Here is a 71,330-nt window from a genome sequence, read left to right as displayed (position 1 = left end):
ACACGCCCCATTATGTACACGCCCCATTATGTACACGCCCCATCATGTACAGGCCCCATTATGTACACGCCCCATTATGTACACGCCCCATTATGTACACGCCCCATTATGTACAAGTCCCACTATGTACAGGTCCCATCATGTACAGGCCCCATTATGTACACGCCCCATTATGTACACGCCCCATTATGTACACGCCCCATTATGTACACGCCCCATTATGTACAAGTCCCACTATGTACAGGTCCCATCATGTACAGGCCCCATTATGTACACGCCCCATTATGTACAAGTCCCATCATGTACAGGCCCCATTATGTACACGCCCCATTATGTACACGCCCCATTATGTACAAGCCCCATTATGTACACGCCCCATTATGTACACGCCCCATTATGTACAAGTCCCACTATGTACAGGCCCCATCATGTACAGGCCCCATTATGTACACGCCCCATTATGTACAAGTCCCATCATGTACAGGCCCCATTATGTACACGCCCCATTATGTACACGCCCCATCATGTACAGGCCCCATTATGTACACGCCCCATTATGTACACGCCCCATTATGTACACGCCCCATTATGTACACGCCCCATTATGTACACGCCCCATTATGTACAAGCCCCATTATATACAAGCCCCATTATGTACAGGCCCCATTATGTACAAGCCCCATTATGTACACGCCCCATTATGTACACGCCCCATTATGTACATGCCCCATTATGTACAAGCCCCATTATGTACAGGCCCCATTATGTACATGCCCCATTATGTACAAGCCCCATTATGCACAGGTCCCATTATGTACAAGCCCCATTATGCACAAGCCCCATTATGTACACGCCCCATTATGTACAGGTCCCATTATGTACAAGCCCCATTATGTACAGGTCCCATTATGTACAAGCCCCATCATGTACAGGCCCCATTATGTACACGCCCCATTATGTACAAGCCCCATTATGTACAGGTCCCATTATGTACACACCCCATTATATACAAGCCCCATTATGTACACGCCCCATTATGTACAGGCCCCATTATGTACACACCCCATTATATACAAACCCCATTATGTACAAGCCCCATTATATACAAGCCCCATCATGTACAGGCCCCATTATGTACACGCCCCATTATGTACAAGCCCCATTATGTACAGGCCCCATTATGTACACACCCCATTATATACAAGCCCCATTATGTACAAGCCCCATTATATACAAGCCCCATCATGTACAGGCCCCATTATGTACACGCCCCATTATGTACACGCCCCATTATGTACACACCCCATTATGTACAAGCCCCATTATATACAAGCCCCATTATGTACACACCCCATTATATACAAGCCCCATTATGTACAAGCCCCATTATATACAAGCCCCATCATGTACAGGCCCCATTATGTACACGCCCCATCATGTACAGGCCCCATTATGTACACGCCCCATTATGTACAAGCCCCATTATGTACAGGTCCCATTATGTACAAGCCCCATTATGTACAAGCCCCATCATGTACAGGCCCCATTATGTACACGCCCCATTATGTACACGCCCCATTATGTACACGCCCCATCATGTACAGGCCCCATTATGTACACGCCCCATTATGTACACGCCCCATTATGTACACGCCCCATTATGTACAAGCCCCATTATGTACACGCCCCATTATGTACAAGCCCCATTATGTACAGGCCCCATCATGTACATGCCCCATTATTTACATGCCCCATCATGTACATGCCCCATTATTTACATGCCCCATCATGTACATGCCCCATTATTTACATGCCCCATCATGTACATGCCCCATTATTTACATGCACCATCATGTACACGCCCAATTATGTACACACCCCATTATTTACATGCTCCATCATGTACATGCCCCATCATGTACACGCCCCATTATTTACATGCCCCATCATGTACACGCCCCATTATTTACACGCCCCATTATTTACATGCCCCATCATGTACATGCCCCATCATGTACACGCCCCATTATTTACACGCCCCAGTATTTACACGCCCCAGTATTTACATGCCCCATTATTTACATGCCCCATCATGTACACGCCCCATTATTTACACGCCCCATTATTTACATGCCCCATCATGTACATGCCCCATTATTTACACGCCCCAGTATTTACACGCCCCAGTATTTACATGCCCCATTATTTACATGCACCATCATGTACATGCCCCATCATGTACACGCCCCATTATTTACATGCCCCATCATGTACACGCCCCATTATTTACACGCCCCATTATTTACATGCCCCATCATGTACATGCCCCATCATGTACATGCCCCATCATGTACACGCCCCATTATTTACATGCCCCATCATGTACACACCCCATTATTTACATGCTCCATCATGTACATGCCCCATCATGTACACGCCCCATTATTTACATGCCCCATCATGTACATGCCCCATCATATACATGCCCCATCATGTACATGCCCCATCATGTACACGCCCCATTATTTACATGCCCCATCATGTACACACCCCATTATTTACATGCTCCATCATGTACATGCCCCATCATGTACACGCCCCATTATTTACATGCCCCATCATGTACACGCCCCATTATTTACACGCCCCATTATTTACATGCACCATCATGTACATGCCCCATCATGTACACGCCCCATTATTTACATGCCCCATCATGTACATGCCCCATTATTTACATGCCCCATCATGTACATGCCCCATTATTTACATGCCCCATTATGTACAGGCCCCATTATTTACACGCCCCATCATGTACACGCCCCATTATTTACACGCCCCATTATTTACACGCCCCATCATGTACACGCCCCATTATTTACACGTCCCATTATTTACATGTCCCATTATTTACATGCCCCATTATTTACATGCTCCATCATGTACATGCCCCATTATTTACATGCCCCATCATGTACATGCCCCATCATGTACATGCCCCATTATTTACATGCCCCATTATTTACATGCCCCATCATGTACACGCCCCATTATTTACATGCACCATCATGTACACGCCCCATTATTTACATGCCCCATCATGTACATGCCCCATTATTTACATGCCCCATCATGTACATGCCCCATTATTTACATGCCCCATCATGTACACGCCCCATTATTTACATGCCCCATTATTTACATGCCCCATCATGTACACGCCCCATCATGTACATGCCCCATTATTTACATGCCCCAACATGTACATGCCCCATTATTTACATGCCCCATCATGTACATGACCCATTATTTACATGTCCCATCATGTTCACGCCCCATTATTTACATGCCCCATCATGTACATGCCCCATCATGTACATGCCCCATTATTTACATGCCCCATCATGTACATGCCCCATTATTTACATGCCCCATCATGTACAGGCCCCATTATTTACATGCCCCATCATGTACAGGCCCCATTATTTACATGCCCCATCATGTACATGCCCCATTATTTACATGCCCCATCATGTACAGGCCCCATCATGTACATGCCCCATCATGTACACGCCCCATTATTTACATGCCCCATCATGTACAGGCCCCATTATTTACATGCCCCATCATGTACAGGCCCCATTATTTACATGCCCCATCATGTACATGCCCCATTATTTACATGCCCCATCATGTACAGGCCCCATTATTTACATGCCCCATCATGTACAGGCCCCATTATTTACATGCTCCATCATGTACATGCCCCATCATGTACATGCCCCATTATTTACATGCCCCATCATGTACATGCCCCATTATTTACATGCCCCATTATGTACATGCCCCATTATTTACATGCCCCATCATGTACACGCCCCATCATGTACATGCCCCATTATTTACATGCCCCATCATGTACAGGCCCCATTATTTACATGCCCCATCATGTACAGGCCCCATTATTTACATGCCCCATCATGTACATGCCCCATTATTTACATGCCCCATTATTTACATGCCCCATCATGTTCACGCCCCATTATTTACATGCCCCATCATGTACAGGCCCCATTATTTACATGGCCCATCATGTACATGCCCCATTATTTACATGCCCCATCATGTACATGCCCCATTATTTACATGCCCCATTATTTACATGCCCCATTATTTACATGCCCCATCATGTACATGCCCCATTATTTACATGCCCCATTATTTACATGCCCCATCATGTACAGGCCCCATTATTTACATGCCCCATCATGTTCACGCCCCATTATTTACATGCCCCATCATGTACATGCCCCATTATTTACATGCCCCATCATGTACATGCCCCATTATTTACATGCCCCATCATGTACAGGCCCCATTATTTACATGCCCCATCATGTACATGCCCCACTATTTACATGCCCCATCATGTACATGCCCCATTATTTACATGCTCCATCATGTACATGCCCCATCATGTACATGCCCCATTATTTACATGCCCCATCATGTACATGCCCCATTATTTACATGCCCCATTATGTACATGCCCCATTATTTACATGCCCCATCATGTACACGCCCCATCATGTACATGCCCCATTATTTACATGCCCCATCATGTACAGGCCCCATTATTTACATGCCCCATCATGTACAGGCCCCATTATTTACATGCCTCATCATGTACATGCCCCATTATTTACATGCCCCATTATTTACATGCCCCATCATGTTCACGCCCCATTATTTACATGCCCCATCATGTACAGGCCCCATTATTTACATGCCCCATCATGTACATGCCCCATTATTTACATGCCCCATCATGTACATGCCCCATTATTTACATGCCCCATTATTTACATGCCCCATCATGTACATGCCCCATTATTTACATGCCCCATCATGTACATGCCCCATTATTTACATGCACCATCATGTACATGCCCCATTATGTACATGCCCCATTATTTACATGCCCCATTATGTACACGCCCCATCATGTACACGCTCCATCATGTACACGCCCCATCATGTACATGCCCCATTATGTACATGTCCCATTATTTACATGCCCCATCATGTACATGCCCCATTATTTACATGCCCCATCATGTACATGCCCCATTATTTACATGCCCCATCATGTACATGCCCCATTATTTACATGCCCCATCATGTACATGCCCCATTATTTACATGCCCCATCATGTACATGCCCCATTATTTACATGCCCCATTATGTACAGGCCCCATTATGTACACGCCCCATCATGTACACGCTCCATCATGTACATGCCCCCTATCATGTACATGCCCCATTATGTACATGCCCCATTATTTACATGCCCCATCATGTACATGCCCCATTATTTACATGCCCCATCATGTACATGCCCCATTATTTACATGCCCCATCATGTACATGCCCCATTATTTACATGCCCCATCATGTACATGCCCCATTATTTACATGCCCCATCATGTACATGCCCCATCATGTACATGCCCCATTATTTAAATGCCCCATCATGTACATGCCCCATTATTTAAATGCCCCATCATGTACATGCCCCATTATTTACATGCCCCATCATGTACATGCCCCATTATTTAAATGCCCCATCATGTACATGCCCCATTATTTACATGCCCCATCATGTACATGCCCCATCATGTACATGCCCCATTATTTAAATGCCCCATCATGTACATGCCCCATTATTTAAATGCCCCATCATGTACATGCCCCATTATTTACATGCCCCATCATGTACATGCCCCATTATTTAAATGCCCCATCATGTACATGCCCCATTATTTACATGCACCGCAGCCTTAGACACAACTTCTTCCCCTTTGGAATCTGTATAATTCGTGGTGACGTGGATGCGATGCTTCTTCCTTCATAAATGTCAAGAAACACAAAACTGGAAAGTCCAGATTACTCTGCAGAGGGGACGCTTATTTTTACTTTCGTTGCTTATACAGCTCAGTCTACAGACGTCGTCATCGCTCGCTGTCCCTATTTTGGCCCACAATCCACATTCCCGGTCAGTGCTCGTCTTTGGAGTGTAGGAGGAAATCCACGGAAGTAACACAAGAACATACAGACTCCATACACAGCAGCCAGGACCCCAGCGCTGCAAATGGCTGAGCCCCGGACAGTGGCACAATCCCCAAAAACTGCACAAAAAGCAACACTAGAACATAAAAATATCTTTTTGCATAGAATTAAATACAATGGTCCACAGGACACATTCATTCTAGACATTGAGAGCCCGGCCTCCCCCAATCTCCATTCTAGGTGTTGGGGTGGGGTTTGGGTCTCCGGCTTTGTGCAGCTGCTCATGTCCTCCCCCCTCCATGTCTGTATGGAGCTGGTGCACTGGGCTCAGGCTCCGTTCACATCTGCATAGGAGCCATAAAATAGTGCCGCATGCTGTGCTATCTCATCTGGTAAAGTGTTGGGCCCTATGACTGGACCCTATTATAGTCATTGGGGTCTCTCTGGTGCCCCTAGTATCCGACACTTCCATTATTTTGGTTGGTCTGCTCCTATGACAGAGCAGAACAATGCAAATCACCAGCATAGATGTGAACAGCCTCACATGGACGTTCATCTGAATGGTCATTATTAATGCAAGATTTCCTTTATAGCGGAGCTGTATAACCACACACAAGTTCCCCCAAGTAATGGCAGGCAATCTCCAGGAGTAATGAAGCTGTGCTGTAGGTGATCGGCAATACATGATTATCCATTTATTCTGGTGGTCATCGGGCAATAGCTCATTTGTCAGGAAGGGGAGTTCTCCTTGGAGATATCACCAGATGTCAGGGTGTTAGAGAAGAGGCACAACTTTTACTCCATAGGGAAGGATTCAGGTTGTCCCTAAGTGCACAACTCGTTATCAGGATTGGTGGGGATCCATTACCGTGGCCCATTATCAGTCTGCAAGTTATCGCCTATTATTCGGAAAAGTAAGAACTTTTAAGAACAGGAAAAGCCTTTTTTGTTCCACGTGCCATCGAGCATATGTAGCTCTTCTGTGCCATGTGCCGACCAACATATCCAGCTCTTCTGTGCCATCCTGCATATCCAGCTCTTCTGTGCCATGTGCTGACCAACATATCCAGCTCTTCTGTGCCATCCAGCATATCCGCTCTTCTGTGCCATGTGCCCTCCAGCTCTTCTGTGCCATCCAGCATATCCAGCTCTTCTGTGCCATGTGCCCTCCAGCATATCCAGCTCTTCTGTGCCATGTGCCCTCCAGAATATCCACCTCTTCTGTGCCATGTGCCCTCCAGCATATCCACCTCTTCTGTGCCATATGCCCTCCAGCATATCCACCTCTTCTGTGCCGTGTGCCCTCCAGCATATCCACATCTTCTGTGCCATGTGCCCTACAGCATATCCGCTCTTCTGTGCCATGTGCCCTCCAGCATATCTAGCTCTCCTGTGCCACAAGCCATCCAGCGTATTCAGTTCTTCTGGGCCATGTGCCCTCCAGCATATCCAGCTCTTCTGTGCCATTTGCCATCCAGTATATCCAGCTCTTCTGTGCCATGTGCCATCCAGTATATCCAGCTCTTCTGTGCCATGTGCCCTTCAGCATATCCAGCTCTTCTGTGCCATGTGCTCTTCAGCATATCCAGCTCTCCAGTATATCCAGCTCTTCTGTGCCATGTGCCATCTAACATATCCAGCTCTTCTGTGCCATGTGCCGTCCAGCATATCCAGCTCTTCTGTGCCATGTGCCGTCCAGCATATCCAGCTCTTCTGTGCCATGTGTCGTCCAGCATATCCAGCTCTTCTGTGCCATGTGCCCTCCAGCATATCCAGCTCTTCTGTGCCACGTGCCATCCAGCATATCCGTCTCTTCTGTGCCATGTGCCGTCCAGCATATCCAGGTCTCTTCTGTGCCATGCGCCGTCCAGCAAATCCAGCTCTTCTGTGCCATGTGCCCTCCAGCATATCCAGCTCTCCAGTATATCCAGCTCTTCTGTGCCATGTGCCATCTAACATATCCAGCTCTTCTGTGCCATGTGCCGTCCAGCATATCCAGCTCTTCTGTGCCATGTGCCCTCCAGCATATCCAGCTCTTCTGTGCCATGTGCTGACCAACATATCCAGCTCTTCTGTGCCATGTGCCCTCCAGCATATCCAACTCTTCTGTGCCACGTGCCGTCCAGCATATCCGTCTCTTCTGTGCCATGTGCCGTCCAGCATATCCAGGTCCCTTCTGTGCCATGTGCCGTCCAGCATATCCAGCTCTTCTGTGCCATGTGCCCTTCAGCATATCCTGCTCTTCTGTGTCACGTGCCGTCCAGCATATCCAGCTCTTCTGTGCCATGTGCCGTCCAGCATAACCAGCTCTCCAGTATATCCAGCTCTTCTGTGCCATGTGCCATCTAACATATCCAGCTCTTCTGTGCCATGTGCCGTCCAGCATATCCAGCTCTTCTGTGCCATGTGCGCTCCAGCATATCCAGCTCTTCTGTGTCACGTGCCGTCCTGCATATGCAGCTCTTCTGTGCCATGTGCCCTCCAGGATATCCAGCTCTTCTGTGCCATGTGCCGTCCAGCTTATCCAGTTCTTCTGTGCCACGTGCTATCCAGCATAACCAGCTTTTCTGTGCCACATGCTGTCCAGCATATTCAGCTCTTCTGTGCCATGTGCCCTCCAGCATATCCAGCTCTCCTGTGCCACGTGCCGTCCGGCATATCCAGCTCTTCTGTGCCATTTGTCCTCCAGCATATCCAGCTCTTCTGTGCCATGTGCCATCCAGCATACCCAGCTCTTCTGTGCCATGTGCCGTCCAGCTTATCCAGTTCTTCTGTGCCACGTGCTATCCAACATAACCAGCTTTTCTGTGCCACATGCTGTCCAGCATATTCAGCTCTTCTGTGCCATGTGCCCTCCAGCATATCCAGCTCTTCTGTGCCACTTGCCGTCCGGCATATCCAGCTCTTCTGTGCCATTTGTCCTCCAGCATATCCAGCTCTTCTGTGCCATGTGCCATCCAGCATACCCAGCTCTTCTGTGCCATGTGTCCTCCAGCATACCCAGCTCTTCTGTGCCATGTGCCATCAAGCATATCTAGCTCTTCTGTGCCATGTGTCGTCCAACATATCCAGCTCTTCTGTGCCATGTGTCCTCCAGCATATCCAGCTCTTCTGTGTCACGTGCCGTTGTGTATGGTATAGCTCCTCATCTCCGTTCAAGTGATTGTTGCTGCGCTGTAATACCACACACAACCTGTGGAGAGGGGTGGCACTATGTTTGGGCACACATTTTCTTCTTATGGCGACCCGCATATTCTGGAGGACTGATTCACATTTTATGCCAAGTATACTGTATATGACAGCATATTTTTGCATTGCTTCCTTCATATGTTTAGACTGATCAGCCATAAATAGTCCTCTGTGGCCCCCATGGTTGGGGCCCGTACACCGGTCAGCAGGCGGTACTACCCCAGCTGCTCAGGAATGAAGGATATCTAGAAAGTAAGGCATTGCTGCTCAGGTGACGTGTACGTTAACCCCTTATATAGCACTTCGTGGCGAGGATTACTACCGTCTCTGACCTGTTTGCATTCGGCGGGTTTTTAGCTCTTAGCCGGTTAAACACACTCACAAATCCCTGAAGGAGCTGTAATCCGGATTAACCATTCAATACAGCACAATAAACAAATAAAAGAAGGAACAACTGGATAAAAATAGGGCAGCCACATAGTAACGTACACGGTACATCATAGTAAAGCATGGCAGATCTGCTCAGCTCATGCAAAGTACATCCCAGCCCAAAATAAGGCTGCCACCGAGGCAATGTGGGGGCCCCGCAATCAGGGGCCCAGGCTAATATAACAGCCCACCCTATCAGCTACACTCTGCCTACACAGCCTAGACTAAATGAAGGGTCCTGATTTAAAGGAGTATTTCAATCTAAAAAAGTTTGCACCTTACCATCTGAATCGGTGATGTCTGTTGGACTGAGGTGCGGACATTCACCGAACACCAGTGGCAGAACGCATGCACCAGGAGGAACTCAGTGTAAAAGCGAGGCGCATGCGCCAGGAGGAACTCAGTGTAAAAGCGAGGCGCATGCACCAGGAGGAATTCAGTGTAAAAGCGAGGCGCATGCGCCAGGAGGAACTCAGTGTAAAAGCGAGGCGCATGCGCCAGGAGGAACTCAGTGTAAAAGCGAGGCGCATGCCCCAGGAGGAACTCAGTGTAAAAGCGAGGCGCATGCGCCAGGAGGAACTCAGTGTAAAAGCGAGGCACATGCACCAGGAGGGACTCAGTGTAAAAGCGAGGCGCATGCACCAGGAGCTCAATGGAGCAGCATGGCACATGTGCCAGGAGGAGTTGGATAGAACGGCACGGAAGATGTGCCAGGAGGAGTTGGATAGAACGGCATGGAACATGTGCCAGGAAGAGTTGGATAGAACGGCATGGAACATGTGCCAGGAAGAGTTGGATAGAACGGCATGGGACATGTGCCAGGAGGAGCTGGATGGAACGGCACGTAACATGTGCCAGGAGGAGCTGGATAGAACGGCACGGAACATGTGCCAGGAAGAGTTGGATAGAACGGCATGGAACATGTGCCAGGAGGAGTTGGATAGAACGGCACGGAACATGTGCCAGGAGGAGTTGGATAGAACGGCACGGAACATGTGCCAGGAGGAGTTGTATAGAACGGCACGGAACATGTGCCAGGAGGAGCTGGATAGAAGGGCACGGAACATGTGCCAGGAGGAGCTGGATAGAACGGCACGGAACATGTGCCAGGAGGAGTTGGATAGAACGGCACGGAACATGTGCCAGGAGGAGTTGGATAGAACTGCACGGAACATGTGCCAGGAGGAGCTGGATAGAACGGCACGGAACATGTGCCAGGAGGAGCTGGATAGAACGGCACGGAACATGTGCCAGGAGGAGTTGGATAGAATGGCACAGCACATGTGCCAGGAGGAGCTGGATAGAACGGCATGGAACATGTGCCAGGAGGAGTTGGATAGAACGGCACGGCACATGTGCCAGGAGGAGTTGGATAGAACGGCACGGCACATGTGCCAGGAGGAGCTGGATAGAACGGCACGGCACATGTGCCAGGAGGAGTTGGATAGAACTGCACGGAACATGTGCCAGGAGGAGCTGGATAGAACGGCACGGAACATGTGCCAGGAGGAGCTGGATAGAACGGCACGGAACATGTGCCAGGAGGAGTTGGATAGAATGGCACAGCACATGTGCCAGGAGGAACTGGATAGAACGGCATGGAACATGTGCCAGGAGGAGTTGGATAGAACGGCACGGCACATGTGCCAGGAGGAGTTGGATAGAACGGCACGGAACATGTGCCAGGAGGAGCTGGATAGAACGGCACGGCACATGTGCCAGGAGGAGTTGGATAGAACGGCACGGCACATGTGCCAGGTTGAATAGAAAGGCAGGGCAAATGTGCCAGGAGGTTTTGAATGGATTGGCATAGTCTATGTACCCCTGAAGTACGGGTCTATTTCACATGCACTGATTACTCTTTGCCCTCTTTCTCCCTACAGTCTGTGGAAACGTATAATATGGGTTTGAAAAGATGCTCAAAGATCAAATTATTTTAATTATATAATTTATGTTTTAAAATTGGGTTGGCACAAAAAGCTTGGATTTGGGGGCAATAACAAAAGTATCTGATTTCTTTCCCCTTTCCAAAAACTTAGTGATAATTAACTGACATCCTAAAATATTAGTCCTACATAGGGAGGTGAGATTGTGAATAATGACGCTCTCTGCACAGAGCTGCATGTTATAAGCCACGGAAAGTTAAAAAGGTTATAGGGTTTGTCTGGGACAAAGATAGCAATGCACTAAACTTAGGATAGGTCATCAGTATCAGATCGGTGGAGATCCAGCACCTCCACTGATCAGCTGTTACCTGCTCCTGGTGTGGCCGGACGAACAGTGTACACAACAGCTCAGCTCCTATTGAAGTGAATGTGATCTGAGCTGCAGGACTGAGAACGGTCACTACTCAGTGTACAGATGATTTGGTGTGTGAACAGGTGCGCAGCTATGGGGCAGTCACGCCTGGGCTCTTGTTCCTCATAGCCCTCTTTGCCACACTAGAATTACATATAGCAGGATGTCATTTTTGCACTGGGACCGGGAGCTACAAGTTCAGTCTTCAGTGTGAACAACCTCTTCAGTCCATGGGTAAACATGAAGAACGTCTCCGCAAGTCCATAGGACATGTTTATCTAAGCAGCTCATGATCAAACCCCTGTGTGGTTACAGCAGTCTTGCAGGCATGTGAGCAGTATATGGAACCAGCCCGTGTGCGCGCCGGCGGCTCTGTACCCACTAAGGGTATGTGCACACGTTAAGTATTTGGTGCAGAAATTTCTTCACCATTTCATTGCATCTCTTGGCAGGAAAAACGCACTTTTTGCTGCGTTTTTAGTGCAGATTTTTCCCCACTCATTAGTACGGGCTGAAATCTGCAGCAAAAACGCTGGAAGAATTGACACGATGCAGATTTAAATCTGCGAGTCAAAAATAAGCAACGTGTGCACGAGACCTCAGGATTCTCCTTCACTTTGCATGAGGAAACCCTTCAAGCGTTGGGACAAATCGGCACTGAAAAAAACACAGCAAAAACGCAACGTCCTGGTTCTGCCAGGATTCAGAAAAGCCTACTAGTGAGTGCCGTGTGCCTCTTCTACTCAGGAGCACTAAATCCACTGTGGGCAATGCCACCAGTTACACCAGTGCTCACTCTCTCTAGTTTCATCCATTTATTGGGATTGCAAGTTAATTAACCCCTGTCCTCTGGCCGCCGTGCGGTGCATGTTCCTGTAAATAACCGCGACTGAGCGCTGCAAGCCCAGGACAAGTAATAGGATCAAGGGATCCACGGAGATGGCACGACCCGTCCTAACCCGAGCAGTGGCAAGAAAAAGGGCAGACTCGGCCGACCTGTACATGATGCATCTCCAAAACCTGCAGCAAATCTGAGGATCCTGCAATCTACAGCGCTGCATCATCTAAGCGCAGCTTTAAAGGGAACGTGTCAACGGATTCATGCTGCCCGAACTGCGGGCTGCATTAAACAGAGCCGATTAATGCAGCCCAATAAAAGGTATACTTTTATTGTTTAAAGATCCGGCCGGGGACATAGGATGAGACGAGACTGGTCCGGTGCTCCCCCTCCCTCTTGCATGGTTCTCACGTGATTGACAGGTCTCTCGCTATGGGAGAAAAATATACCTGGCTACAATCGTGCAGTCCTACTGCCCCATGGCTCCCTGTACAGATATTTTTCCCATCCCAGGTGGACCAGTAAGGGTCTGTTCACACGTAGCTGATTTTCAATCTAGATTTCAGGATGTAAAATCTGCAGCAGATCACGACCACAGCGAAGTGAGTCTTATCCACGTGCTCTCTGCAGATAAATGGCACGGATTTTACAGTTTGCAATGCAAAAGGCGAAATCTGCAGCGAATCGAGATCTGCGGGTAATTCAGTACATGCGACAGAATCTGCACCAGATTTACGGATGAACCTACAGGTCATGTTCACATGTAGCTACTCTAATTTTTCACAGTTTTTTTTTTTTGTAGCACGCAGGTGAGATTTAGCAAAGCCCTGATACGGCGGCGTGCCGACCTGCGCAGACATATCCGCTGCACATCTCACCCCTCGGCCGTGCTCCCTAGGGCTTTGTGCACACAGAGTTTTTTGAGGGTTTTCTCTTGGAGCAGGTCCGCTAAAAAAAAATGCCGGAAAAATCACTAAAAACCCCTTGACTCCTCCACTTTCCGTCCACATATAAAGTGTTTAATTCCCTTCAGGTTCCCGAAACGCGCCGAGCGTCTAAACGACGAGCGTGGACGATTTTTCGGGTGTTTTCTGCTCCGTAAGTCACTTTTCTAGGGTTTTTCAGAGTTTTCACCTCATTGCCTTTAAAAAAAAAACTTTAGAAAGTCGCCCACAAAAAAACACTTTAAAAAACCGTCACAGAAAACATTTCAGGACGAAAAAAAATGGGCTAGAAAACGCCACAAAGGAGCGATCCGCCCTATGAAACGTCTCCTGAACATTCCCTTAGGCCGTGTTCACACTGTGATATTTTCTGGTTGTTTTTCAAGTGGAGACCTCTCCAGGAAACAGATTTTTTTTGTCCCAAAGTGTTTTTTTTTGTTATTTTCTCCCTCTTTTTACATCCAGTATTAGGATACGTTCACACGACGCGTTTATCAGGGTTTTTTACGTTTTATTATCTGACGCATTTTGATTTATCGTTTTTTGTAAACTTTTCCTTGTTTTTTTTTTTGTATTTTATTTTAGTTTTTTTTTGTGATTTTCATAATTTTTTTTCTGAAATCCATAAGTAATGCATAAAAAGCTTATTAAATGCTGAAAAGACCCTCCAGGGCGCCCTGTGGACACTAGTGGGGTCTCCCCTTTACCCCCATGGGGGCAGACAGGTTGCCATGACAGCACGGAGGCCGGGAGGAGGGAGGCTGCGGCTGGGAGGCGGGCGGAGCGTATAATTACCGGGGAGGCGGCGGCGGCAGTGTGCGGGGAGGACGGAGCTGCAGGACGGGCACAGCAGCCGCGCAGGCCGGTACAGGTGAGGCGGGCAGAGGGGTCGTGCTGAGACCCCTGTACTGAGCTGCTGCAGAACTACAACCCCCAATGTGCGGCAGGTGAGGAGTGAGACAGCCATAGGAGGACTCTGCCCCTGTCATAGGGGAACGTGAGGTGCCCAGAGGGGTCCTATGGGGGAGGGGAGGGGAGGGCTGGGTATAAGGTGCGGTGACTGGAGGGGGCGCTGTGTGTGTGTGTGTGTGTGTGTGTGTGTGTGTGTGTGTGTGTGTGTGTGTGTGTGTGTGTGGGGGTGCGGTGATGTGTGGGGGGTGCGGTGATGTGAGGGGGCGCTGTGTGTGTGGGGGGTGCGGTGACGGGAGGGGGCGCTGTGTGTGTGTGTGGGGGGTGCGGTGACGGTTGGGGGCGCTGTGTGTGGGGGGTGTGGTGATGGGAGGGGGCACTGTGTGTGTGGTGGGTGCGGTGACGGGAGGGGGCGCTGTGTGTGTGTGTGGGGGGTGCGGTGACGGTTGGGGGCGCTGTGTGTGTGGGGGGTGCGGTGACGGGAGGGGGCGCTGTGTGTGTGGGGGGTGCGGTGACGGGAGGGGGCGCTGTGTGTGGGGGGGGTGCGGTGACAGGAGGGGGCACTGTGTGGGGGGGGGTGCGGTGATGGGAGGGGGCGCTGTGTGTGTGGGGGGTGCGGTGACAGGAGGGGGCGCTGTGTGTGGGGGGGGTGCGGTGATGGGAGGGGGCGCTGTGTGTGGGGGTGCGGTGACAGGAGGGGGCGCTGTGTGTGGGGAGGGGGTGCTGTGTGTGTGGGGGTGCGGTGATGGGAGGGGGCACTGTGTGTGGGGGGTGCGTTGACGGGAGGGGGGCTGTGTGTGGGGGGTGTGGTGACGGGAGGGGGCACTGTGTGTGTGGGGGGTGCGGTGACGGGAGGGGGGCTGTGTGTGGGGGGTGTGGTGATGGGAGGGGGGCTGTGTGTGTGGGGGTGCGGTGATGGGAGGGGGCACTGTGTGGGGGGTGCGTTGACGGGAGGGGGGCTGTGTGTGGGGGGTGTGGTGACGGGAGGGGGCACTGTGTGGGGGGTGCGGTGACGGGAGGGGGGCTGTGTGTGGGGGGTGTGGTGACGGGAGGGGGGCTGTGTGTGGGGGGTGCGGTGATGGGAGGGGGCACTGTGTGTGGGGGGTGCGGTGACGGGAGGGGGGCTGTGTGTGGGGTGTGTGGTGACGGGAGGGGGCACTGTGTGTGTGGGGGGTGCGGTGACGGGAGGGGGGCTGTGTGTGGGGTGTGTGGTGACGGGAGGGGGCACTGTGTGTGTGGGGGGTGCGGTGATGGGAGGGGGGCTGTGTGTGGGGGGTGTGGTGACGGGAGGGGGGCTGTGTGTGGGGGGTGCGGTGACGGGAGGGGGGCTGTGTGTGGGGGTGACGGGAGGGGGCGCTGTGTGGGGGGTGCGGTGATGGGGGGGGTGCTGTGTGGGGGGGTGCGGTGAGGGAGGGGGCTGTGTGTGTGGGGTGTGGTGACGGGAGGGGGCTGTGTGGGGGGGTTGCGGTGACAGGAGGGGGCGCTGTGTGTGTGTGTGGGGGGGGTTGTGGTGGTGTGTGGGGGTGCGGTGGGGGGGGTTGTGGTGGTGTGTGGGGGTGCGGTGAGGGAGGGGGTGCTGTGTGTGTGGGGTGTGGTGACGGGAGGGGGTGCTGTGTGTGGGGGTGCGGTGAGGGAGGGGGGTGTGTGTGTGTGTGGGGGGGTGCTGTGTGTAGGGGGTGTGGTGATAGGAGGGGGCGCTGTGTGTGTGGGGGGTTGCGGTGAGGGGGGGTTGCGGTGAGGGAGGGGGTGCTGTGTGTGTGTGTGGGGGTGCGGTGAGGGAGGGGGCTGTGTGTGTGGGGTGTGGTGACGGGAGGGGGCGCTGTGTGTGTGGGGTGTGGTGACGGGAGGGGGCGCTGTGTGTGGGGGTGCGGTGAGGGAGGGGGCTGTGTGGGGGGGGGGTTGCGGTGACGGGAGGGGGCGCTGTGTGTGTGTGTGGTTGTGGTGATGGGAGGGGGTGCTGTGTGGGGGGGTTGCGGTGACGGGAGGGGGCGCTGTGTGTGTGGGGGGGGTTGCGGTGATGGTAGGGGGTGCGGTGATAGGAGGGGGCGCTGTGTGGGGGGGTGCGGTGAGGGGGGGCTGTGTGTGTGTGGGGGGTGCGGTGACGGGAGGGGGCGCTGTGTGTATGGGGGGGTGCGGTGACGGGAGGGGGCACTGTGTGTGTGTGTGGGGTGGCTGCACTGATTGGTACAATGCAGTGCATATTATAGGGGTTCGTCCTCCCTAGTAGATGCAGTGAGGTGTGATTGGGCTTGTTGGTTTCTTGTACCTCTGGTGGTCTCCTCCGTGGCTGCGTCCACACGGGGCTGATTTTCTGTCTGAATTTGCAGGTGGGAAATCTACACCGTGTCCCAGTTGGATGAGCTCGGGCACAAGCGTTATGGACCTGTTCACACAGGGCAGATTCTCACATGCTGCACAGTGTTAATTGCAGCTTTGACGCGTTTCCATTTATGCTGTGGATTTTACAGTTTGCAGTAGTGAAATCCTGCAGTAAAACTTGCACCACGTTCTGCCGCAGCTTATCTGACCAGTGTGAACATGTCCCAGAACGGGGGGCGCACGGTCAGCCACGGGTGGAGTAAGTGGAAGTGCCGGTGGGTCACAAGTTGCCATCTTTCTATATGTGCTGCCGGCGGGTTAGGTGGATGTGCCGCAAATGCTCCGCATGTCTGATATTGTAAATGTGAGCGCAATCATTAATTGCTTTTCTGCAAAACCTCTGCACACAGCTCCCATCAGCCATATTGCCATAGATCTGGTGCCGCCACTTCTTTACCTTTTTGTCCTTGTGTTGGGCTTTACACCCTTTGCTTCTGTATGGTGGTGGCACTGATCGTGGGGTAATGGCTGTAGACGTGGGTTCTGGTGCCACATCTCCTGGCTGTCCTCAGCGCCAGGAACAACCGTACCGACTCCTATCAGCGGAGTATATGGCTTTACACTGTGTGTTTTGTGCAGGTTTATGGTCGCTTTATCTCATTGTTGTAGCGGCTGTATACCCTGTGTGTACATGGACGGCCATCAATGTCTGTACATAATCACCAGGACTGTAGGGGAATCCTTCTGCAGCGTGTCGGCGTGCGTTCACACAGAGCAGACACTCCGCAGCTTTTCTTGGCAGACGTGGGATGTGGATTTTGGCACGTGAACGTTCTCTGATTTGCCCGGTGGATTGATGCCCGCAGCGATGGGGCCGTTGTGCTCAGTCGCACTCATCTGGGCGGTCACAAACCAGTCTAGTCTTTGCCATTATTTTCCTATCCTATAAAATGGAATGAAAATTCAGAAATGGCGCGGATATGAGCGAAGCCTCGTCCCATTAAAGGGGCGGTTGTCACAAACATCTCCTTTTAGGCTGTATGCACATGGAGTATTTTTGTAAAGTTTTCTGAGCAGAATTTGAGACATGTTGGAGACTTGGTGAAGGATTTGAAAAGTTTCTAAAAACTCAGAGTACACGTAGTCTTAATATGAGAATCGAGGATTGAGACATGGCACATTTATAGAAGGCTTTATTTAAGGCTGTCCCCTCTGTTATGGGGGTGAGACGGATTCTTCTTTCCTCTTATGAAATGGGCGACTGCAGCGAGCAGAAGACGACCTGGACGGGGGATGTTGATTCCTGCAGTTTGTCTCTTTAGGGAAGTTTTGGCTTTTTATTTGCTCGGTTTTGTAGATGGCAGCGAGGCTCGTGTTGAAGTTTCCATGCGCCGTCCCTGCCAAGACTGAGCTATGAGCGCAGTTTATCTGTGAGTGACATCTTGGCTTTAATTACATGACGTGTTTGGAGGCCTTAAAGGGATATTCCCATCCAGGATTGTTGGGGCTCCAACCTCTGCTGATAACTGGGACCACCTCTGCTGATAACTGGGACGGCTCGAATCTCTATGCCAGGAAGGTCACTCTAGTGAAGCGGCATTGCAGGGCCTCCTGCAGTCAGGGGTGCTGGTATTTGGGGGGCCCCCTGTGCCTTTTTTTTTTTTTTTTCCTCTCCTTTTTCTGGATTTTTTGCAGCGTGACCTGCATACCTGTCAATGCACATACTTCTTGGGTAAGATATTTGGGGAATTCAGAGTTGTTTTTTCCTGCTTTAACCAGTGCATTGTCTTGGGGGGGGGGGGGGGGGGGTGCATGACAGTGTTGGCGCTGTTGTGCACACTACTGAATTTGGTGATGACGTCTTGTCCAGCGTTCAGTTATCCACTCGCTGGCTTTGTTGGTCGCATGCAAGCCTTGCTGTGATTCATCCTGGTGTCCGTGTGTGTATAATAGACGTGATGCCACCATTGTAGGAGCTGCGAGGAATTGAATAGGTGGGCGTTACTTATTTTACTACTTTTTCTCTTGTTTCATTTGGGACAACCTCTTTAAAGCACAAAGTGGAAGACTGAGGTAACGGAGAGGTTGCTCAGCGAGCGACTACGGACAATCCACCTGGTTCCTCGCTGGTGTAATTCAATCTACATGCTTTATCACTCGGGAGCGTTTTGCACTTACAATCCTTTATCTTTGGCAGCACATTCTGATTACATAGGTAGATGTGCTGCTGAGGGAGTTGAGCAAAAAAGCTTTGCAGGACGTTGATGGTCTGTGGCTGCAGGACCAGACCCCGGTGGACCTTCTCCTACCGGCGACATCCCCAGCACCTCCACTGATGAGAATGCAGCTGCAATGTCACATGCTTTTCACGGCGACTTATTAATCCGAGTGTCGCAGATAGTAGGGGGTCCACAGGGCTCTGGTCCAGGGTCCGGTGATTCGTCCAATTTGTCTGAGTCTAAGTTTGTTGAGCCCGTTGATAATGGCCGACAGTCAGATGTATTTGGAGACCTCCTGACTTTGTCCCCATAGATGATGCTGGGGGAGAGGGGAATCTGCCAGCTGGAATGTCACTGCCCAATCCTTTGTAAAAATAAAAAAAAAATAAAAAATAAAAATTAAAAATAAATAAATAAAAATTTTAATGAAAAAAATATTTTCTTGCACGGAGATGATCCGCTCCACTGCCATGTGAGTCTGGTGGCAGCTTTCATGCAGGAGACAGGAGCGTTCCTGCATATGGGGAGGGGGATGCGGCTGTCGAATGATCAGTCATGCAGTGACAGCATCTAATGTGTATGAGGCCTTAGAACTTGCGATCGGTACTAATCGCTGATCGTTCGCTCGCAGAATGTGATTGCACGGGGCAACGATTGGGAATGAGTGTTAAAAGGTGCTAGTGTTTTTTTTGTTTTGTTCGCACTTGTTTGACTTGTTGCACTGGATCCACATTCTGTATGTGAATTCTCAAAAAAAAAAAAAAAAAAAATCAATAAACTTGAACCTTGCAAAAAAACCTCTGTCCCGGTTTCCTTATCCGTGCACTGGGTGACTGTGTATTGGCTGCTCGGCTAGAAGGAAACCATCGCTTTTCCCACTCAGTACTTCCGGGGATCTAAATGCCAAGACACCACCCCCTACCCCCCCCCTCCCCCCCCCAAAAAAAAAAAAAAACAGCTGGTAAATGTGGTCACCCTATGAATGGCCACCCATGTAATAGATGGAGCAAAAAAGATCATAGAACCATAGAATGGTAGAGTTGGAAGGGACCTCCTGGGTCATCTGGTCCAACCCCCCTGCTCAAAGCAGGATTCACTAGATCATCTCAGACAGATGTCTGTCCAGCCTCTGTTTGAAGACGTCCATTGAAGGGGAACTCACCACCTCTCGTGGCAGCCTGTTCCACTCATTAATCACATAGTTACATAGTTTATAAGGCCGAAAAAAGACAAGCGTCCATCCAGTTCAGCCTATTTCTTGTGCACTGCAGCTATTCCGCAGCGTTGATCCAGGGGAAGGCAAAAAAAAACCCATGCAGTATAGGCCAATTTACATCATTGAGGAAAAATTCACTTCCCGACTCCAATCTGGCAGTCAGATTAAATCCCTGGATTAATTAACTATCACTAAGCATAAGATGTAATTTTATTGTTCTCAAGAAAGGCGTCCAGGCCTCTCTTGAACTCTTTAAGTGAGTTGGACATCACCACTTCCTCTCCCAGAGAGTTCCAGAGTCTCACGGCTCTGACCGTAAAGAATCCCCTTCTATTCTGGTGCAGGAACCTCCTTTCCTCCAGACGCATAGTGTGACCCCTCGTCTTTGTCACCATCCTTGGTATAAACAGGTCATGGGAGAGATCTCTGTACTGCCCCCTGATGTATTTATACATGTTTATGAGGTCTCCCCTAAGCCTTCTCTTTTCCAATGTAAATAGGCCTAATTTTGACAACCTCTCTGGTTATTCTAGTCCCTCCATTCCCTTTATTACCTTAGTCGCCCTCCTTTGTACCCCCTCTAGCTCCAATATGTCTTTCCTGAGCACCGGAGCCCAGAACTGTGCACAATGTTCTAAGTGCGGCCTTACCAGCGCTTTATACAGAGGAAGAACAATGTTCTCATCATATGCCCCTATTCCTCTTCTGATGCATGCCATGACTCTATTTGCCTTCGCAGCTGCTGCCTGACACTGGGCACTCCAATTTAATTTGCTATTAACCAAGACGCCCAGGTCCTTCTCCATGTCAGATTTCCCCAACGGTTTCCCATTTAATATATATGGGTGACTGCTGTTTTTCTTTCCCATGTGCATGACCTTACATTTATCGGCATTGAACCCCATTTGCCATTTTTTGGCCCAACTCCCCAATTTATCTAAATCCTCCTGTAGCTGTGCCCTGTCCTCATCTGTGTTAACTAATTTACAAAGTTTAGTCTCATCTGCAAATATTGCTATTTTACTATGCAACCCTTCCACTAGATCATTAATAAATATATTAAATAATATAGGGCCCAAGACAGACCCTTGAGGCCCCCCGCTAGTAACCCTGACACCCCCTGAGCTTACTCCATTGATAACCACCCTCTGCTTTCTATCACTCAGCCAGCTATTTACCCACTTGCACACATTATCCCCCAGACCAAGCATTCTCATTTTATATACCAACCTTTTGTGTGGCACAGTATCAAACGCTTTGGAGAAGTCAAGGTCTACAACATCCACTGACTCTCCCCGGTCCAGCTGTGAGCTCACCTCCTCGTAGAAGGCCATCAGGAGCGATCCCTCATGAATCCATGTTGATATGGAGTTAGACAGTTATTATCATTAAGATATTCTACAATAGCATCTCTAAGAAATCCTTCAAACAATTTACCCACAACAGACGTTAAGCTGACTGCTCTATAGTTCCCAGGGTCACTTTTAGACCCCTTTTTGAATATTGGTACCACATTTGCTTGGCGCCAGTCTAGTGGGACAGTCCCTGTCCATAAAGAGTGCTTGAATATAAGATACAGCGGTCTGTCTATCACATTACTTAATTCTTTTAGTACCCGGGGGTGTATGCCATCTGGGCCTGGTGACTGGTCTATTTTGATATTATTTAGGTGTTTCTGAACTTCCTCCTGGGTTAGGTGGGTGATATTTAGCGGAGGGTTTACTTTATCACTCTGCATTTCCTCCGATAAATTGTTTTCTTTTGTGAAAATGTAGCACCCCGAGGGCTCGGCTGCTACAGGGGTATTGCACCTTGAACCAGAGGTGCGGTATTCCACTCCCGGGTAAGGATGGAGTGTGGAACATAGCTCAGTTAGCTGCATGCACTACACTCACCCCATTTCCGGGGGACAGACCAACGGTACTCCCACCAGATAGATGTGCAGGTACGACAGCTTCTGTCCCTGGCTGGAGTGGGGAGGGGGGAGGAATATCTCAGTGGTGTAGGAGCAGAGAGGGGAGGGACTCTGGGCATAGGTAGGAGCCCATTGGGTGCTAGTCACCTGGGCTCGGGTGTCAGAAGGGAGTATATAAGGTGGGCACCATCTTAGGACAGGAGTCAGTTCGGTTCAGCGCAGTCTGGAGGAGGAGAGGAGAGGAGCTCAGCCAGAGAGGGCTGACAGGGAGCTGTGGCTCAGTCCGGGCCCAGCTCCAGAGCCAGGCCTGAAGTGGAGGCCTGAGGCAGAGAGAGAGAAAGAAGAAGGAGGAACAGGAACACCAGGAAAGGCCCAGAGACGCAAGAAGAGAGGGAACCCTGAGATCCCACGAGTTAACGGGTGAAGGGTTGGCAGAACAGGGTACCGGATCCCAAACTGGTGGAGGCCAATTATCCTCAGCCAGGAACCGGAGGTCGTGGTCAAGCCTTGGCGCGACCCCTCACCATATCCACCAGGAAGGCATACCACGTATAGGGTCAGGGGAGCCGGGAAAGGTTTCGCCACCAGAAGGCCCGAGGGAGCCAGACAAAGGTGGGTCCCTGGTGGGGACGGCCAGTAGAAAGGAAGAGAGGGGAGCCCTGGACCACGCTCCGGAATTGCCTGGGAGTTAGCCGAGTCCCTCACCTGGTGGGCGCAGCACGGCTCGGGTGGTCCTTACTGTGCACAAGTGACCTGATAAAGAACTGTGAGTAAAGCTGTGAAAACTGCAACCGCACGTCTCAGTGATTCCTTGCCACACTACCACTACCACCATCATTCCTCCCTGCCTCACCAGCTGCCCTGAGGCTATACCCCTCCCGTTGGGGGTTATACCATCCACGCTGCAGCACCGTACCACCGGCCTCAGCGGTCTGCCCTGCAGCGGCGGCTTCATAGCCGCAATCAACGGGTGGCGTAGTCGAACTCTATAACATCTTAATGCCGAGCACTGCCACTTAGTTTGACCACCCTGGGCACGGACCGGGTCACCGCCACGAGGACTACTACCCCTATCAGATCCGGCTCCGGGTATTCCCCGCATGCGCAACGCTGCACAACATGGCCCAGGGGGCGCGTCAAAAAACAGTGGAGAAGAAGCTATTGAGTAGGTTTGCTTTACCCTAATCGCCCTCTATGATTTTACCCAGGTTATTTTTCAATGGGCCAACGCCATCAGTTTTAATCCTTTTACTGTTTATATAGTTAAAGAACAGTTTGGGATTCGTTTTACTTTCCTTGGCAATTAGTCTCTCTGTCTCCTCTTTTGCTATTCTTATTTGTTTCTTACAGATTTTGTTTTTTTCCCTATAAGATATTAGCGCTTCCTCGCTGCCTCCTTCTTTAAGTTTACCGAAAGCCCTTTTTTTGTTTTTCATTGCCCTCTTGACCTCCTTATTTAGCCACATTGGCTTCCTCCTATTCCTCGCCCTTTTATTCCCATAAGGTATGTACCTTCTACAGTGACTATGTAGGACTGTTTTGAAAATTTCCCATTTTCTATCCGTGCTCCTATTACTAAAGATACTATCCCAGTCTATAAGGTGAAGGGCATCTCTTAGCTGAAGTTCAGTGTTTTTGTGACTCCCTTGCTGGGCACCTACTGAAGCACATGTGGAATTGTATAATGTTGTGGTCACTATTTCCCAGGTGCCCCCCGACCTGCACCTCAGTTATTCTGTCTGGCCTGTTAGTTAATATTAAGTCTAAAAGGGCCGTCCCTCTAGTTGGTTCCTGCACAAGTTGTGACAAATAATTGTCTTTGATAATTGACAGAAACCTGTTTCCTTTCTGAGATCTACAGCTTTCGGTTTCCCAGATCTCAGGATAAGAGGGCCTCTGCAACGTCTGGGGGTGCTGCGACAGGTGAGTTAACATTGGAGCCAGTTGTAGTATTTGCTTCCTGGTTGTGGCAGTGCGATCTCCATTCACTTGCCTTACACTGTGATGTACAGGTGGCACAGAATGATTTTTGGCTGCAGCTAAAATTGCCGCTTAACCAGACGTATGAGACGACCCCATTAATAGTTAGCCATATAAGCGACGCATAGCATCGATTCTTAAGAATAGCCTCTTGTCCTTTCACAAATCATTAGTCAGTGACCCGAGTTGTTTTGTTTTTTGGCTGGGGAGCAGCCAACATTACACAAGTCCCAATCGCACCCGGCAGTCGTGATAAGTTGGAGCAGAACTGGTTACTGTGAATACGGCTCTGATAACAGCGCAGATCGGCCTCTGACTCACCGGGGAGAAGTATTTATTAGTATTGCACAAGAATAACCGAGGACGGATCACTGCCAACATTTATTAATGCTCAGCGCTGAGAAAAGTTACCAAACCCCTGCCACTTTAATGACGCGACCTGGTTGTGATCCAGCTGTCCTACATCTTCAGCAGCTACTTATCCTTTTTGATAATAAAGGATTGAGCATATTGACATCAACATGCTTGATCATTGTTTTCCCTAAGGCCACTGCCCCACTATCAGTATTCGGTCTGTATTTTTTTCTCAGCAGTGGGAGCCAAAACCAGGAGTGGGGGATAAATGCAGAATTGGTGACTTGTTTCTATTATACCTTTTCTCTGATTGTTCCTCACTAGGATCAAAATACGGATGGACTGACAAATATGTAGTGGTCACCGCAGCGGCTGCATTCTGGAGCCCCTCTGAGGAGGTGTAAAGAAAATAACTTCTGAGAACTTGTTGTGTCCTTTGGCCACTATTGACCTAACAGAAACCTCCATCAGGGCTGAGTGCCGTTTTTTGGGCTACAGCCGAGATAATGCCTGAGTGCATACAGTACAGTGGCTTGCAAAAGTATTCACCCTCCTCTGCATTTTTTCACGTTTTGCTACCTCACAACCTGGAATTTGTGGGTTTTTTTTGTTGTTGGCAGGTTCTTTACAAGAACTGATGTGAACAACTGTGAAAACTTTTTTTTTTTTCTTATTGTGAAATAAACAACAAATTGACAACAAATGGGACAAAATAACTGAAAACTTCAGTGTGCATAACTATTCACCCCCCTAAAGTCAGTACTTTGTGGAGCCTCCTTTTGCAGCAATTACAACAGTAAGTCTCTTTGGATAAGTCTCCTATGAGCTTTCCACATCTGGCCACTGGGATTTTTCCCCATTCCTGAAGGCAAAATTGCTCCATCACATTAGATGGTTGCTGTTCACCAGAGGAAGTCTTCACGTCTGACCATAGATTCTCCATTGGGTTAAGGTCTGGGCTGTGACTCGGCCGCTCCAGAACATTTCCACGTTTCCCCTTACACCACTCGAGTGTTGCTTTAGCAGTATGTTTTGGGGCATTGTCTTGTTGGAAGGTGAACTTTGTCCCAGTTTCAAATAACTGGCAGACTGAAATAGATTTTGCTCAAGAATATCCCTGTATCTTGCACCATCCATCTTCCCTTCGACTCGGACCATATTCCCTATCCCTGCTACCAAAAAACATCCCCACAGCATGATGCTGCCACCACCATATTTCACTGTGGGGATGGTGTTTTTTGAGCGGTGTTGGTTTGGCGCGGTGCTAGAGGTAACGTTTACCTTGGTGGCCAAAAAACTACATTTTAGTCTCATCTGACAACAGCACCTTCCTCCATACGTCTGGGGAGTCTCCACATGTCTTTTGGCAAACTCAAAACGAGCTTTATTTCTGTGTAAAGCAAGGCATTTTTTCTGCCCACTCTTCCTGAAAAGCCACCTCTATGGAGTGTACAGCTTACTGTGGTCATATGGACAGATACTCCAGTCTCTGCTTGGGAACTCTGCTGCTCCCTCAGTGTTACCTATGGTCTCTGTGCTGCCTCTCTGATTAATGCCCTCCTTGCCCGGGCTGAGAGTTTTGGTGGGTGGCCCTCTCTTGGCAGGTTTGTTGTGGTACCATTGATGATAATGGATTTGATGGTGCTGTGGGGGATTATCGGAGATTGGGATAACTTTTTTAATTTTTTTTTTTTTATAACCCAACCCTGACTTGTACTTCTCAACAGCTTTGTCCCTGACTTGTTTGGAGATCTCCTTGGTCTTCGCGGCGGTGTTTGGAGATCTCCTTGGTCTTGTTGGCTGAGCCTCTTGTTGGCCTTTCAGAGAACGTAAAGTGTATATACTGACACACGTGACATTAGATTGCACACAGGGGGACGTCCTGTCACTAAGCATGGGGACTTATGAAGGGAATTGCTGGCATCAGAATTTTTTTTTGGAGCTTCATAGCAAAAGGGGTGAATACATGTGCACGTGCCAATTTATAGTTATTTGATCCCATAAATTAAGTTTATACCTATATTTTTCTCCCTTCACTTCACCAACTTGGACTATTTTGTGCTGATGCATCACACACATCGGATTGCATAAATATTTAATGTGACAAAATAGGTAAAAAGCCAAGGGGGTGAATACTTCTGCATCCACTACATGTACGTGTGGCGTGCGTTGTACCTAGCCCCCTGGTCTATAGCGTGGCTCGGCTCTGTGCAGTGATCCTGGACGGGGCCATTGCTCCTCCGCAGCCCCCTCCCCTCCGTCCCCTTTTTTCCCTTCTTCCCCAGAACAAAGCTCGTTCTGTCCACTCCTGCCCTGCGCTGCCTCGGGCTCCTGCGCTGCATTATGCGGTCTGCGGACGCGCTCTGGCATATTCCTGCGTTACGTCGATTTAATTCAATCCGTGTATGAACACTTCTCCCTCACACGGCGCCGCTGCTCTCTGCCAACACAGATTGAAATTTTCCAACCTACTCTCTTGCCAGACAGAGCCGAGGCTCGGAGCGGCGTTCACCCTCAGCCACACTCCAGGTACCATTCTCCATTAAAACCCTGACATATTGGAGGGGGGAGGGGCTGGTGCATTTAAAGGGAATATCCGTAGCCGCTCATACCCTGTTGCATACAGACCAGGGGCTGCCTGCGGGGGGAACGGGCACCAGGGGGCTTATTGGTTGGCGCTCTGGAGCCGGGATGTGGATGCCTCTGCAGTAATGACCTATTTAGCTTCCTAAAGTGTTTACAGGGAGGGGTGAACATGGCAGGAGCTGCTGCTGTGCTGCCTAAAATCCCACACTGAAACCACAGCACCCCCCCCCCCCCCAAGTCTGTTAACCCTTTGGGCGCTGGGTCTCAGTCCTGTTGCTGACTCCACTGAATGCACAAGATATCCTGTTATATTTTGGACCGGTTGCACTTTCCCGCAGGGACGGGAACGGCTCCTGACAGTAGATCTATTTAGGGATGAGCCAGGAAAATGTGTATTTTCTGAGCAATTTAAAACCAAGGGGGTTTGGCAGCTTCTTTTTGGCGTTCAGGTCGTGGTTGTGTTTTTTGTGCAGGGGACGATCCAGGTCTGGTCATTTCTGTAGACCGGGTATGCTCGGTAATGCCCGGCGTGTGCCTGTGAGTATAATGGAGGCCCTTGCTGCTGCCTCAATGTCCTGTGTAAACCCGTCCGGGCAGTTCCTGTGCCAGCCGCATCGCAGAGGATCCCAGGGCCGGAGGCATTTCTGCTGCCTGGGAATGATTTGTATATTCCAAGCAAGAACAGCGGGGCAAAGGTGAGCAGCTCCAAGCTGGATCGTATTTGTAAGCACCAGTCCTTAGGAAATATCGCTGCTCGGGCAGGGAGCGACTTTAGGGTGGGAGAATTACATAGGATTGCATCAGTTTGTGTTTCAGGAAGTTAAATAAGCAAGAAATGTTTATTACAGGACCCACCGGGGTAAGTATGGGGTCTGTGCAGCCGTGTATAGACCACTATTAATTGGACTTTTATTTTTGGTGATTGTGCATATTGCACTTCCACCAGCCTCATCCCTAACTACTACACTAGATGTGCTTCCTCTAGTGCTGCGGCTTATGCCCTTCTACCCTTTAAGGACACATGCACACTCGGATAAGCATGCATGCGGCCTCATCTGTGCTGTACACGGTTATCACTAGAGCTGATATTTACAGTACACAGGATTGTATGCCGTATGTGGTGCTGTATCTGTGCATCATGTAATGCCATCGCTGGGGCTGATCTGTGCCGTACACCAGGCCGTATGCCATATGTGGTGCTGTATCTGTGCACCATGCAATGCCATCGCTGGGGCTGATCTGTGCCGTACACCAGGCCGTATGCCATATGTGGTGCTGTATCTGTGCACCATGCAATGCCATCACTGGGGCTGATCTGTGCCATACACGGGGCTGTATGCCATATGTGGTGCTGTATCTGTGCACCATGCAATGCCATCACTGGGGCTGATCTGTGCCATACACGGGGCTGTATGCCATATGTGGTGCTGTATCTGTGCACCATGCAATGCCATCACTGGGGCTGATCTGTGCCATACACGGGGCTGTATGCCATATGTGGTGCTGTATCTGTGCACCATGCAATGCCATCACTGGGGCTGATCTGTGCCGTACATCAGGCCGTATGCCATACGATGTCATCACTGCAGCTGATCGCCGTCTTTAAGGATTACATGGATGTAAGTAGCTTAAACTTGCATTTACTTGACCCATATTGAATCTCTTATTTTCCTCCTCAGTTGAGATGAATACCTTTTTGCTAGATTTTCATTTATTTTTTTCCCGTGATTTGGTCTGAGGATCTTATCTCTGCAATGAAATTTGCAGATCCCTGGGACCACATGAAGGCGGCCATCATAGCGAGGAGTTGTGTTTTCCGGCCATTGCATTGAAGGAAAATGCAGTTCCCAGTAGCGACCCGGGTGACGTACAAGTTTGGTAAGTTAATTTCGGTGAAATTTTGCACACATGCCCCTTGGACTACTCGCTGGTTGGTCCCACTGCTCTGCGGTAAGATTGGATGTTCAGCGTCGCACAATACCGGACAGATTTCTGATCGATCATGCGGATGGTATTTGCACTCTCTCGGGTTTTTGCCCTGATCTGATCACTTTTCTGGTCGATCAGAGATTATTCGGTTGTTTAGTCTGAATCGTTATACCGTGGTTGTGGGGTGGGCTGTTGTGGGGTGGGCGCCTGCAGTTGTGGGGCGCGCACCTGCCTGCGGCTCTAACCTTGGTGCACAGTGGGGAGTAGCACCAGTGTTTTAGGTGACACAATGTCTAGAAGTCGCCACGCAGGAATTGGAGCAAACTTCTTCTCCTTGCACCGCCATCGGCCGGGTTATGGGATGAAAGACTGATGGGTCATTACCCAGTCTAATGTGGGGTTTCCCGTCCGCCTCCATCGTGCGGCTCCTGTGACGGCTCTGCTGTGTTTAATGCCGGCAGGTTCAGGTCAGAGCTGAGATCCGTGTCTCGGGGACTTTGATCTCCATGTGCTGAGTCTGTACATGGGAGCTATGAATGAGGGGCTCTGTTCTGGCGCGGCCGTGGGGGCTTTACTGAGAGCCACATTTGCATTCCCTGACTGTGTCCCATCTTCTCGCTGACCTTTCGGTAGAGGATCCGAGGGACTATGTCTTCCTGATCCCGTCTATAAATCTCTGCTTTATTACGTCTCCCGCACTGTTCTGCTTCTGGCCCTTCGGCTGCATTTTATATTCTGCTCCAGTTTGGTGCAGCCCGGTGGGCGACTTCTGGTCCTCGGAGTTAGTCTGTACCGTTAAAGGCTCTGGTTGCTGCTTGCTCTCTGCTTTCATGCTTTACACTGCTGCTCTGCTCCATCTGGTTACCACAAACCTACCAAACTAATTGTGCCCCAAGGGAGATTCTGGAGTTTCCCTTTAAACTTGTGGTCCTCTTGGCCTCCTATTGGTCAAGGCCGCTGTGACCCCACTACTCGCACTGCCTGGTCCATGTGGCCGCTCAAAAAAAGCCGACATGGTGGATGAGCTTTAAGACATTAGTGTTTAAGTGAAGATAACTCCTTTAAGTGCTTGTGTGACCGTCTGACTATCATGAAGACAGGGGGCGTCTGGTCACCCCTGGAGTCAAGCTGCGGCCTCGTTCCATCCAAGCTGGAAGAAGAAGCCCGGAGACCGTGTCTTCTGTCTGAGATTGAGCAGGACCGCTGCAGCCAATCCGTGGCAGTTAGCTAGTTGACTGGCGGGGAACACCGGCAGCTCCCACCCCTTTAATACGATAGTGCCTCCTCTGTCCAGCTGTCACAATGTCGGCTGCAGCTCCGCTGCTTGCACGGGGCGATGTGCTGCCAATATCAATTGGTTTAGCAGGTCCCAAAAACAATCAGCCGAGGATCAAGCGATGGTTCGAAACGATGGTTCACAGTTTGTCATGCGCTTACGTGGAAGGCTGTACACGACCCATTGGGCACCCACGCCCAGACTACAAATGGCGGCATCTGCATCGATTTCCAACGTTAAAGGCATTTCTGATTTGGCAGTACCCTTTTGCTTTAAGGGTCCTGATTCAGGACCCCCTCCCCCTCCTGATTTCAAACTTCAAGTTATCAAAGACTTTTTTTTTTCCCTCCATTGCGCCTATGATAAAATGTGACACCTGAAGGCGTCTCGGAGTGACAGCCAGATCTATATAATTACACCCAGCTCTTCCTCCAGTACGCTGTGTATCGGGATGTACAATGCCGGCCGTGAAATGACTCCTGTTTCTATAGCTACTACCAGATTTAACCCCTTATAATCCAGTCTGCACTCACATGATGCCCTTCATTACCAGTATGACATACCGCTATACTGGTGTCCGGTAGACCTGGTGCTGGTCTACGTGCAGATTGCGGCAGACACTTGGTGGTTTTTCGTCGGGTTTTCCGCTGTCTTGTGGTCGTGCTTTTCTCGTGATTCTGACTATTGTACAAGGTGCGGCTCTGCCACCGTCGTACCGATCCCGGGTGCACAGGGTATCCATCTCGTTATTTATACAGGCGTAATGTATACGGTATTAATACCTGCCCACGTCTGCACCTAAAGGGAGACACTGTGGATTTAAGGGGCATCGAGCAAGAAGAAGAAATATGGGGTCTCTCTGTTGGAAGCTGCATCAACCACTATAGGTTCTGTCTGCCATTCTAGCTCCACTGTATAAAGTAAATGGATCTGAGCTGCAATACCACATGCAACCTGTGCACAGGGGTGGCGCTGTGTATATATTCTTTTTGAGAAACAGAAGTGTTTGTAATTGTGAACAATTATTTTATGTGCATACCCGATCTAGAAAATTGTGCAAATTGTTTATGCTGATATGTCAAACTCACTGGCAGGTGTATAGGCATTCAGCTCAAATGCAAGCCCCGATTATGGTCTTGGGTGAACCAAGAGGGTGCAGCCGGGAATAAAAGACCTGATCAGCAGAGGGGTTCATGTGCAGTTCCTGGGGCTGCCATTGATCTGCAGTACCGCTTGTCCTGTGCATGCAGACAAAAAAACTTTCCTATTGGACCTGCACTACTCCTCCCTGCTGTTCTCCTGGCAGACACTGATTGTCTGCAGCGGTCACATTTTGTCCTTGACAGAAGAGTAAGACTATTCTGTTTTTTGCCAAATGTCCTGGCTGCCGGCAATCAGCGGCTCCTGAATGATTGTTGTGTGGTCACCTGGCCCCCATGTGAAAGCCGGGCGTTTAGCATTGGGAAGAGTCTGTAGGTCCTTGGAGTCCTGGACTCCTCTATATGCTCCTTATGCAGATGGAAACAGACACGGCGCAGCACGCATGCGCGATGAAGCGACACTTGCAATTCGCAGCTTTGTTTGCACAATGTGCATGCGCCAATGGTGCTGGAGAAGACTCCGGGACGCCATATTTTAGCCTAATCATAATAGCTATTCTAGATATAGTGGTCACATCGTGCCGTGTAGACAGACTATGGACCATGCGATGTGTGGGGTCTCCTGCTGTCATGTCGGCGACTTATGCTCCGACCGTCACATTGCAACTAATGAGAACTGGTTGCATCCTGTGACTGGCAAGGAGGAAACCTCATGTATCGCGGGTTGTATTACAAAACACTTGTAATGATTTTTGCATTTTTATTGACCTTGCTGCCCTGCTATCGCAACAAAAAAAGTGGTGCTTGCATTTTTTACCTTTTTAAAGTAAATGCAATGATGGGGCACATGCAGTAGTGAGGGGGTTGGCTTGTTGCCACCATAGATCATTGTTGCCCGTTCTTTGGAGTGGGCGCTCTGATACGTTGGTTGCTGCTGATAACTAGACGTTGCCTGACTAGTGGAGGTAACTGTTATTGATTGATGTCAGTTACACTATGGACACCTCCTGACGCGCGCCGGGCCGGCAGCCTGTAATTTAGCTGATCAGAATTGACGCCGTGGTGAACCCTTCTATAGAATTTCTGTTGGCTCCAAGCCGTGAAGATCCACAGAGTTCCTGCAAATACATGAACGCCGTTGGCAGCGACAGGAATCTGCCGTTACCATGATAAAGCCGATCTCGAGCTACTGTGGGGAAAATAAGTATTTGATACACTGCCGATTTTGCAGAATGAAGTGGTCTGTAATTTTTATCGTAGGTCACTTCACCTGTGAGACAGAAACTGAAAAAAATGATTCTTGCATAATTCATTTGCATTTTATTGAATGAAATAAGTATTTTGACGATAATATTTGGTGCAGAAACCTTTGTTTGCAACTAGAGGTCAGATGTTTCCTGTAGTTCTTTACCAGGTTTGCACTCACTGCAGCAGGGATTTTGGCCCCCTCCTCCATACAGATCTCCAGATGTTTCAGGAGAGTTGCTGGGCAAAATTTAGTTTCAGCTCCCTCCAAAGATTTTCTATTGGGGTCAGGTCTGGAGACTGGCTAGGCCACTCCGGGACCTTGAAATGATTCTTACGGAGCCGCTCCTTAGTTGCCCTGGCTGTGTGTTTCGGGTCATTGTCATTCTAGAAGACCCAGCCACGACCTATCTTCAATGCTCTTACTGAGGGAGGGAGGTTGTTGGCCAAAATCTCGCAATACGTGACCTCATCCATCCTCCCTTAAATACGGTGCAGTCTTCCTTTCTCCTCTGCAGAAAAGCACCCTCAAAGTATATTGTGTCCCCCACCATGCTTCACGGTTGGGACAGTGTTCTTGGGGCCTCCTTATAGTATAATGCACTTCCCTAGGCCTCTGTATAGTATAAAGTACTCCCCATAAAAAAAAAAATATAAATATATATAATGCTCTGGTCTCTGCAGTGAGCGCCATGTAGTGATGTCATTGTACCCGCTGTCTGTGTCCGCGTCAGTGACGTCAGACACAAAGAGGGATCGATGGGAGAGGAAGCGCTACGCTCCCTCACTCATCATTGCTTTCAACGGTATCTGCATCCCCCCCCCCCCCCCATCGTTGGCTAAGCTACTGGGTTGTACTCATCCTCCTTCGTCCTCGAAACACAGCAAGTGGAGTGGATACCAAAAAGTAATATTTTGGTCTCCTCTGGATCATCCAGATGGTCACTGGTGAACTTCACATGGGCCTAGACGTATGCTGCCTTAAGCAGGGGGACCTTGCGTGCCCTGCAGGATTTTAATCTGTGACGGCATAGTGTGATACTAACTGTAATGTTTGAGACTGTGGTCCCAGCTCTCTTCAGGTCATTGACCAGGTCCTCTCGTGTAGTTCTGGGCTGATTCCTGACCTTTTTCAGAGTCTTCCTTACCCCACGAGGTGAGACCTTGCATGGAGCCCCAGACTGAGGAAGACTGACAGTCATCTTGTGTTTCTTCCATTTTCTAATAAATACACCAACAGTCGTTGCCTTCTCACCAAGCTGCTTGCCTAGTGTCCTGTAGCCCATCCCAGCCTTGTGCAGGTCTACAATTTTGTCCCTGGTGTCCTTAGACAGCTCTTTGGTCTTGGCCATGGTGGAGAGGTTGGAGTGTGATTGGGTCTGTGGACAGGTGTCTTTTATACAGGTAACGAGTTCAAACAGGTGCGCTGAATACAGGTAATGAGTGCATAGGAGGAGGGCTTCTTACAGAAAAACTTAACAGGTCTGTGAGCCAGAATTCTTGCTGGTTGGAAGGTGATTGAATATTTATTTCATGCAATTTAATTATGTAAAAATCATACAATGTGACTTTCTGGATTTTCTTTTTAGATTCTGTCTCTCACAGGTGAAGTGTACCTACAATAAAAAATGACAGACCTCTCCCATTCTTTGTAGGTGGGAAAATTTGCAAAATCATCAGTGTATCAAATACTTATTTTCCCCGCGGTGTCTACCAGTCTTGACTGTGCGGCCGTCCCCTGGTATAACACCATTGTGTAAGTCTTCGGTCTTACTCGGCTGTTGCAGCGTTTTGTATTGCAATGCAACTTGCAATGTGCCACGTAGGGGCGTGTTCACATTGAGTGAGCGGTCAGCATTTTTGAACAAAGTGTGCGCGGGGCAGGCCGGGGGCGACGTGCGGTTTGTGATCCGGACCTGGGGTGGGGATTGTAATTGATCTGATGCCTCCTGACCGTGACTAATGAAGCTGGTGCGGCGGACTGTCGGTAATGCACGAGGCAGAGGCGCTGGTTCTTATTTTAGGTGTCAGAGACTTGCAGTGAACAGCTGGACTGCTAAATGGGACCCCGAACGCTTAGTCAACCTGACGGCTAAAAATACCACCGGTCTCTGAGCGCACGCTCTCCGCACCGATGTGATATGGGATGGTCTGAAAGAGATCCAGTATCACGGTCATTATTGCAAATGCCCCCAACAAAAAAACGAATGCCCTCCCCCCAATATATGGCCACCACCAGGCAATGTGGACATGGCGGGGTAACCGTGGCTCCGATGGCCGCCCCATCACAATGTGGATCTGGATGTGTCCTGTGTTACATCCCCAGCTGAGTGCACAAACTTTTATCTACGCACTGAAAAAAAATAAAAATAAAAAAAAAATGGACTTTCGACATAATGCAAACCTTTTACGTTCACTGCAGATTTCCCCCCCCCATTGCAGTGAAAAGTGCGCTGCCGAAAAATCCGCGGGAAATGCAGAATCGCTGCAAAAATTTGCAGCATAATACGTCGGGCTGTGGACCTCAGATCTGCACCGCAGGACCATCTCCGGGAGGGGACGGATTGTCGGTAAAATCTCCTGTGATTCTCGCTTATTCCTTTTGGTTTTTCTACATGTAAAATCCGCACCAAATGGGGCAAAGTGGCGAAGATCTGCAGCGCGGGGGCTGACGACAAATACTCAACGTTGTGGATTTAATAAAATCTCATGCATAAATGCTTAGGATTTTCTGACGTGTGTGTGTGAACATGTCCTAAGATTTTCATATACACCGCAGCGCGATGGATTTGCACCCTGGTGCCTCCGTGATGCCGTGTTACAGAAAGTTGCATTGGAAATTTTCAGTTTTTAGGGGGAGGCACAAAGGTAGAAGTCCTGTGGGCATGGAGCAGTAACACTATTCCCTTTCTTCCTTCTGATCCCCCGTATACAGTGCCGTGTCTCTTCAGAAGAGTCCCATTGTTTTATCCCACAGCTAATCTGAGTGTAAAATTTCTTAGTATTCAGTCGATTCCTCCCGCGTTTACCCTGGGCGTTGCACCCACATAATTACGTATATAATCTTCCTCGGTTCTCCCAGACTTTCTGTAATTCGCACATGGAGGGTATTTCCTAAATCGCTGCCTGGATTATGACGGATTCATGATGAAAATGCTTGAAGGGAAGATGCACACTTGCAGATTTGTTTTCCTTATTGCTCTGTCTAGTCTAATGCATTTGAAAAGCTGCTTTACATTTTCTTTAAATGATACCGTTTTGTGCATGCAGCTCCTATGCAGAACGATGCGTCGTGTGTAGACTAGCTGCTAAGCTGTAGAATTCCTGCTCCCCTGTCTATGTAGCACATGAGAATAATTAGCAGCAGCATTGAGGACTGAGCAGTGTAGCTGTGAGTCCAGCTCTGGTGAGATAAACACTTACTAAAGAGCTGCAGCACAATCTGTCTCTTCCTTGGCATGGTATCCCTGTGCCCCTGCCCTCCCTCCCCATTAATGGACCTGAGTAGGGAACTGTAATCTGATCTCTCAGTGAGCAGACCGTCTGTCTTGAGACAGACTTAATAGTTTTTCAGAGTGAAAGAAGTGGCTCATAAGTGGAGAAATGAAGCAGATTTCTCTTCCTTACACCAGCTGCCTTACCGAATGGGTATCTGAGATGGTTTAATGTTCCTGTTCTGTCACAAGCTGCTGCCCTTTTTGTCCTCCATGCTTTACACTGCAGCTTTTGTTTTTAGATTTTGCTTTTGTCTGAGGGATAATAACACAGTAGATTTCAGTTTGTGGCACAGAGAATAATAAACTTTTAAGGAGCTAATTCCCCAGTAAAGTAATAATTAGATTATTGGCAGAGGAGGCCACCACCCTAAGGGAGATGTTTGCCTTAAAGGGGTTTTCTGTTTCCTTTAAAGGAGTGTTATTGCTAAAATGTCAAACTCACATGATCGCTGTGACCCTCACTGATAGAGACTTGAGGGTCTGTAGCGCCACCCCCTGCTGTGCAGAGAACTGCAGCCAGCCCTGTAAGGAGAAATACCAAACTTCATCCTAAGTATTTGTAGTGTTGGTGCTCGGACCCCCAGCAATAATTCAGTGATTGACAGGTACTTGGGACCCCGGCGAGAGTATGCGACGTCTGCGGTCTGTCTGTAATGTTGGGCCTCCGAGGGTTGGCTGGTTGGTGGGCGAACGAGTGCCCCCTTGGGACTTGGGCTAAAGATCTCTCCTCTCCCAGGTCGTCCTATCTTCTTAGTTTCTTGTGTCTCTGAGGGGTTTCGGGTGAAAATCGTCTGATTGAATGCCCCTTTATTGCATTTTGTGTTTTTGCTCTGTCTGTGATGACCAGTCGTGAGATCCACGAGACTGCTGGAGTTACTGTCCTGACCCCATTCTCTGCATTCATGAGAGTCGGGGAGTGATGGGACCGGGACCATGTGCGTATGCGGCCTCCTTATTTCCCCCATCTTTTATGGCACACAGTGGGTGAGCTCAGTCTTCCGGCCGTAATGGCTTTTCTTAGTCGAGGTGCCACAACCGGCTCCTATAATGATTGAGGCAGTAGGGTTAAATGTTTACAATAATGTAGACTTCTGCACTGTAGTACTGGAGCACGATAGGTGCTAGGATGAACACCACAATCTATGGCAGCTGGACAGAGTGCAGAGCCAGGACACCGCAGCGCCGTATATGTGTAGTGGCTGTTCTCGGTACTGCAGCTCAGATCATATTCACCCCTATAGGAGTTGAGCTGCAGTATGTCCTAATTTAAGGATATTTCAGAAACCGTGTCACCACAAGTGTCCGCACCTGTCGGGCCGGTTCCCGGTCCGGCGTTTTGGGCCATTACGCTGCCTTTTGTGAATCAGCCGTCTGATGTAATTGGTTCCTCAGATGTCTGTGAGGTGTGACCTCTGGGAAGGGTCCGTGCAATTTAATCTCCCAATTGCATGTCGCCCTCTTGGTCCCGGGCCCCGGCCCACTCCCTGTGGGTTTGAGTCATTAGCTGTAAGGAGGGGGTTGTGTGCGGCATCACTGGGGCGTCATATTGGCCAGTGCTATATTGGGGTCTCCATATTTAGTAGAGCGTCATGTGAAGAGGAGCGAGCGTGCTCCGTGTGCAGCTGCCCCTGACCGCTCATCTTCTCTCTGCAGATTGGGAAGCGCACAGGTCTGAGCTCGTCCGTCCCTCCCTCCCTGGAGTCGTCTTCTGGCTGCAAGGTATGTGCCCTGAACGCTGAGTGCTGGGTCCTGCACGCTCCGGAGCGGGGGTCCGTGCAGATCCAGATCCTGCTCCTCCGGTAAGAAGGTGCCTCGCTGCTTTACATGGTGGGGGTCCTACAGATCCGGGGTCCTTCTCGTCTGGGTCTGCGTTCCCAGCCGTCTCCTGTCCATCATCTGCTTTATTTTCTGGCTTAAAGGGCCGACCCGTGATCCTGCAGGATCTGGTGAGATCTGTGTCCTGTCTGTATCCTCGCTGGTCAATTCTTACATTCTTATTATTGTAGATTTTGGTATAATACTTATCCCTGGTGGACCGGGGGAGGGGCAGTAAAGTTTATAAAAGTTGTGATGCTAAAGTTATCAGACCAGTGGATTGTGTTGGCCAGAAGTATATTTTGCAGGAATTACTTGTATGCACTCAATCTCCTTTTTTTTATTTATTTTATTTTATATAGGGTTTTTTCTTTTTTGTTTTTTTTTTCTTTCCATTTGGCGTTTATGACTTTTGCTCAGCCAAATTTAGAAAAGTCCTTGAGTCGCCCTTACCTGAAGTATTGGTAGTCAGGGGACAGCCCTTGTGGGGGCGCACTACTGGATGTCATATAGGCTGCAGAATTGCCAGTCAGGACTTTAGGAAAGTTGGGTGACTACTGTGTATAGCAATATTAATGGACCCTAAACTTTTTTTTATTTTTTTTAAATCACCCCCCCCCCTCCCCCCCCATCCTAAAGATGAGGTAATAACGTGCTGAGACGCACAGCCGTCATGTTATTGGGGCTCTGGAATCCCCGAGAGGCGGCCTCTATATAGCCCCCGTTATTGTAGGCTTTCTCCACAGTCCCATAGACAATGAATGGAGCGGAGGTGGAGTGTGTGCACCATTCAGGACGGGATGGCAGAGCCTGGTTCTTGGGACGGTTGTTGGAGGTCCTAACCTGGGGGACAACTTGTGTGTTGTGGGCTTTCTTTTTTAACCTTGGTTCTATAAGGTCTGTTTAGTAAAACTTTTTATTTCCAATTTTTTGTGGATCTTATTATAAATCATGGGGGTGACTGTACTAACCCCACATATGTGGCAACGTTTATTGCCATAAAAGGTCCATACTGACGGCGCGGTGGGTATATGGGTCTTCTATTACGCCATATGGTGACATTATGCCCCCCATAGTGATGTCCATAGTGCTCGATCCACGAGGGCAGTTCTGACCTTTCCGGATTTCGATCTTCCTTGCCATCCCCCATCCAAGCCCGGTGGGTCCCAGTAATGGGGAGGGGGCGCCGCTCCGCTGGCAGCAGGTGCTGATATTTTAGGCCGGTGTTCAATGTTTATTTTGGGAGTGAGAACAGTTTCTGTTCTTGGGTCGTCTGCTCTTTTAATAACGAGGAGTCGGGATCGGTGGCTGACGAATCCCTGAAGTCAATACAAGGGTCGGTGTCTCTGATCGGACCCCTGGGTCTTTATGGTGGGGTACGATCGGACCGCGGGGGGATATTGCTAAATAAACATCACACTCGCGCCAAAGACTATAGCGCGAGGTGCGACTAATGTGATACCCGAGGTGACGCAGCAGCTGCAGCCATAGGGGTGGCGTGTAATATCCAGCCCCAGGGGTCTGTTATACGGTCACAGCAGGAGGGGACAACGTATATTGTTATATAGGAAGTGAGTTCTCCAGAAATGTTTGGTTCCTTCTGGAAAAAGTTTGCAAACCTGACCCTAGTCTTAAAGGAGACGTGTCCCATTGGGCCGAGGAGACCGGTGAATAGTTTCTGGGATGGGATTCTCTTTATTTTTTATTCCTCACTTGTTCTGTGCTCAGGAGTCCGGTGGGTGGTCCTACTTGGTGATTGACAGATCTGTGCATACGGAGAAAGCTGTCATTTTAGGTTTGGGGGTCCGGTGGGCTCTTCAGTAAATGGCTGAATCCTTTAATTTACAGCTTCAGACTGAGCCCTGCGCCCAATAATGTACATACTATACAGGACGATGGCTGCCGTTACCCTTATTGGACTTTGCACTTGAAGCACACGCTGATTGCAGCAGCACCCCAATGTGCTGAGACTTGTAGTGCTGCAAGTTTTTGACTCGTGTAATGGCGCATCCATGGCTGAACTCGGTCATGTCATATACTGATGGCGGCACCGTATACGCCCGCCATTCCTCCTTTTTCCTTTTGCATTACATGGATCCTTTCTGCTAAATCCTGCCTGCGTACGACCGCGCTGTATACGACCGACCTGGCGGTGCAGGAGCTATCAGCTGTATTTTGCTGCTGGCTGTAAGAGAAAAATGCAATGAATGTTTGTTTGAGCTGCAAAGAGGTTCTGCAGCCACGTGCTCAGTGCTGACGTGTACAAGTCCTGTGTCCCCCTCCAGTCGCCACATGGCGGCCGCTCGGCCCGTGTGCGGCAGCTTCCGTCGCGTCCTGAGGTCGGATCCTCCTCTCCGGTGCAGGATGTGCCGTTATCAGGCCCCTTCCAAACTGTTAAAGGGTCCTCCAGCGCCTCAGATCTTTAGGTGAGCGGCACTGCTGACCTGCTGTGTGTCTGTATACGTCATATTCTAGCACAAAGCTCGCCCTGTGGTCAGCAGACATGGCAGTGAAGACATACCATAAATCCAGGGGTGCACCACGAGCCTTGGCTGCAATTCTTCCGTGGGGGATTTGTGCCGTTGATGGCCGGGTCCTCGGTGCGGTCGCAGTAATATCCTGTGATACATGTGATTGCATCGTCTCCTGCTCATCGGACCGGTAACCACATTAATTCTCCTTTTTATTTTTTTATCCCAGCGTTCATCTAATCTGCAAAAATTCTGTGCTGTAAGAAATCCGCGGTCATGACCGACGACGGAGGAGGCCCTGCTGGGGGCAGCTTCTGGGAGGTGAGTGCCACATGGGCTTCCCAAAAAAAAGTGTCGGGATCCTGTCCGTCATCAGCAAAACGATGGAAGCCACGATCAGAGGATTGCCGGTGGTATCCGTTCTAATGCTGATCCATAATGAATACCACAAGTGTGAATAGGGCCTTAGAGGGGATGTCCAAGAGGGATATTCATGGCTTAGTCACCATCAGATTGGTAGGTTCTGCCACCGCTCTCACGGCAGCTGGATGGCACCGCTCCATGCACTGGCTGCTTGCACCTAAGGTGCTGCAAATAATCACCGCAACTGGTCTAGACCCAACTGAATCCCTGTCTTGGCTCGACCATGATGAAAGTCGGTCTACTCTTTCCATCTGTGTCTCTGTAGAGCAGCCATGTTCCCCTCCATGTGTTGGCCTGTAAGATATGTCTGCAGCTGGAACCTCTTCTTTCGAGAGTAGGCTCACACAGCGCTTTCTACCTTTTTCTCTAGGCCGGTAATTACCGCCGCACCGTAAAGCGGATCGAGGACGGGAACCGGCTGTGTAATGACTTGGTCACCTGTTTCAGAGAGAGGGCCAAAATCGAGAAGAGTTATGCCCAGCAGCTGACGGACTGGAGCCGCAAGTGGAAGGGCAGCTTGGAAAAGGGTAAGACGGGAAAACTTGAGATGACGACGCTCTGAGTGATCATTAAGATGAGCTAGAAAACATTGAGCAGAAGGGCTGTGACCTCCGGAGAACGTCCCCTCCATAGGCTGCCGGCGGTCCTCTGTCCTGGACGTAAAATGTTGTTGTTTTGGGGTCTGAGCAAACGGGGGGCACCGCAGTGTTTGTTTCCGCTTTTGGAGGTGGTGGCCCCGTGTGCACAGACACCCGGAAGGGCCAAAATTCTCTCCTCCTTGCAGTAGAGGGGATTGTGTAATGGGGTACTGGGGAGACTTTATGACGTGGTCATTGGCACCTGCACGAGATGTACGAGTCCAGTAAATCCCAATCCTCGTTGCATCGTGAGATCCGGTAAGTGGTGGATCCGGTTCCTCCAGTTCTGTGGCGTGTAGTACTACCCGGAGTGCTTCCTTACTGTCGCTGTAAAGCCCAGGGGATCTGACTGTCAAATCACGTATAAAAGCGAAAAAATGTGCCTGACTTACAAGCCGATGTCAGGCCCGGACACATCTGTCGCTGGGCCCCGGAGCCAGTAGCTGCATGCCGTAGGGACCGCTCCGTGCAACCTGAGACTGATGCGCATGTACTGAAAAATCCAGCGTCTGCACAAAGCTGAACGTTTTGTAGCCACTACAACCTCTCAGTAATCATTTCAGGACTACTGCGGTGTGCACCCTGCAGCCGATCATTAGGTGCTGTCCTCCTTCAGTCTCTACTGATACCAGGAGGAGCAAATGAAAGATTGCCGTCTCACTGAGGAATCAGATTACAGCTGCCTATTCAGGTCACTGGAGGAGGGAAGAGAAGAAAGGGTTTAGCTGCTACACTAGTCAGTACTGCTGTATAATGACCTTTATGCTGCAGCTTTCTAGTAAATGTTTTATTTCACCCCAGAGCTGGATTCACAGCCACACTGCTCAGGGGACTAAGTGGTGTGGTTGTGAATCCTGCTATTGAGTGAGATAAAATACTTACTAGAAAGCGGCAGCTTGGTGGTCAGTATATAGAACTGAGCAGTGAAGCTGTGAATCCTTCACTGGGCGAAGATAAAATCATAAATTAGATTGAGGAAATTGTACAGTGTTTTTTATTTCATCCCAGTGCAGGATTCACAAGTACACTGCTCAGTACTGGTGTATAATGCACAGTGCATTACAATGCAGCATAATGTTTTCTATCTCGTTGCCCGCAGGTCCTCAGTACGGTACCCTGGAGAAGGCTTGGAACGCTTTTCTCACCGCTGCAGATGCCCTCAGCGAGATCCACACTGAGCTGAGGAATCAGCTATGGGATGAAGACAGCGGGAAGGTGCGGGACTGGCAGAAGGAAGCCTACCACAAGCAGATGATTGGAGGCTTTCGAGAGACTAAGGAGTCGGAGGATGGGTTCAGCAAGGCGCAGAAACCCTGGGTGAAGAAACTTAAAGATGTAAGTGTCCTATGCTACGAATACATTGTGGGGTGAGACGTTTGAGTAGTTTCACTGTTTCCCTATTGAAGATGGCTTCCAAAACCTCTAGCTTTAGTTACAGAGCTAAGCGCTTCTGTATAATATTCTACATGCTGCTGCTTTCTAGTAAGTGTTGGCTCTCACCTCAGAGCTGGATTCATGGCCATATTACTCAGTCTTTCTGTACAATGTCCTCCTTTCTGTTATCCAGTGCTTTGTTTCATCCCAGTGCTGCATTCAAAGCTACACCGCTCAGTTCTTATGTACTGTATCCTCCATGCTGCTGCTTTCTAAGTGACTCTCAACCCAGTGCTGGATTCCCAGCTACACAGCTCAGTACTTCTGTACAATGTCCTCCATGCGCTTTTCTAGTGCTTTGTCTCATCCCAGTGCTGAAATCATAGGTACAAACCTGGGTACTTCCGTATAATTTTCATACTACTGCTTTCTAGCATTTTAATATGATCCCAATGCTGGATTCACAGCTACACAGCGTAGAATGTCATAACTAACTGTATAGTAGACATGCACTACTGTATAGTTGTGTGTGTGTGTGTGTATGTATATGTGTATATATATATATATATAATATAATATAATATATAATATGGATGTATAGTAGATCTTGAGAAGACACTGTTGTCACTGGAGAGGTGATTGTAATTATCGCACAGATCAATGGGAATTCTGACCACCTCTCCCCAGATAGTGACGTGTCAAGGTCACGTTGTTGTCGTGGTCCACATCTTATCAATTTTTGACGCATCTTGTGGAATTGTTATAAACATATGAGATGGGATATCGCGGTTACAAGCACTAGCCCTGTGGGTGCCGTACCTTGATGTACACGGCGTGTGGACTATAGTGTCCTCCCCTATTGCACAATAATTAGTGAAGACTGTACGGGATGGCATCAATGCCAGACGCTGCTTATTACAGGACCAGTGTTGTGAATGAGGTCAAACCTCCTTCTGTGCTGCTGGGGGAGAAAAAAAGGCGCTGCGGGTTTGAGGTCTGCGGCATGTACATGTTATCGTGCCAGTGCAAAATCCACAACCTTATTTGCCTCTGCGGGGCGAGGTAGGACCAGACGGAGCTGCGGTGATGCGTCTTAGATGCAGTCGGCTTAGTAGGACCCATGTGGATGTTGACTGGGTCACATCTGCGCCGTCAGGTCTCACCATTACCAGACACAACCTAATGCGACACAAAACTCTCATAGAAGTGAACGGCTCCATCAGCGCAGCGATGGCGGCTTTAATTCTCGTGCAGTTAAAACCTTCATCTTTAGGTTTCCGGTTTCTTCACCCCGAGAAGTTTAGTGACTGGGAGTAATCGTCTCCATTTCCTACACAAGTGCTCTAAAAATATTCCCTTTAGGAAATCGCTCGGGTTTATTGTTCCCCATGGAAGTTTATAAAACTCTCGTCCTGTATCTCAGGCGCTGGACTGTGGGAGCAGACTGAAGTGACCGCCATATGACATTGTGCATGCCGCTAATGTAGAAGTGCTGGGAATCCGTGGACGAGGTGGTGACGTTTGGGAAAGGTTTTCTCCTTTTTCTGTTGCTTTTAAGGCTTCCTTCCATTTTAGAGAAGGAAATCTGTCTAATTTTTCTTTTAAAACCTGGAAACCATCAGCAAGTTGCATCTAGTATAATGGTGTTTCATTTAGTACATCAAGTGCATAATGCGGCCTCCAGTGCCTGGGCCTCCAGTGTCGTTGTCTCTGCCCGTAGTTCCCGGCAGCGGAGTCGCACAACGCTCGCTCCAAGGAACGTGATCACAAATTTATAGAACAATTCATTAACTTCCTCCTTTCTTTACAGGTAGAGACGGCGAAAAAGCGTTACCACGCGGCCCGGAAGGACGAGCGGTCGGCACAAGTGCGAGAGGATCATTCTAAGGCGGACGCCTCCGTGTCACAAGAGCAAATCCGCAAGTTACAGGAGCGGGTGGAGCGGTGCAGCCAGGAAGCCGAGAAGGTCCGAAGCCGAAAGAGGCTTCTCCCTAGCACAGGTCATCTCTATCGGATCATGGCGCCCCCACTGATCGGCGGGTGACCAGTGTACGGTGGCGGATCGGCACAGCTCTATACGCCATGTAGTGGCTATTCTCAGTACTGCAGCTCAGATCACATTTGCTTCAATAGGAGCCGAGCTGCAGTACAAAGAACGGCCACTACAAGGCGCACCTGGGCGCCGCCGCCGCTGATCCCATATAGTGACTTCTGCTAAAGACTCGTCCATTTTTTTGCAGTGCCCCCCCCCCCCCCCAAGAGTAAACTTACATTTGCTTTGTCCTGAATGTGTCGCAGGAGAAGGGTGTGTATGAGAAAGCCCTGGACGAGCTGAACCGGTACAACCCCCGCTACATGGAGGACATGGAGCAGCAATTCGAGAGCTGCCAAGAGGCCGAGCAGAAGAGGCTTCGCTTCTTTAAAGAGATGCTGCTGGATTTTCACAAGCACCTTGATCTCTCCAGCAAAGACAGGTAAGGGCGGGGGGCAGTCCGACTGTCCCGACCTGCAAGCTGCCCACGGTCCCCCGTTGCTCTCCCGTTGGGTTACACGGCCCCCCGTTACTCTCCCATTGGGTTACACGGCCCCCCGTTGCTCTCCCGTTGGGTTACCCGTCCTGCCCTGTGGCTTTTCTCCATGTTTTTTTGTGGTGTTGCAGCTTCCATGCTCTGTACCGAGACCTCCACCAGGGCATCGGGGCGGCTGACGATCAGCAGGACCTGAAATGGTGGAGAAACACCCACGGGCCGGGCATGGCTATGAACTGGCCTCAGTTTGAGGTAGGTGTCCATACTCTATTGCTTGTTTATACTTGTTGGGTTTTGATATTGCATCTCTGACCTATTGAGATGCAATACCTCCTGCAGCCTGTGGACAGCTGTGGCACTGTCCTTTGGCTCCCGGCTCCTGCAGCAGTCTGTGCCAGTGCTGCTGACTTCTCACTTTGTTTTTCCTCTAGCTACAAGAAATCAGACTTCAGTTTTATCCCAGCCGAGTTATAGGGGCGTTCTCGGACTTGGCTATTGATGACCGATCCTTCGAATAGATGGGTGAGGGTCCGAGATCTCCACCAATCAGATGGTTACAGCTGCAGCAATGACCGGATGTAAAGTGTTTGGAGAACCTGCACTGCTCCATACAGCGTGTAGTGGCCTTTCTCGGTACTGCAGCTCTGCTCCCATTCACTTCAGCAGGAGCCGAGCTGCAGTATGAGAGCAGCCATTGCTCGGTGTATTGAGCGGTGCTGGCTCTTTGCACCGCATGTGTCCGGTCATCACCGCAGCTTTCACCAGTGGATCGTTGGTGATGCCGGGGGTGCGATCCCCACCGATCTGAGGACGAGCCCTCTGTCTGAGCAGTGACCCCCTCTACAGTCCGGTCAGCGGATGTCACCCGGTCGGGGTCCTGTTTGCCTCTTTCTAGTCGCTGTGAAGTGTTCCTTCCTAATCTCCTGAATCGCGGCTTCGGTGCTCCCTGGATGAACTTCCTCCCGAGCCGTAAATGTCTGGAAATAAGTGTTGGAATTTGCACTTAAAAGAATTAAATCAGTTTCTTGTGGGAAAAAACAACTTCTGGCAACTTTGGAAGTGCAAAAAAATATATATCTATATACTGCTGCGGCTAAAAGTTCACCTAGGGGGGGCTCTGCCATCCTGAAGCCCCCGCCGGCCTGTGCGGAGCGGCGCTGGTGTTTGCTCTCACGGTTTGTGAGGTTTCTCGTCCCCTAATGTTAACAATGACCTGATATGTGGAGGATATAAAGCCTGAGAGATGTGCAGGACGGCACGGCGGTGCCATGTTGTATCTTGGTGAGGGCAGGAGACAATCTGCGGATATTTATGGATTTTTTTTCTTTAACGTCTAAATACAGGAATGGTCTCCGGAGACACAGAGGCCAATCAGCAAGAAGGAGCGCAGCAGCAAGACTGTGGAGGAGGTCACCCTCACTGGCATCGTGCCATCCAAGGATGGGGTTACAGCGGGGACCCCCACCCAGCAGCTGAACCGCGGGTGAGTCAGACGTTCTCCGGCCCGCACCGCCATCACACAATGTTAGTACGTGGTTGTCGGAGTGGTGACCAACCACATCGAGCCACGGGCTTCACAGGACGGGGACCCCACGTCTTCTGAATGAGGTCGGGGTTCACCTGTGACTTTAGAGCTGCTGTAAAACTTGCACCCCCATCGTGCCCAGATGGCCACAGGCTGCCATGGCAGGATGGAAGTTGTGGCTCCTAGCATGCCTTGACCATCCGTGGCTTTCCAGCGGTTGTAAAACCAGGGCATGATGGGGGTGATGGTTTTACAACCGCTTCAGAGCCACAACTCCCAGCAGGACACGATGGGACATTTTTTGCTTTAGCCGGACAGTGACCTCGTGCCCTGACGGCCACAGGCTGTCATGGCTGCTGGGGGTAGTAGCTTGAGAGCCACAGATTGGGGAAAGCTGCCCCTTATGATGCTGGGACGTGGGACACGGAGGGTTTGGTGTCGGTTCACAATCTCTTTGACGTCCCCCCCCTCCCAGGTTTTCCTACACAGATGAAGACCAGGATTTCTATGCCACTTTAACGGATATCCCACGTTCAGAGTCAGTACAGGCCGCTGGTCGGCTTCTCCTGCGGACACACGGCCCTTCTCTATACTTTCTCCCCGATTGACTCTCCTTGGTGGCGGGGTTCCTCGGCTGACCTCCTTCATGGACCTCTCATAATTAAAATCTCCCGCTTTGTCTTCTGTCCTCTGGGTGGTAGTTGGTGGTTATGGGGTCACACGGGTATTTCTGGTGGTCAGTACACTCTATCTATAATGTGTATGGATCTGTATCTGGATGAGAACATCGTCCTTTTTTGCTTTATTTACCCTGTAAAGAGCAATTCCACCGAAAATGCCACTTGCACCACATGTTGGTCAAAACACCAGGCGTAAAGGGGTTCTCCAGGACACAAGCACTAAAGACATTGCCAGTGTATCCTTCCCATGGGCAATGAGGTTGCATGTTGAGCTGCAATACCAGACACTGCCACTGTTGTGTGGCGCTATGTAAGCAATGGTGGCGCTCACTTAAACGAGGCTTAAGCTTCACCCGTTGTCGGTCCTGGAAAACCCCTTTAAGAACGTCCTTCCTCTTGGAGACGTTGGGTGAAGTCCCCGGACAATACATGCTTGTATCGCACACATGGATGCGTTTTGGGTGGCGTTGCTCTCCAGGGTCTCGATCGTCTGCAGTGGTAATTAACCCTTGTGCTTCTTGCAGCGCTGTGAAAGACGACGGCTCGGAGTGGTCTGAAGACGACAGTCCTAAAAAGTCACTGGACAGTAACGGTCGGGAGGCGTCACAGGTAGAGGGCGTGCGTGTGCGGGCGCTGTATGATTACACTGGACAGGAGGCTGACGAGCTGAGCTTTTCGGCAGGTATACACCACTAACCTTCCCTTAACTCCCCTCCTGTCTCCTTATCCACAGGCACGTACCCCGCACCCCCATCCTCCATCCCTGGCCAGGCCTAGTGCATGAATCCGGCAGAGCACGCAGACTGGCATCCTGCATGGTGCACGCGTCTCGCTACCACATCACCCACCGTTAACACCGCACTAATTACTGTACTAATGTCGGCCCCATGGCGCTGGGACTGGAGCAGACGTGGCCCCGGTCATCCCAACGCGCGTGTTCTGGGGGGGAGGGGTGCAGAGAATACTGGGAATCTGTCCTCATCCAGGATCGGAAAATGCAAAAATGGCGCCACCCCTGTTTACAGGCTGTATCTGCTATTACAACCTGGCCCCTCTAACTGCAAAGGGGCAGTAAATATAGCAAGGGGGGGCGCTGTTTTTTTTAAATTCAGCATAACCAATTTAAATGGGAAATGCCACCTCTCGGAGCCTTTAATATCTCTACTACTTAAGGTCGTCCCGCGATTGCAAGCGACCTCCTGTGGTCGATCCCTGAGCGATCAGTAAGATCTGGACCAGGGGTATCGGACAATCTTGGGACAATCCCCCTTAAATGCGTTTCTTTTTATTACCTCCTTATAAATGTCTCCATAAGAGGTGCATTCGCTCCCCCGCATTGTGCGCGGCTTTCTCGGTAACGTCCACCACGGCTTCGCCGAGGTTCCCGGCTCCAGTAAATTTTTCTGCTGCTTCGCTGACGATCGACAGATGACGGGTTTATTAGAAGATGTCGGGGGGATTGCTTGGTAAATGGCGCATCGTAGTCTAAAGGCCCCTACACCCCGGAAAGTCTGCCGGACCAGCTGGGGCTCTGGACTGAAGGATTGGACTCCTACCTTCTCCTATATGAAGGCACATGCGCAGTCTGCTGAGCGGAGCCTCCATACGTCGGAGCCACGGCACTCCTAAACTGATCAGACGTGGCTCCTTTATTACTAAAAAGAACCAGCGCCACCCCTGTCCGGAGGTTGTGTGTGGTACTGCAACTCTGCTCCATTCACTTCTATGGAAACATGCTGCAAGATCGACCATGACCCCCAAATGGGTGCGGTGTGGGGGGGTGCTGACTTTGGAAGTAGGAGGCTATGCTTATCCTGTACTCGTCATTTATAAATGCAATGATGAAGGGGAAACTGCTCAGGATCTCAATAAATCATAATGAAGCGAATATTAAAGGGGTCTGCAGCCCCACCCCTTATTATAGGTTGTATCTGGTACTGCAATACATGCCCTATAGAAGTGTATACAGCGCTATAGCGAGGGCACTGGTAACGGGTAGAGCGGCTGTGCGCAGAGATGGTGCCATTACTACAGTGAGGGGTCCCTTAAATCACTTATAGTGGATTGTACTTACTGGTGTCCCCCCTGGAAGAATCACAAGGTAAGTGACGCATCGATCGATTGCAGACGGGAGCCTCTGTAATGCCCCATGGATGTCAGCGGGCTCTACATGAAGTTGTGCAGGTCTCACCAGCTGCATAGATTTCAGTCTGCAATGGCTTAAAGGGCTTGTCCAGCCATGTGCTATAGATGACCCGTCCTTGGGGTCGGCCATTGATATCTGATCGTACCCGGCCCCCCACAATCTGCTGTTCTTACATTTGGCCGCCAGTGCTGCGCCGTACACGGTGTAGTGGCCGTTCTCTGTACTGCAGCTCAGATTCCATTCACTTCAATAGGAGCCGAGCTGCAATTCCGAGAGCGGACAGTGTACGGCGCTGCACTGTTCTGGATCTGTGCACTTTATGCATCCTGGACATCCCCTTTAAGCCTTTGTCTGTTCAGTGGGATTAGAGGCCGTTGTTGGCCGCTGTGTGCGATTCTGGTGACTGATGTCCATCTCGTCGTCTTACAGCTCCACATTCTCTATTTCTCGTGTCCAGGAGAAGAGCTCGTAAAGCTGGGCTCTGAAGATGAGCAGGGCTGGTGCCGAGGACGTCTCCTCTCTGGGAAAACTGGACTTTACCCTGCAAACTACGTGGAGGACGTCGTGTCCTGAGTGTCCACCCCAAGCGTCCTCCGAACTGAGCGCGGATCCTCCCGAGGACGGGGGGGCCGATCTTTGAACATTGGAGACTTCTAGTGAATCCACTGCTGCTTTTATCATATTATTTTAGACATGCCGTTACATATATATATATTTTTTTTCTTAATAAAAATGACCCAGAAGATATTTTCCCGGCTGCGCTCCAGGGATGTGCGATGTAAAGTTTATGGAGTCCAGGTGAGCGGGCGCGGATCGCCCACATGTACATAGCAAAGGTCAGATACACAAGTGCTTCCTCCAAAGCCCCCGTCTGGGGTCCGCAGTTGGGTCCGATCACCCGGCCTCGGTCCTGTACGCACAGATGTGATGGACGCCCTGCGTGATTTATTTTTATACTGTCCTGCCCACATTTGCACAGATAAAGCCGCCCTCCCTGCGAGGTGGCGGAAATATGAACGCCGTGATGTTGCACCGTCCTGTGTCCCCCCCCCGGCCCCTGCTAGGTACACGGGTGATTTGTTTCTAGGATTTCCTGCTGGACACAGCAGATATTTTGTAATTTTGAGGGTTTAGTCGGTGATGTAGATCACTCCCTACACGTCGTGTCCCCGCTCGCTCTGTGCCGTCTCGCCGATTTCGGGTTCAGCATGAGACTTGTCGAGCGCTCTGGGCAGATCTGAGCCGTCTTGTGCCATCTCATCATGCAAGTGACCTTATTGTAAACGATGTATTTTCTATTTAAATGATAATAAAATCCACGTTGTTTTTACCCCATGTGTGAGCTCTGCTGCCGTCACCTCCTGTTTGGGTGGAAGAAGTTTTACAGGTGCAATTGGTGTAAAGTCACTAAAGTAATATTGGAGGTTATTGTCTATAATACTTCTCAAAAAAATAACGGGAACAGTGAAATCCCCCATCCTCGATCTGAATGAATGAAATCTTCTCATTGAATACTTTGTTCTGTAGAAAGCTGAATGTGCTGACAACAAAATCACACAAAAATCATCAATGGAAATCACATTTATTAACCAATGGAGGCCTGGATTTGGAGTCACCCCCAAAATTAAAGTGGAAAAACACACTACAGGCTGATCCAACTTTGATGTAATGTCCTTAAAACAAGTCACAATGAGGCTGAGTATTGTGTGTGGCCTCCACGTGCCTGTATGACCTCCCTACAATGCCTGGGCATGCTCCTGATGAGGCTGAGTATTGTGTGTGGCCTCCACGTGCCTGTATGACCTCCCTACAACGCCTGGGCATGCTCCTGATGAGGCTGAGTATTGTGTGTGGCCTCCACGTGCCTGTATGACCTCCCTACAACGCCTGGGCATGCTCCTGATGAGGCTGAGTATTGTGTGTGGCCTCCACGTGCCTGTATGACCTCCCTACAACGCCTGGGCATGCTCCTGATGAGGCTGAGTATTGTGTGTGGCCTCCACGTGCCTGTATGACCTCCCTACAATGCCTGGGCATGCTCCTGATGAGGCTGAGTATTGTGTGTGGCCTCCACGTGCCTGTATGACCTCCCTACAACGCCTGGGCATGCTCCTGATGAGGCTGAGTATTGTGTGTGGCCTCCACGTGCCTGTATGACCTCCCTACAACGCCTGGGCATGCTCCTGATGAGGCTGAGTATTGTGTGTGGCCTCCACGTGCCTGTATGACCTCCCTACAATGCCTGGGCATGCTCCTGATGAGGCTGAGTATTGTGTGTGGCCTCCACGTGCCTGTATGACCTCCCTACAACGCCTGGGCATGCTCCTGATGAGGCTGAGTATTGTGTGTGGCCTCCACGTGCCTGTATGACCTCCCTACAACGCCTGGGCATGCTCCTGATGAGGCTGAGTATTGTGTGTGGCCTCCACGTGCCTGTATGACCTCCCTACAACGCCTGGGCGTGCTCCTGATGAGGCTGAGTATTGTGTGTGGCCTCCACGTGCCTGTATGACCTCCCTACAACGCCTGGGCGTGCTCCTGATGAGGCTGAGTATTGTGTGTGGCCTCCACGTGCCTGTATGACCTCCCTACAACGCCTGGGCGTGCTCCTGATGAGGCTGAGTATTGTGTGTGGCCTCCACGTGCCTGTATGACCTCCCTACAACGCCTGGGCGTGCTCCTGATGAGGCTGAGTATTGTGTGTGGCCTCCACGTGCCTGTATGACCTCCCTACAACACCTGGGCATGCTCCTGATGAGGCTGAGTATTGTGTGTGGCCTCCACGTGCCTGTATGACCTCCCTACAATGCCTGGGCATGCTCCTGATGAGGCTGAGTATTGTGTGTGGCCTCCACGTGCCTGTATGACCTCCCTACAACGCCTGGGCATGCTCCTGATGAGGTTGAGTATTGTGTGTGGCCTCCACGTGCCTGTATGACCTCCCTACAACACCTGGGCATGCTCCTGATGAGGCTGAGTATTGTGTGTGGCCTCCACGTGCCTGTATGACCTCCCTACAACACCTGGGCATGCTCCTGATGAGGCTGAGTATTGTGTGTGGCCTCCACGTGCCTGTATGACCTCCCTACAACACCTGGGCATGCTCCTGATGAGGCTGAGTATTGTGTGTGGCCTCCACGTGCCTGTATGACCTCCCTACAACGCCTGGGCATGCTCCTGATGAGGTTGCGGATGGTCTCCTATGGGATCTCCTCCCAGACCTGGACTAAAGCATCCGCCAACTCCTGGACAGTCTGTGGTGCAAAGTGACGGTGGATGGAACGAGACATGATGTCCCAGATGTGCTCAATTGGATTCAGGTCTGGGGAATGGGCGGCCAGTCCATAACTTCAATGTTTTCATCTTGCAGGAACTGCTGACACACTCCAGCCACATGAGGTCTGGCATTGTCCTGCATTAGGAGGAACCCAGGGCCAACCACACCAGCATATGGTCTCACAAGGGGTCTGAGGATCTCATCTTGGTACCTAATGGCAGTCAGGCTACCTCTGGCGGGCACATGGAGGGCTGTGCGGCCCTCCAAAGAAATGCCACCCCACACCATTACTGACCCACTGCCAAACCGGTCATGCTGAAGGATGTTGCAGGCAGCAGATCGCTCTCCACGGCGTCTCCAGACTCTGTCACGTCTGTCACATGTGCTCAGTGTGAACCTGCTTTCATCTGTGAAGAGCACAGGGCACCAGTGGCCACTTTGCCAATCCTGGTGTTCTGTGACAAATGCCAAGCGTGCTGCATGGTGTTGGGCTGTGAGCACAACCCCCATCTGTGGACGTCGGGCCCTCATACCACCCTCATGGAGTCGGTTTCTAACCGTTTGTGCAGACACATGCACATTTGTGGCCTGCTGGAGGTCATTTTGCAGGGCTCTGGCAGTGCTCCTCCTGTTCCTCCTTACACAAAGACAGAGGTAGCGGTCCTGCTGCTGGGTTGTTGCCCTCCTATGGCCCCCTCCACGTCTCCTGGTGTACTGGGCTGTCTCCTGGTAGCGCCTCCAGCCTCTGGACACTACGCTGACAGACCCAGCAAACCTTCTTGCCACAGCTCGCATTGATGTGCCATCCTGGATGAGCTGCACTACCTGAGCAACTTCTGTGGGTTGTACTGTAGACACCGCCTCATGCTACTGTACCTCTAGGGGTGAGAGCAATCGCAAAATGAAAAAGTGACTAAAACAGCCAAAAAGGATGAGAGCAGAGAAATGATCTGTGGTCACCACCTGCTGAACTGCTTCTTTATAGGGGGTGTCTTGCTGATTGCCGATCATTTCTACCAGTTGTCTGTTCCATTTGCGCAACAGCAGGAGAAATGGATTCACAATCAGTGTTGCTTCATAACTGGACGGGTAGATTTCACAGAAGTGTTATTGACTTGGAGTTATATTCTGTTGTTTAAGTGCTCCCTTTATTTTTTTTGAGCAGTGTATATGAGCCAAGTGCACTCGCTCGCCAACCACTTACCCACCGCTGCTCCGCTCCCCTGGTCAGGTCCGCTCCCCTGGTCAGGTCCGCTCCCCTGGTCAGGTCCACTCCTGTCTCTGCTTTTTTTCTGTGCCAGAATTTTGTTGCAGATTTCTGCTGTACAGCGTCTTGCTTTACACCATTACGGGTTAGTCACAGAGTCTAAATAAATGTGGTGCATAGGTGTGCAAGGGATTCTGGCACATGTTGGCTTAGTAAATCTTCCCTGCTGTATGTGACAATCTGCACCAATATTTGGGCTCAAAAAGTGCAAAGTGTGAGAAAGCCAGGAGGGGATAAAAAGTTGCACAAGTGACTAAAGTATCGTTCAGTCTGTCCTCTTGGATGAGTCCCTGATACATTTGGCGCACGTCCATACGTTTTCACAATGTTTTTGGAGTGTGACAGCAAACGCCTGTCAGCCGCAGCCGGACCACACGCTCTCCATCCAGGGTCCGCAGCAGTATGCAGCCCCCCTGCTTCCTGGGGGACGTGTTCACTGGTTAATTTGCCGTTCTAATAGTGAGCCCCAATTATGACATGGAGCAACAAGCGCGGTGACCTCCTCTGTACAGCGCTGCGGAATAGGTTGTCTGCTTATATAAATGGCAACATCAGAAATGACTGCATTTGTTTTAAGGTTTTCAAATATGGCGGCCAAAGAAAGTTGCAACCAATTCGCAGGCATTTTCTGAGAGGTAGTAAAAATTTAGGTTTTCTGATTGATTTTCTAAGATGTTGATAGTGGCCAATGATATCCTAGATGCAAGGGGGTTAAAGTCATTGCCGAGTCTGCAAAAATGTTAGTAGCAGGTGAATAGGGGGCAGAGTGTGACCGGGATAGCGCCACCTGGTGGCACAGCTGGTTCTCAGGATCGTTGGCAATCACAGGCGTCTTGCGGCCGCCAATCTTGTGCTACAAGTCTGGCGAGAAGCGGTGAAAAGACTTTTCTCCATCCAAATACGGAAAAGTTTCCCACAATTGTACAAATCTGATTACACGGGAGCGGCCACCTTTATAGAGTTTTCATTTAAAGGGGACTCGTCACCAGGTCAAAAATTTAGTTTTTGCTCTTATTTTATTCCTCCACTACTGAGAACAAGGTGACATTGGACTGCCCTTCCCTAAGTTAAAGGGATGTGTCCAGGCGACTGATGTCCTTTACCATGGAGTTGTGCTGCGGTCCGGGCTGGCGCTTGCCAAGTTAACACTTTCCTGTCCGGCAGTGAATGTCGGGTGCGACTGCCGTTAATTAGAGCAAATTTGAACAACCTTGAGATGGACTTCGAATCTAAAGCCTGATGGATGTAGCAGAGCTGAGCGTGCCAGGTTTATTGGGCGCCTTGTCCCGACTGCTGTGATCGTTTTGTTCAATAACAATTAATATTACGATATAACTGTTACTGACGTTTTATGTGAAAATGTCTCGTCGTGACGCCACTACTGCTGCTTGGAATTGGTATAATCTGTCTTGTCTATGGCTGTTGTAACTTTACGGAAATCTGACCACAAAGTGAAAAAAAAAAAAAAAAATCACCAATGAACGTGCAACACCATCCGCTGCACCAGATGACAAACTCTGCTCCACTACATCAGCAAAACAGACACAAGACAACATTCATATGCCATCTGGTGGTCATCTGGGTAAATGACACTCTTAGAAAAACCACTGTAACAAGTGTTTCTTTTATTATTATTATATCTTTAAATAAAATCACTCAGTGCCCCTAACTTCAATATCCAATTGCTTCATGAGAAGCCACATTAGTCCACGAAAATGTGCATATAATGTAATATACTAGTTATAGTTATCAGCGCATATGGGGTATATAAAGAGAACAGCAGTCACATTGACAGAAAGGTGTGAGGACCAAAGCAAGAGCCCACACGTTATGGAAAATGTTTTCCTGTATCAGGACCAACTGCATCTCTGAAAACTGTGGGATCTTAACTTTGTTCTTGCACTACTCTTCCTACCATCCTATCAACTACACGCTGAATGGGAGTGATCTCTACCCAGACATTGGATATACTTTTTTTTTCTTCTTTGGCCAAACTTAGGTTGAGTGGATTATCTTACTAATATTTAGTAGGAAACCTCATCAATGTCAGTAATGACATATATATATAAATATATATATATATATATATATATATATATATAATCATAATCTCCCATATGCATATATTAAATTATAGCTTTCTCATCAGGCCGTCAGTCAGAGAACCCCCTCTAAATCCAGTCTCTATAAGGAAGAGCAGAAAGTCGGTGGACACAGTTCACATGTCACATATATGGCCGCTGTTCAATCTGGTTTCTGGGCAATCTACACCGCGGTGCACGGATGAGGCTTGTGAGGCAATATTCACCCATCAGAAACATGGCAGCGCCACATTGGTACACCTTATTGCAGAAGTGATGACAAAGGTTTTTCAATCCAACAAAGCAAGTTAAAAACAAATAAATTCATTAAAATATTAACACGGACATAGAAAATCCTGACGCGTTTCACATCTGTAGCTTAATCCAGTGGCGGATACAGACGGAGAGGCCCCTGTGCAGGAACAGTACATGGGCCCTCTGCAGTCCAATAGCTCCTCAGAATGCACAATTCCTCCTGCTGTGGAGCAGGTTGTGGCCCCTGACCTCTCGGGCCCCTGTGCACAGTATATGGGCCCTCTGCAGTCCAATAGCTCCTCAGGATGCACAATTCCACCTGTTGTGGAGCAGGTTGTGGCCCCTGACCTCTCGGGCCCCTGTGCACAGTATATGGGCCCGCTGCAGTCCAATAGCTCCTCAGGATGCACAATTCCTCCTGCTGTGGAGCAGGTTGTGGCCCCTGACCTCTCGGGCCCCTGTGCACAGTATATGGGCCCTCTGCAGTCCAATAGCTCCTCAGAATGCACAATTGCACCTGCTGTGGAGCAGGTTGTGGCCCCTGACCTCTCGGGCCCCTGTGCACAGTATATGGGCCCTCTGCAGTCCAATAGCTCCTCAGGATGCACAATTCCACCTGTTGTGGAGCAGGTTGTGGCCCCTGACCTCTCGGGCCCCTGTGCACAGTATATGGGCCCGCTGCAGTCCAATAGCTCCTCAGGATGCACAATTCCTCCTGCTGTGGAGCAGGTTGTGGCCCCTGACCTCTCGGGCCCCTGTGCACAGTATATGGGCCCTCTGCAGTCTAATAGCTCCTCAGGATGCACAATTCCTCCTGCTGTGGAGCAGGTTGTGGCCCCTGACCTCTCGGGCCCCTGTGCACAGTATATGGGCCCTCTGCAGTCCAATAGCTCCTCAGAATGCACAATTCCACCTGTTGTGGAGCAGGTTGTGGCCCCTGACCTCTCGGGCCCCTGTGCACAGTATATGGGCCCTCTGCAGTCCAATAGCGCCTCAGAATGCACAATTCCTCCTGCTGTGGAGCAGGTTGTGGCCCCCTGTCCTCTCGGGCCCCTGTGCAGAGGTTTCACCAGTGATATGGCCGCCCCTGTCATAAATGAGATTGGGGTTCAGCTAGACTCGGGCCGCCTCACTATTTTCTAGGCTCCGCTGCTTCTATTTTAATGAAGTCACAATAAAGAATATTTTGCTTTTCGCTTTTGCTGGATTGAAAATCCTTTTCCGTCACTTGTAGGATAGGGTGTACCAATATGGCGCTGGAATGACGTCACATTAACGTAACCCTGCTTCTGATTGGTCAAGATCACTAGCACCACCCACCAATGTGTTCTGCTCTGTGATTGGCCAGCTTTCAGCCGCTTGTGTCCTGCTCTGTGAGTGGTTAGTACGTTCTGCTTGGTGATTGGAGGAGACGCGGAACCACCGCAGTGTTTGATGGGAGTGAGAAAACATGGCGGCGGCTGAGCCGAGTAAAGCGGAGATCCAAGCAGTGTTCAAGCGACTGCGGGCGGCGCCTACGAATAAGGTGAGGCCGGGAGCGGAGCGGGGCTGCAGGCTGACGAGGCCAGCGACTGTTATCCGGCAGGGGGAGATGTATGTGGTTGCTGTGGTGGACTAGAAGTCCCTGGCATCGGTATTCCGAGCCTTGTAGTCCGTCTGGAGATAAAGAAGATGCATATAATGGTCTTATTGATCCCAGGTGACACTCTATTGCTCGCAGGTATCAGCCAAGGTCAGCTGATACTAAGATATGAGTAAACTAAATATTTAAAGGGGCCTCGCCCCAATAGAAGGTCGGCTCTGGAGATCAGTGATTGGCTGCCATGTAATACCGCACCTGCCCCATAGAGGCCGCTGCAGCAGCGGATCGGCTGATGGCGGCGATCAGAGGATTCTCATCCGGGCTGATGAGGGGCCACGCTCAGGACGACCCCTCTAACAATCGATTATCAGTCGTGTACTAGGACCTGTAACGAGCGCTGATCTGGTTACCGTGGTGATAAGGCTCATTATCAGCAGAAGTCTGAAGACCCGAGTCCGGCGGAGGCCGGTGCACCGCTCTTTCCCTTCCCCCTCCATTGTCACACAAGCCGTTAATGATTACAGTCAACTCCAGAAAAGAAAGGGAGCAAAATCGACTGGTGATGAGACCACAACGTAACCCGAGGGGACCGCCCCGTAAACCCGAGGGGACCACCCACAAGATCTAAAGCCAGTGCTGGTGATATCGGGTGGACTGTGAACAGCGCAGAGGCTTCAGTAGCCAACACGTGTGGAACACCAGACCTCGATCAGTAAGGTTACCGGGGGCCATTTATGCCATACACCATTAATACACGATAGGTTCTACCTTTGGTGATTGCCGGGGGTCTGACCATTGACCCCAAGAACGAGGCTCTGAAATGCCCCATTACATAGAGATGGTTACATGTCTGCACCACTGCTCCATTTATTGTCTGTGCGACTGCAAGAGCTGGGTGAGCGCTGCAGCCAGCTGTCACTGTGGTCATTTCTGGGCCCCGGCTGATTTCCCCCATATACACGCACACTCAGGTCAGCAGCGCATACATGGGGAGAGAGGAGTGACCTGCTGTCAGATGCCTCTGAAGGATCAGCAGACACCGTTCAGCTCTTCTGATGTTTCTTCATCCGTCTGGGGGAGAATGAAGGATCGCCGGTCCCATGTGAATTGCAGATTTTCATGTGAATTTTCTCTGGCGGGGGTGGAGACTTTGAGACAGGAAAACCCCTTTATGTTTTTTCACTGTATACAGGGACTATATTGTGTATTTCTGTAATAAATTGGGGGAAGTTCACTTGTATCAGATTTCTGTCCACTGTAAAGGAGCTAGGAGGGGGTGGGTTGGGGGAGGGGATTGGCTAAGCTATTTGATAAAGCAGAACTATCCAAACAGGGAGGCAGTGATTGAGGGGCCGGAGTCATCCTCAGGGTTGACCTGGATTGTGAATCTTCCACTGACTGCCTACAAACAATAGGAAATACAAACAATCTGATAACTTCATTGTGCAAATAAAGAAGCTGTAAAACCAGCTGTGCAGCAGAGTCTAAAGGCCCCGGCACACTTAGCGACCCTGCAACGATCCCGACAACGATACGACCTGTCAGGGATCGTTGCTGCGTCGCTATGTGGTCGCTGGTGAGCTGTCAAACAGGCAGGCCCACCAACGATCAGGGGAGCAGCGACATCGTGGAAAGAATCTTTCCACGATGTCCTGCTCCTGGTTACCAGCTTGCTGCTGAAGCAGGAGCAGGCTGGTAACTATGGTAAACATCGGGTTACTAGGGGCACACGCGCGCCTAGTAACCCGTTGTTTACCACGGTTACCACTTTGCTACAGTGAGCAGGAGGTTACCGCTCACTTTAGCAGGCTCGTAACCATGATAAACAGCGGGATACTAGGTGCGTGTGTGCCCCTAGTAACCCGATGTTTATCATGGTTACCAGCCTGATCGCTGCTCCCGCTGGTCACACACAGCGATGTGTGCTGACCAGCGGGAGGTCAACGACCAAAAAATGGTCCAGGACACTTTGCAGCGATCAGCGACCTCACAGCAGGGGCCTGATCGCTGCAAAGTGTCACACATAGCGACATCGCTGGTGAGGTCACTGTTGCGTCACCAAAACCGTGACACAGCAGCGATCTCACTAGCGATTTCGCTATGTGAGACGGGGGCTTAAAGGATGAGGTGACTCTTACATCTGCTCCCCGTCACTCACCGCGCTTTCTCTTCCAGCCGGGGTGAACATATGACCGCAGCACCGGATGTACGGAGCTGGTGCTGTCCCCATCGGGCCAGAGGAGTGGGCACAGGGACTACGGAGGCGGTGGAGAACGCCTTATACAACAATGCTGCCCGTCCTTTATTCTTCACAATATAATACAGAATATTCCCATCCATTACTATTTGCCTGCTGAGCTGACACCCATGTTGTGGATGTTGGTGGGCGATCAAGACGCTGGATGTGAAGCGTCACCCTCCGCCGCTCCCCGTGTGCAGAGTCTGTGTTCTCGGGTGCCATTACTTCCTCGTCGTTGGCTTCTCTGGTTCCAGGCGTAGATATATTACCTTTCCATTGGGCGTCGATGACGAGTATCAGCCGCTGCTTTGCTTTTCCACGACACTTTGCTCCGGTTGCATTAGTGCCGTTGAGGCTGTGGCTCTCATTAACCCTTTCTCTGCCTTTTTTCCAGTCCTGCTTTGACTGTGGAGCCAAGAATCCCAGCTGGGCCAGTATTCCCTATGGAGTGTTCCTATGCATCGATTGCTCCGGCACACACCGGTCTCTGGGCGTCCACCTCAGCTTCATCAGGTGAGACCATTTTGTGCAGGGGTCTTGTACTGTTGTAGGGGTTTTCTAGCCCCCACTTCTGCATCGAGCTGTAAGAGGAGCTGCTGACTGGTTTCTGCTGGCTCCTTGCTGCTTTTCTACCTCTGTTCTTATACTCATAAGGCTCCAGACCATAATCCTCTCCTGACGCAGAGGTGAGAGGCATCGGACCCCTGTGCTGTGGTTGGTGCTGTTTGCATTGTGCATGGTTTCCAGCACACACCGGTCCATACAGTGAGCCATGTACAAGTTGTGTATGTGAAGATGAAAGTCCGCAGTGTGGACCCTCCAATACCGTCAGCACTGACCCAGATCCTATACAAAGAACGAACACTAAATCCTAACCCCATTCAGCAGAGATCTTCCCAGCATGCCCTGACCGCCGCAGGACAAAGGAGATGGGGATTGTGCTTCTCTAATACGACTGTGGCTCAGCCGAGGCGTCGATCATTAATATTGCATCTTGTTTCATTGTCAGGTCCACAGAACTGGATTCCAACTGGAGCTGGTTTCAGCTAAGATGTATGCAGGTCGGGGGCAATGCCAACGCTGTGAGTATCTGGAGAGCAGACGTGTCTTGTCTGGGGGGAGGAACATGACACCATTTTATATATTTTTTTTTTTGCAGAATGCTTTCTTCCACCAGCACGGCTGCACCACCAATGACACCAACGCCAAGTACAACAGCCGCAGTGCTCAGATGTACCGGGAGAAGATCCGGCAAATGGCCAGCTCTGCCATGTCTAAGCATGGCACCGATGTGAGTGTCCAGAAGGGGGCGGCCGGCTGCTGTATTGTAGATTGTCTGGTTACTGATTATTGCCGGTTGCATCGTCTGCGTTGTCCCCACCACTAATGACTGATACCAAGGGACACTGACTCTCCTCAGTGCTCTGTGCCTCCATAGTGGTCAGGTATTGAAATTCACCTCCGGATATGTGCACACGGCCAGCGGGGTTTTGTTCCGGGAAGCCTCTTCTTTTTCTGTTTTTTCCTCGTTTTTAAGGCGACTTTTTTATTTAGATTTATATATAACATAGCAACTTCCAGGTAGGAGCCGCCTTCCGAAATGGACCGGACACTTTTATCCGCTTCATGGCTTTCTGAGTCTCAAGTGGTTAACCCCTTCACGACATATGACTTATATTTACATCATATGTCGTGTCCCTGACTTTCATGCGGCATCTTTCCCCACACATGACAGCTGATTTAATCAAGGTATAGAAAAACATCGGCACACCACAAGTATGCTTTGCAATTTGAATGTTTATTTATTAAGACCCCTTATGGCACAGCAGATGACGTACCAACATTTCAGCCCCAAAGGGTCTTTATCAAGGTATCTGCTTGATGCCAGGGTGCTGGGAAGCTGACACCACGGCGTCACTGACCGCACTCCAGCTTCCCAGCACCCTGGCATCAAGCAGTAACCTTGATAAAGACCCGTCGAAAACCACTGCATCCTGTGATTGGCTGCAGCAGTCAGGTGTCTTGAGCAGCGAGTCATCGGAGGCTTTTCTGATCCTGTGCTGCTCAATCTCACCTGAGCGAATGGTCTTACAAATGGTGGAACAATGACTTCTCCGCCTCCGGTGCTGACGCAGACCATGGAGCGTCCTGGGGAGCAGTAGGATCACTTATTTTACTTCTTGCTGATCCGCACCCCCAGGGGACACTTATTTTTCCTCCCTTTAATGTCCATCCATTTCTTACACACACAAAGCCCTGGTATATTGGATTTCAGACGCTTCACTACACGAGGTCTATTGTTTGGGCATTGGATCATTTCCTCTGCGTCTGAGGTTTTTACGTTTTTGTTCTTTTTTCAGCTCTGGGTGGACGGGATGAATTTCCCTCTTGCAAACTCTCCAGAGAAGAAGGAGTCGGACTTCTTTGCTGAGCTGGCCCAGGTATGCTCTGCTCCGTCGCTGGGTATGTGTAGGTCTTGTCACTGTACTCTGGAGGTGATCGGTGTATATGGACCACGCAGGTTTTCATGGGGACGTGATCCACTAATCCACATCGTGGGTGTTTTATATATGATCGATTCCGGTTTATATTTCAGTCTTCCAGCTCCTGGGAAGCGACATCAGTCATGGAGCAATCGCCGGAGACCATCCAGGCAGCAGCCAAACCGCCAGCCGGTGCTCCCTCTGTAGCCGGTGCCCTCTCCGGAGCCGATCCACCATGTGAGCGTTTCCTCTTGCTGTCACTTGTGATATTAGGTTTTCCATTGTCTTTGTCGCTTCTTATCCTTTTCTTCCAGCAGGTGCGGAGTCGGGGCCCAGTGTTGATAACCTGAGCACGTCGCCCAAGGCTACGATAGGTAGGTGACGCAGGCATTGCCCATCAGCTTTCACTGTGTGGGGTGATACCTGGGAAGATGGCGGCTCCTTATTTTCCAGCAGGCTCCCCTCCTCCACTCCTCAGCTGAATTGTCGTCCCTTTCTTCCTCAGACCAGGCCATGTGCCTCTGTGTTCAGGAGCCTTCCCCCAGCACAGGTGACCATGGCTGCTGTGTGCTCGGTGTCTCTGTGCTGTGCACACCGTGCTCTTACCCTCTGGCTTTACTTGGTGACATTGCTGGTTGTTTGCTTGATTTCTTTAGCTTTCTGTCCGGATGTAGTGACAACGAGTCTCCTGAATCGCCCATTGGTGATCCGCACAAGTGGACGGGCGTCATCAGGGTCCTGCCGTACTAACCATACCCAGTGTTTGGCATGGGGGTCACTGCTGCGCTCTGCCACAGGATCAGTAATGTCGAGCCTCTGTACATCACCACCATTTTACCATCTTTGCTGCTTTCTTGTAGAGGTGAAACCTTCTCTCATCGGAAAGAAGAAACCTACAGCTGCCAAGAAAGGGGTAAGTCCTATAAGATAAGAGGTGAGGGTCAGTAACCTGGACGAATGGTTCTTATACCTCGCTCCCTTACAGTTAGGGGCGAAGAAGGGGCTTGGTGCCCAGAAAGTGAGCAGCCAAAGCTTCAGTGAGATCGAGAAGAAGGCGCAGGTGGCCGAGAAGCTGAGGGAGCAGCAGGCCGCTGAGCTCCAGAAGGAAGCGGAGGAGTCGCTGTGAGTATCCGTGTGCGCCGCCGTCAGTCTGTATATACAGGGTGTGCACCTCACCACTGCTCTCTGTCCAGGGTCTCCTCCATGAGGCTGGCTTACCAAGAGCTTCAGATAGATCTCAAGAAGGAGGAGAAGAAACTGCAGACCTTGGAGGGAAAGAAGAGAGAGCAGGCTGAGCGCCTGGGGATGGGCCTGGCTTCCCGCAGGTACGTGACTGCCTCCGTCTACTGTACCAGTGTTATACCTGGCGACGCACCGAGCGCTGCGTTATCGGGGCCACCAGCTTCATGGTAGTGACTAGGAATATCCTTTATGCTCAGAGAGGAGCTCTCGTCTCCGGACACTTCTGCTTTAGTATAAAATAATTTGGGAACGTTTTTTCTTGAACCCGTTATTCCTCTGTTGTTCTTCCTGGGACTGTATATATAGAGGGGCTGGACAATACTGTTCCCTTCTACTTGGTTGTGCCCAAAAGTCTGACATTGGTAATTTTTTCCGGAGGAATAACAGAGGAAGATTACTGTCTGTATTTAAGGTGAGGCCTCTGAACTCCTGGCCTGTACGTGTGGGGGGGGGGGCCCTCTGATCTCACAGCCCGTACGTGGGGGGCTCTGATCTCACGGCCCGTACGTGGGGGGGTGAGGGGGGGGGGGGCACTGATCTCACGGCCTGCGGCTAGACTTGGTGGCATTTCGGGGCCACTTTTCTTTTCATATTTCTCTTTTGTCCAGCTCCGTCTCACACTCGGTTCTCTCGGAGATGCATGTAATCGAACAAGAGACGCCTGTCGTGACCAAATCGTCCCGATCTCAGCTTGACCTCCTGGAGGACACCAGCTTCACCTCGGGGCCTCCGAAGTACGTGTCATTTTGTGTCCTGTGGTTTCTGATGCTGTCGCTTTGTTGTAGCTGAAGATCCAAGATGTCAAACTGGAAGATGCTCCACGTAATCCTCCCCCAGGGCTAAAATGTTCCCCTCTCTCTCTAGATATAAAGATAACCCGTTCTCCCTGGGGGAAGGATTTACCCCACGGTGGGAAAACGAAATCTCAACATGGGGATCCGCAGAGAAGGCCGAGGACGAGCGAGAGGTGACCATCTCCAGCATTCAGCCCGCACGAGACCGGTGAGTATGCGGCCACTTCTGGCTGCTCCGCTCCGTACAGACAGCGCCACATCCGCTATAGAAAACTCTTTATGGGCTCCAAAAAGTGATTTAGTATGATACTGATGACTGCACTCCCCGCACAGTAGGGGGCCCTCAGCCCTGTTTCTATCAGAGATATAACCACCTATGAAATACAGAGACACCTATTGTGGGGAAACTCATTTGTAGGCCAGAATGCCGTATAACGTCCCCCTCGCCACAGAGCGCCGCCTCCGCGCCCCTCGCCACAGAGCGCCGCCTCCGCGCCCCTCGCCACAGAGCGCCGCCTCCGCCCCCCTCGCCACAGAGCGCCGCCTCCGCCCCCCTCGCCACAGAGCGCCGCCTCCGCGCCCCTCGCCACAGAGCGCCGCCTCCGCGCCCCTCGCCACAGAGCGCCGCCTCCGCGCCCCTCGCCACAGAGCGCCGCCTCCGCGCCCCTCGCCACAGAGCGCCGCCTCCGCGCCCCTCGCCACAGAGCGCCGCCTCCGCGCCCCTCGCCACAGAGCGCCGCCTCCGCGCCCCTCGCCACAGAGCGCCGCCTCCGCGCCCCTCGCCACAGAGCGCCGCCTCCGCGCCCCTCGCCACAGAGCGCCGCCTCCGCGCCCCTCGCCACAGAGCGCCGCCTCCGCGCCCCTCGCCACAGAGCGCCGCCTCCGCGCCCCTCGCCACAGAGCGCCGCCTCCGCGCCCCTCGCCACAGAGCGCCGCCTCCGCGCCCCTCGCCACAGAGCGCCGCCTCCGCGCCCCTCGCCACAGAGCGCCGCCTCCGCGCCCCTCGCCACAGAGCGCCGCCTCCGCGCCCCTCGCCACAGAGCGCCGCCTCCGCGCCCCTCGCCACAGAGCGCCGCCTCCGCGCCCCTCGCCACAGAGCGCTGCCTCCTGTCACCTTTCCGTAGATCAAAACTTATTATATCTCCGTATTTCCAGTGTAAAGTTCATCAATCAGCGAATATAATATAAGGAAGAAAAGCAGAAATGTCAAAACTCAAGGAGATGTTCGCAGCATTAGTAGTCAGGGTAATGGAGGAACGCTGCCTTTCCTTACGCCTCATCTTTCTATCGCAGGCCTACAAATAGGAGAAAGCCAGAGAGCGCTCCGGCTCCGGAGTCCAACGAAGCTCGCACAAAATTTGCCAGCGCAAAAGCGATCTCCTCGGACATGTTCTTCGGGAGAGAGCAGGACGCTGAGGTACGAGATCCCCGACTCCCAGGTGTGAATTGTGCCTGCGCGTCTTCCAGTGCTGGGATTATTATACCTTTACCACTTACCCAAATACAAACACCAAAGCTCCAGTGCAAAGGCCGAGGATAGGTTCTCTTTCTGGATGGTACGTATGCTGTTTATTAAAAGGGGTTGTCTGGTGAAAATAACTTCGTGACCTCTGGGCCCTGCACCGATCGGCAGAATGGGCACTTTAATCCTGCTCCATTCTAATGGGGATAGGAGTGTCCCGATCTGCTGATCAATGCAGGTCCCAGTGATCGGACCCCACTAATCCTATAATCTATCACCTATCCTTTAGATATATAACTTTTTTTTTTTTTTTTCACCTGACAACCCCTGTAACTGTATAGACATGTGCTACAGATCGCAGGAGGCCACCACAAAACTGTGCAGTGTGGGATTCTCTTCAGATATGTCGATTAAGTGCATATGCCCGACATTAGCCAAACGTGCTGCATGCCCCTTGCCGAACTAGAGCCCCCCACTTCCTTCAAATTGCCATTGTTAGGTTACATCGCCCAATTCCTGCATTTTAATAAAGTCCTTCACGTTACCAGTGGGATTGATGTCAATTACACCCAGGGGACGAGCATCTGACGTGACGTCGTCTGCACTACTCCGACCCGCTTGGCTTGTGATGAGATGTAAATTACAAGTTGTTTTAGTGAAGAAGCCTAATGGCAACGGTTCGGGTGCAGAAGGGGCCTGACAGTTCCCTTTATTATTCCTTAGTTCCCACTCTACCTTCAGCTCTCAGCCCTGACCCCCATTTATGTTCTGTGTTTGGTGGGATTCCTCCTATGTTGCCCCCAGTTCATATATGTGGATAGGGAGGACTGATGTCTTCTGTCTCTGCACAGCGCTGCGGATTATATGATCGCAAGGTCAGTAATATGAAGCGAAGTACAATCTCTCCTCAGCTGCTGTCCGCCTCCATTTCTTTCTTCATCCATCGTTTTTACAGTCTATTTTCTTTAGTGATGCGGTTAGTGATCCCCTTAATAGCGGCTTTATTCTTACCGTCTTATATTCTGCACAAAGCTTTATTTCCCCCAGGACACTGATTCATTGGTGTGAAAATCACCGGCCTCGTGTCCCAGCATACTCGGCCCGTCTCTGCTCGGCACGACGTGTGTCTCTGCTCGGCACGACGTGTGTCTCTGCTCGGCACGACGTGTGTCTCTGCTCGGCACGACGTGTGTCTCTGCTCGGCACGACGTGTGTCTCTGCTCGGCACGACGTGTGTCTCTGCTCGGCGCCCCTCTCTCTGCTCGGCGCCCCTCTCTCTGCTCGGCACGACGTGTCTCTCTGCTCGGAGCCCCTCTCTCTGCTCGGCGCCCCTCTCTCTGCTCGGCGCCCCTCTCTCTGCTCGGCACGACGTGTCTCTCTGCTCGGAGCCCCTCTCTCTGCTCGGCGCCCCTCTCTCTGCTCGGCACCTCTCCACATCACCGCTGTTCCCCATTCTGTGACTTTGTGACAGGAGCGGGTATCAGGCCGGCACAGATTTATTACCTTCTCTTCCATCATCGCTGCAGAGCCGCTGTGTTCCCGGGCGAGGGGCGTCCTCGCTGGGATACGAGCGCAGAACTTTATTCTGAGTATTGTGTAGGGGCTTCGTGAGAAAATCCGGCTGATGAAGCGGAGGGGGATGTGCTGAGCTGTAGAGACCCCTGTACGATGATTTATGTGTCGTTTCTGCTCGGTGTGCGCCGTCCTCGCTGGACATTACTGCGGCACAACATGGATGATCGCGCTGATGAGACGCTCCTGGAGTCGGTGCAGTCACACACTAACTGCCTAAGTGTCTGGTTAGGGTTAGAAGATCTTGGGGGTCCCATTGGCACATGGCTCTTATCTGTTAACCCTTGACATGTCGGGTCCGTGTGAATGGATTGCTCAGGAGAGGAGCCTGCGCCATAGACGGTGGATGCCGGCTGTATAGCGCTGACGCGCTGCTGTCATGGATGCCGGTTGAGATAAACCTGTTCTATGAGTTAACGCCTTCGATGCTGCGGTTGCTACTGATTGTGGCATCTAAGTGGTTAGAGGGGGACGTTTCAGGGACCCTAAAACAGTTGCAGACATATTGGCTCCTCCAGAGTGACGGCTGCGGTTCTCAAGTGATGGATCTGGGTCTGGGATGATGGATAATTAATAATCGCTCCCATTTTGTTTGCAGTATGAAGCCAGATCTCGCCTGCAGCAGTTATCTTCCAGCACGTCCATCAGCTCCGCCGACCTCTTCGGAGAGTCTGACTCCGTGAATCCCGGAGGTAACGTTGCATTAATCTTTATTACAGTTATACTTGCACAACTCGGGATTATCAGCGACCGGACAACTGCAGATCTCCAGCTACCTACGAGTCCCGGCTCTGCTTATTAGCGGGACCCATGATGTCATGTGCACGTTGCACCGCCACATAACACTGGATGCGGCTCATCAGAGGAGGCGCCGGGACGCCGCCGGTAGGAGGAGATCTGCAGTTGTCCTGTGCTGGACCCGGGTCCTGTGAATTTTTTTTGTTCTTATCTATTTCTGTCTTCATGAATGTATTGTGACCCCCCCCCAGCTGGCGTCTCCCTGGGTAATGTCATCCCATCTGCAGACATCACCCACTTCAAGCAAGGAGTTAAATCTGTTGCCGGCAAGATGGCGGTCCTGGCCAATGGCGTGATGAACTCTCTCCAGGTGCCACCTCTGCTAAATCCCTGCATCTATCTGCTGCCTCCATTATGCGTCATATTAACCCCCGGCTGCTTTTTTTTTTCTGCAGGATCGATACAGCTCCTATTAAATCATCAGGAAGGACGAAGTCGGATCCTGCTGTAGCATTGTCCTATATCACCTATGTATAGGGCGAGGGAGATGAGGGGGTCAGGATGGACGTAATCTGTGTCCCCCTTTATAGAAAATGACCGCTTCAGTATTTCTACTACCACGTCCACTTCCGGAGCATTTCTCACCCCACGTCCAGTGTCCGCTGTCGCTTGTGCCCATCAGCTGCTGCTCCCCCGACGAGGGACGCCCCGGACTGTGTGCTTTATCTTGTGTGTTAGTGTGAGATCACTATATGGGGGGTCTCTTATGACGGCAGGGTCTTCTGTATAGCATGTGATGACTGCGTTGTAGGCAGGATGAGACACTGATAATGGCGGAGACATGGCGCACCTCGTCCTAGAGAATTGATGACTGTTACTGTCAGGATGAGGCCGTCATGTCCTGTATTATCTCGTGTGACTATTGTGGTTTTAATATTTTAATCTTTAGCAAGTGTGGAGCGTAAGGGGCCACGAGGAAGCGGGTTCACTGCGTCCCAGCATGGCGGGAGAGACTCCATAGAGACCGGCTGCATGAGTATTTATTGTGTCGTCCCCGTCGGGTGCAAGACTGGGTGCGGCAATTTTACTTTGTACCACGCACCTCTCAAATGTTATTTACAGTGGTGACCCGAAAAAGAGTGAATAAAGATACTGAGGCTCGAGCGCGGGGCTGTGACTCCTGTGTAACATGAGCGAGGCCTCGGTCACTGCCTGTGTGCACGACGGCCAGAACAACCATAGGACATGGCGGCCATTCAGCAGACAGAACATTGGCTGAAATGATGCAAAAGAGCTTAGAGGTGCCCGGACTGTCAAATTCATCATAATTTATGCTGCACAATGGTAAATTTCTGGTCTATTGTGCCATGAAGAGGCACCAGATTTACTAATGGACACCGGCCTCCTGATTAATTTGTCATATGTTACTCCAGCAGGATCAAGATTGGCATAAAAACGCCAGAAGTGATGAATTGTTCCCCGTGTGGCGAGTTCAGAGTCTCAGCATCCATTATATGGGCTTTATGGACCAGATTAGTGCAGGTAATAAAAGGTAACTCCTGCCACCATTACTAAGGGCACGTTCACACGCTCAGTATTTTACATCAGTATTTGTATGTCAAAACCAGGAGTGAGCGATAAATCCAGGAGTGGTGACGTGTTTCTATTGTACTTTTCCTCTGATTGTTCCTCTCCTGATTTTGTATAGCAAATATGTGAGATTTATATTAAAAGCAACTTTTATTTATAATTATTTAAAAAAAATTGTGCAATATCCAAACAGACAAAAAAATGGAATGATCTCACCTCATTGGTTGGTGCTGGTATACGGACACCGGAGGTGTTTAACATCTGGAATCAGACCGGGAAATAATGGATTATGTCTGTCCCTATGCCTCAAATAAGTCCCTCTGACCCTAAAATAACTGCCTTATGTCCGTATATTCCCTCTGCGTCTCCCGACGCGTTTCCTCCATCATAGGTTCTTCAGGGAAATAATAATATTATGTCTGTCCCTATGCCTCAAATAAGTCCCTCTGACCCTAAAATAACTGCCTTATGTCCGTATATTCCCTCTGCGTCTCCCGACGCGTTTCCTCCATCATAGGTTCTTCAGGGAAATAATAATATTATGTCTGTCCCTATGCCTCAAATAAGTCCCTCTGACCCTAAAATAACTGCCTTATGTCCGTATATTCCCTTTGCGTCTCCCGACGCGTTTCCTCCATCATAGGTTCTTCAGGGAAATAATAATATTATGTCTGTCCCTATGCCTCAAATAAGTCCCGCTGACCCTAAAATAACTGCCTTATGTCCGTATATTCCCTCTGCGTCTCCCGACGCGTTTCCTCCATCATAGGTTCTTCAGGGAAATAATAATATTATGTCTGTCCCTATGCCTCAAATAAGTCCCGCTGACCCTAAA

The 71,330-nt window shown here is 50.4% G+C and overlaps 2 protein-coding genes across 16 annotated transcripts; both read left to right on the top strand.

Moving 5' to 3' along the window:
* Window positions 1-14,518: 14,518 nt before the first annotated feature.
* On the top strand, window positions 14,519-51,243 carry PACSIN3 (protein kinase C and casein kinase substrate in neurons 3). 12 transcript variants are annotated; one of them, XM_073658921.1, is made up of 12 exons: window positions 14,519-14,639; window positions 37,967-38,032; window positions 40,829-40,920; window positions 41,393-41,549; window positions 42,760-42,995; window positions 44,845-45,000; window positions 45,333-45,508; window positions 45,694-45,814; window positions 46,906-47,045; window positions 47,563-47,625; window positions 48,292-48,449; window positions 50,371-51,243. In XM_073658921.1, exons 3-12 carry the CDS (start codon window positions 40,876-40,878, stop codon window positions 50,484-50,486), a joined length of 1,368 nt encoding a protein of 455 aa, XP_073515022.1. In that variant the 5' UTR covers window positions 14,519-14,639; window positions 37,967-38,032; window positions 40,829-40,875; the 3' UTR covers window positions 50,487-51,243. The 12 variants fall into 12 exon arrangements, with proteins under 12 accessions (XP_073515022.1, XP_073515029.1, XP_073515021.1 ...); XM_073658920.1 differs by having other exon boundaries at window positions 14,545-14,715; XM_073658923.1 differs by having other exon boundaries at window positions 14,545-14,715; window positions 37,967-38,112.
* A 6,939-nt stretch (window positions 51,244-58,182) lies between these two features.
* On the top strand, window positions 58,183-70,069 carry ARFGAP2 (ARF GTPase activating protein 2). 4 transcript variants are annotated; one of them, XM_073658917.1, is made up of 17 exons: window positions 58,183-58,318; window positions 61,009-61,127; window positions 61,624-61,696; window positions 61,774-61,905; window positions 62,975-63,055; window positions 63,211-63,334; window positions 63,415-63,471; window positions 63,603-63,647; window positions 63,958-64,010; window positions 64,083-64,219; window positions 64,291-64,422; window positions 64,948-65,073; window positions 65,204-65,341; window positions 66,427-66,550; window positions 68,766-68,859; window positions 69,157-69,275; window positions 69,361-70,069. In XM_073658917.1, the coding sequence occupies exons 1-17, from the start codon at window positions 58,244-58,246 to the stop codon at window positions 69,379-69,381; spliced, it is 1,650 nt and encodes a 549-aa protein (XP_073515018.1). In that variant the 5' UTR covers window positions 58,183-58,243; the 3' UTR covers window positions 69,382-70,069. The 4 variants fall into 4 exon arrangements, with proteins under 4 accessions (XP_073515018.1, XP_073515017.1, XP_073515020.1 ...); XM_073658916.1 differs by having other exon boundaries at window positions 63,412-63,471; XM_073658919.1 differs by lacking the exon at window positions 63,603-63,647.
* Window positions 70,070-71,330: the final 1,261 nt, after the last annotated feature.

Source organism: Phyllobates terribilis, unplaced genomic scaffold (assembly GCF_046119375.1).
Source record: "Phyllobates terribilis strain yellow unplaced genomic scaffold, ASM4611937v1 Scaffold_13__5_contigs__length_258822181, whole genome shotgun sequence".
NCBI classification, from domain to species: domain Eukaryota; kingdom Metazoa; phylum Chordata; class Amphibia; order Anura; family Dendrobatidae; genus Phyllobates; species Phyllobates terribilis.
This window is presented reverse-complemented; position numbering and strand designations above follow the sequence as displayed.

Coding starts and splice junctions, on each gene's coding strand:
- PACSIN3 (XM_073658921.1), top strand. CDS start 40,876: ATGACCGACGACGGAGGAGGCCCTGCTGGGGGCAGCTTCTGGGAG. Junction 41,550..42,759: donor GAAGGGCAGCTTGGAAAAGG/GTAAGACGGGAA, acceptor CGTTGCCCGCAG/GTCCTCAGTACGGTACCCTG. Junction 45,815..46,905: donor TGAACTGGCCTCAGTTTGAG/GTAGGTGTCCAT, acceptor GTCTAAATACAG/GAATGGTCTCCGGAGACACA.
- ARFGAP2 (XM_073658916.1), top strand. CDS start 58,244: ATGGCGGCGGCTGAGCCGAGTAAAGCGGAGATCCAAGCAGTGTTCAAG. Junction 68,860..69,156: donor TGACTCCGTGAATCCCGGAG/GTAACGTTGCAT, acceptor ACCCCCCCCCAG/CTGGCGTCTCCCTGGGTAAT. Junction 69,276..69,360: donor GCGTGATGAACTCTCTCCAG/GTGCCACCTCTG, acceptor TTTTTTCTGCAG/GATCGATACAGCTCCTATTA.